General features: G+C 26.8%; 1 protein-coding gene across 2 annotated transcripts; it reads left to right on the forward strand.

Moving 5' to 3' along the window:
* Nucleotides 1–3,470: 3,470 nt before the first annotated feature.
* Nucleotides 3,471–30,623, forward strand: LOC148232143 (homeotic protein empty spiracles-like). 2 transcript variants are annotated; one of them, XM_088192020.1, is made up of 4 exons: nt 3,471–3,949; nt 16,839–16,913; nt 17,456–17,628; nt 30,225–30,623. In XM_088192020.1, the coding sequence occupies exons 1-4, from the start codon at nt 3,622–3,624 to the stop codon at nt 30,453–30,455; spliced, it is 807 nt and encodes a 268-aa protein (XP_088048146.1). In that variant the 5' UTR covers nt 3,471–3,621; the 3' UTR covers nt 30,456–30,623. The 2 variants fall into 2 exon arrangements, with proteins under 2 accessions (XP_088048146.1, XP_088048147.1); XM_088192021.1 differs by lacking the exon at nt 16,839–16,913 and having other exon boundaries at nt 3,484–3,949.
* Nucleotides 30,624–72,089: the final 41,466 nt, after the last annotated feature.

A 72,089-nucleotide genomic window follows, 5' to 3' on the forward strand; every position in this document is an offset into this window, starting at 1 on the left:
TTAACAATAATTTTAAAACTGTCGATGTAACGAAATGAAACCGGATGTATGGACATTAATTATGATGAATAGAAAGATTAGGAAATTTATAATCACAGAAGTAATCACATGACTTTATGGTTAATACAGATGAAATATGTGATTATTTGCAATATTGCTCTTATAGAAAGATGCACTTTAAAACTAAAACAGATGGTTATAACTCTTTCGTGAACAATTGCATCACAGATTTGAAAGTACTTTCATAAACGATAAAATGTACATCATGAAACCTCTTACAGATTGGATAAATACTGTATCGCAAGAATTTGCGAAACCTTATAGTAATATTAATTTTAATTAGACGAAGCTTTGGAGCCGTATTGTTAATAGTATCAGAGATTAGGTAATTTACTACGGTTTTAAATGACAAACATCAGATTACATCAGGATATATGTTTTAGATTAAGTCCTTTAATAAAATTTAATGTTATTATTATATTTTTAATTAAATGTTTTATATTTTGTTAAGATATTTAAATGTTTTTGAGTAAATAAGCGTAGAAAAAGTTATACAGTGAATTCCCGGGTGTTAATAATCTGGTTTGTGGTTTTGTGGATTATCCGTGCATAACCAAAGCTCAATATTCTTATTAAAATTGTCGAGATAAACGTACTAGATTTACACATTTTTTTCTCAAAACAATTGTGCTTTGAATATAGTTTTAAGAAAGCAAATGATTATTGTGGAAACAATTTAAAAATACAGATGCTTTTGGGAGTATCTTAAAAGTTATAGTTGGTGTGCTATGATGGCATTGTTAACTGATATTTTTATTATTTTAAATCAAGTATCAAAACAAATATCCAAGGAAAAAAGGAGATTGAAAATTACAGATTACATTTTGCAAAATCACATTTGCGTAAGCTCGGTTTTACAATATTTACCAAAATAACCTTATATTATATTTAAAAAAACTATTTTTATTAAAACCCTTTATAAATTGTTATTTTAACTATAGTTGTAACTTTATATTGTCATTGTATAATAAGCACTCAGTTTGATAATTACATATATTTTATTTATATGTAATCTATATTTTTTAATTAATTGTATGTTCATATATGTACTATTTATAAATTTTATATTGTTAGTTTCAATACATTATTTGTTTTGGTTACAGTATTTTTATTTTATAATCAGTATTTAGAACCACTGATTTTGCGCGAGAAGTTCCAGATATTTAGCTAAGTATATGTTAATAATGTATTATGTTACATTTTATTAAATCATTTTTTTATGTTTTTGTGATGTGTTTATAAAAATATTATTTCGTCATAAAAATAAGAAAAAAAATATCATGAGCATTTAATTAATTGTATTTTATTAACATACCACTGGTTAATTGTTTAGAATTTTAAAGTACTCATATCTATGTATTCTAAATTTTGTAAAGAACGATTATAAAAAATACTGCTTTAGTTTAAATTCTAGATTTGTAGCTCAATATATTTAAATTAGCATTTTTATAAAGTAGTTATTATAGCTAGTTATTATAGTTGATATATTTTTCACTGATTTTAGCTGTTTAATGTTAAGAAAAAAATTTCATTATTATGTATGTTTTAGAATATAAATTATTTATTGTATAAATTATGCAACATTAAATAAGGCTACTAGTTTTTTATGTGCTATATGATTATAAATATTTTATTATTTTATCTTAAAAAGAAGAAAAAAATACACCATGCGTCTTTAATAAATAATAATTTCATATTTATGTTAGACACAATACGTATTATTTTTTTACATTTATCAAATTATTATTTTTTAATAAGTGCTATATTTACGCAAATTTATACCTCCTATTTGTTTTATGTTCTTAGTGATTTTAGTTACCGCAATTTTTTTATTATAATATAAAGTGTTCCACGACTTTAAAAACGTTCAAAGTTGCTAATTGAGAAGATCTTGTAATTATTATACTTTTATTTTATATTTTTTATTATTACTTGTAAATTATGTATGTACATATGTATATAGAAACTGATTATAAACAAGTCACTTGTAAGTATATAATTTTAAAGAACATGTCTATGAATTCTTAATTTTGTAATGAACGTTTATAAAAATAAAAACTGCTTATGTTGCAGAAGTTCAAAACCATTTCCTATATTAATCTCAATTAGAATTTTTATTGATTAGTTGTAAGAGTGTTAGTTTTTACAAATATAATATACAAATTTTACATTAATGTATATAGTGCACTGATATTGCTTTTTTAATTTTGACTTTTCATTTTTTCATATGATTTAGTTTGTCGATTATATATTTATTATTTTTTTTGTTGTATTTTATAAATGTATATATTTTTTTATTTTATCTTAAAAAACAAAAACCACATCATGCACCTTAAATAAATACTTACGTCTTACATGCAATATCATTTTTTATTATTTAATACATATTTTTTAATTATTTTATCAAATGCTATGCTTTGGCATATTTATAATTAGTTTAATGATCATGTTTTTAGTAAAAATATAATATTTATGATTTTGTATATTTTCGAATTTATGTCTCATATTTAGTTATTAATATTACTTTCATAAAAAAATATTTTCAATTGCAAACTAAAAAAAATTTAAAAACCAGTAATTCGTATCCAAACGTTTATAAGAAAAATCTTCTTTAAAAGTTTGCGGTCTTTAGTTAAACATTTTTATAAAATTATTATTTTCATTACAGTTTTTATAAAATCAGTGTGTATTTTACACTGATTTTGACTTTTTAATTCTAAGCAGAATTGTTTTACAATGTCGATTATTTACTGTATAAATTATGTTAAATTGAAACATAAGTGTAGTAAAAAACAAAGAACACGGGTCCTTATTAAATAAGAATTATTTCACATATGCTTTTGCTTTTCAAGCTTTTTTTACTTTTCTCACTTACACATTGTAATCAAATATTTATATTGGTATTTCTCAGGAAGAGCAGTATAATAAAAAATCCTTTCTGTGGTTTTACTATTCTTGATATATATGGACAATTTTCCAAGATTTAGTAGGCAATATGGCAAACTCAACACTTTTAAGCAACTAATATTATGGTCCATTATCGTAAAACATGTATTTGTGAAGTTTACCCAAAATATTATTAATTAATACCTCTCTCCTTAAAAGTATTTAATTTACTTGCATTATTTTAAGCTTTCCGTGAACTTAATTTCGCACAAATTTTACAACAATACAATTCAATAAAATACACCAGCAGCGCATCTCTTCCATATACAAATCCGGGGGCGACGGCAATCGCTTTGACCCCCCCACCCCTTTCCCGTCGCGTCGCTTTTAACGCTCGGGGCGCGAGATATAGCCACGCCTCTAAGCCAATCGCACGCTGAAGTGTCGACGGGGCGGCCAATCAGCGCGCGGCTCTCCAACACCCCCGCCACCGCAAAGCGTCCGGCAGGCTGACGGCGCCGCCAGTAGGCCTCGGGCTCTCCGACGGGCGATGCGATCGCGCGCGTTCGTCCCGCGTTTATCCGACTTGCACGCTTGTGATACGCCGACGTTCAACAATCCCGGATCTTTCCATTGACTAAGATTCTGCTACACGGCGCGGCCTTCGGGCCGCCGATGACGATGATGCCGCTGGCCCCTACGCCCATCGTGGCCGCGCCGCCCAAGCCCAAGATCGGCTTCAGTATCGAGAGTATCGTGGGCGGAGGCGCCATAGGAGCCCCTCAAGGAGGCGACGAGTGCCGCAGGGTGCCCGTCCGGCCCAGCGCGGTGCCGGCCGGGTGCCTGGCTGAACCCAGACTCCTGGCTCAGCTCCAAGGAGCCGCCCTAGCGGCAGCCCTGGTGCACCGCCCTCTACCGCCAGCGCCCCCCAGAGACTCGTATCCCTTGTACCCGTGGCTGCTCAGCAGACACGGACGCATCTTTCCTCATCGGTTTCCAGGAGGTGAGTTTCCGACGGGCTATTATATTTTGAGTGAACCTAAAAAAGTGTGTGCCAATCCATGTCCAGCTCGGTTATAACCTCATATTGTGCTCATGCCCCTAAAATAGTGTGCCTAATTTATGTTTTCTAATGATATAGTATCAATTTAATTAATCACTGAACCCTTTCGTGTATGATCCCGTCTCTCTCCGCCACTATTTGACATGTTATTTCGAAATCAAGTAAGCTATTGCTAAAACCTTTTTTTTCATAAATTGCTTTCTCACTTACATCAGATATTTTTTTAATTTTATTTTTCGCGAAACCCAAAACTTTATTTCACGGAGCCCCAGGCTCCGTTACTAGCAAAAAATTAAAAAATGATATTTTACGTTTAAAAAATCGTTACATAATCAAAGTTGTGCCGCATATATATAAATAATATATTTTTGCTAAATGTTTCTTTGCCGCATATATTGAAAAAAAATATTTTTGATAAATGTATACGTATTTTTGATGCAATTACAGCTTCAATAAATATATATGCATTAATTACATCGAAAAACATAAAATATATAATATTTTTAATAATTTGTCAATATTTATCATTATGCATAAGATTATCTTAAATAAATTTGTATTTATTCATTACTTTATTATTCAACTAAAGAAAATAATGACATTTGACGTTTAGAATAAAAATGACGGCATATTCTTATTACCGCATATATTGAATTATTATTTTTTTGATGAAAACTTTTATATTTTCCTTAGAGTGTATAAAAACGGTTGAACAATAATATATAAAATCTATTAATTAAACTAAATGCCCATAAATCTTTTTATGTTTATATTTTTGTATTACTTGTTAATTAATTATCATTTAATGTTACCTTTCATTTAAACTAAAAACAGTTCTTGTGATTTGTATTTTTTTCTCGCATATACAATTGAAAATAAAATATTGACATTTGACGTTTAGAAAAGTAAATGGTGGAATATTATTATCCAAGTTCTAGGAACATTTGATAAATGTATACCTACATATATTTGATATAAATATTACTTCTATATTTTTTTTATATCAGTTTAATAGAAATTGTTGCGCAATAATGAGGTATATTAAATATAACATATGTTGCTAATTTTTAACTAATTATTATTTTATGTAAGCTTTTATTTTAATTACAAATAGTTGTTATGATTATCATATTACTCATTGCCCTCTTTGATAAAAAAGTTAAATAAGAAAATTGCATCTGACGTTTTATTTAATTAAAGAATAATATTATCTAGGAACATTCTTTAGATTAATATATTTTTTAAAAATGTGCACACATTTTATTATAAATATTATATGTACATATAGTATATATAATAATAAAATTATTAAAAAATGCATCGCAAAACACAATATTGAAATTTACGAAACAAATTTCAATTAATTGCCGTTTTATATCATTAAACGTGAGATTATTTGTTCCCTTTAATCTTAAATATCAATTGAATTTATTCATTGCTCTCCTTCATTATATAATTAATAATAAAATAATGACATTATACGTTTAGGAAAATATAAAAGCATATTCTTATCTAGCATCTAAGAACATGCATCATCGCATATATTGATATAAGAAAATGAAAAATATGTAGGTGTACATATATTTTTATATACATATTTATTCTCTTACATATGTATATAAATATGGTATATTAATACATACATAGTGACATAGAATTAAAAATAGCAAACAATATTAAAATGTATGTAAAATTATTAATTAATTGCTATTTTATGTCATTAAATGAGAGATTGTTTGCTTCATTTTGTCTTAAATAACATTAGACTTTTGAGATTTGTATTTGTTCATTGTTCTCTTTGATTATACAATTATAAGCAAATTACATTTGACGGTAAAATTGACTGCCTTCTCTTATCTAGGATCTAAGAACATTTTTACCGAATATAGTGATATAATAGACTAGCAAAATTACAACGTATTTATACTTTGTATACGAGGTGTTGGGATTTATAAAATCTTTGTAGGAGAAAATATTTAGTTATTTTATTTGTTTATTATTGCTAATAATATTATAAATATAATTAAATATTACGCTCAAAGCTCGACTGATTAATTATTTATTTTATGTTTAACAAATTTTCATTGTATGTTTATAATATAAATTACAATGCGACAAACGCATACATAACACCACAAAGGACACCACTAATCCCTTAAAAGCCATTAGCTTTTAAGCGATTTTGTGGTTTCCCACAAGTATTATCGTCTCGTGCCAGAAAACAATATACACGTCTTATCCGTAATTAAAGTAATTGAAAAGAAAATTATCGTTTTATTTAATGTGTATTGAGAAAGTGTGCGTCGCAAAAAAATACATAATGCTAATATAAACGACAGGTTAACCGTTACAGTGCCACAATCGCCCGTTACTACCGGTTTATGTATGATTTAACTGTGACATATTTGTTTAACAAATTAATTAAACGACTGTTTAATCAACGCTATCGAATTGAGATCGACGTGTCGAAATTTTAATTAAAATATAGTAAAAAAAAACATATTGATTTGACTCATTTGAATATCGATAAGGTGTACACATGTGTAATTGTGCGAACGCTTTTAATTAATTTAACAGGGGTTCGTAACATTTGTCCCGTATGTAAATTTGCGGTTAAGTTGATTGAAAAGCGATTGTTGCATGCTTGAAAAAATTAAGCCGAAGAGACGTAAATATGTAAGTGATAGTTTTATTCGGTAAAAAATCTTGAAGCTCATTATAATATTGGTATGGTAAAAAACTAGACAGTGACGTTTCGTCACAACATTACGTTACATTGTCCAGATCGCCTTGATTAGATAACGTCGATGTACAATCGGAAAAAAGGTTGACGATCCCGGCGTTTCTGTCAAAGCAGTACCATTTGTTTGTAATCAATATAATCATTAGACATCAGAAATGTGGTAGCAATATAATATGATTGGTTAAAGCAGTAAGATTTATTTTATATTAATAAAAAAAATGACACAAAATAAGCATACGTAATAAATTGTATGTAGGGATAATGTAATTAAAATAATACATTAAAGATAATTTAATTAAAATAGTACCAACACGATTGACCAGTGATATAAATCAGTGACTAATAATTGACTTAAATTTTACTAGATTTTCTTAAACAAATGCATGAATATCGTTATCAATAATTGAAATAAAAACGGACTAAATATTTGTAATTTTATTTTGATTTTCCAGCCTTGTGTCTCACTTCCTAACTAATAGTTGTTGATTGTGTTTACTTTGTTGTAATCACATTTTATATTTTATAAGTATTTATTTTACTGTTTTATTTAAATTTAAAATAATACATTTACTTAATTTATCTAAAATATACACTTATGTAGCAAAAATCATTTTTAAAAATTCTTTCTTGGTGCATATGTAATATATATATTTATTTGCTCAAAATTTCTAGAGTTCTATCCCAAACCCTAAAATATTATTTGTTTCGAATTTACATTGTGTAATTCATTGGTAATAATAACTAATGAATCACTTAGTCTAAATAAATATGTTAATTCACTTAGTCTAAATAAATATATATATATATATATATATATATATATATATATATATATATATAAAACAAGAGGTCTTAACAAGTGATATTATTTGTCGCCCTTTTGACAGTGAAATTCAATTTTAAAGTTGCGGTACCATTTACTGTTCTAACTCTAACGAATGTAATACTTATATACTGGTTGATTATTTTAGATTAAGTTTTCAACGACAATTTAGAGCAGTACATAATTTTACTAGCGCCACATATTGTAGCATATACAGCGTACTCTCAATGGTGATACGAATTTACTATTTTTATAGATAAAATATCATTGTATTGTTTTAAGCTAGAATTATTATTTTTCTAATCTTTATGCTGTAAGTCACAAGCTGAAACTTCAATTGCCTCTTACTCTAAAAAATCGTAAAAAATATATAATGATTATTTAAGTAATTATAATGACAGTAAATATATAGAACAAGTAAATAAATATATCTAAAATTTGATTATTTCGTTCTCTCGATATCGAAAAAAAATATTTATGCAAGATATATATTGTCGATTTAAGATAAATACGATCGACCAAGAAATGAGAAAGAGAAATGCTAATTTTTTTACATTTTTGGGCTGTATTAACTATATTATTGACATTGTTTCTACTGTCCTTTTTCGATAATTTTATGATAACCAACATATGATAATCATTTTTAACTGTTCTATAAATTAAATTATACTATTCAATTACAAGACAATATTAATATAAATAAAATATCGGGTAAAATCCAATTAATAACTCTCAGCTTTTTTAAATAAAAAATAATATTTAATAATTATTTTATATTAATACAATAAGAAATTTAAAACAAATATTTAAATGAAGTATAACAAATTACATATTATTGTTTAATATTATATATGTAATTATGTACATATTTAATACGAAAATTATTTGTAAAATAAAGATACAAATTCCAAAAAATATTTATAAAGTATTTTATCTTGAGATAGACTCTTAAAATCCATTATATTTATTTTTGCCACCCAGTGGATACAGAATTTACAAAAGCCTATTTTTGGTATATTATAACGTAAAACAGTTCTGAAAGTTCGTCATTTTCTTTATCTTGAACTTCTTCATGTTTTAAATTTTGCTAAAGTCGTCATATATCAAAATAAATTGGCAATCAATTTCAATGAATAAGGGATTGCCATATATATTTTAGAAACACTACAAACATCTGCTTTGACTAAAGTCTGAGAAAAATCGCTTCAATATTCTCAATCTTCGTATTCTTGCTTTCTAAATATCCCTTGTAAAATATTGTTCTAGAAGCTTTTCAATGCAAGTTAAAAGATTGAATTGAATTATGCTCAGAATCACTGACAAACGCAAACAATTCACCTTGATATTTAATTAGCTTCGTTCAAGGGGGTACGTTTACGTTGTCTAAGTCACGCCCATTTAATTGCCAAAAATTGAATGTAATCCGTAGTAACAATTAGCCAGCGCTAGAAAACAAAGCGTTTCGTTTACGATACTCCCGCGTAATTGGCCCGTTTTGTTGAACACGGTTTTTGATTATTTCACATACATAATATCATAATTGCTCAATCGCCTGATACATCAAAAATTTTCATACACACACATTCACCAAAAAATCCAGTTCTGTATTAACAAATCCGACGTTGCGTGCCGTGAGAAAGATTAGGCCCGGATAATTATATTATAATCGTTTCGTATGTTATTATGATCATTATCAAATTTTGACTGAGCACAGGTACCACCGAGTACGATTGTCATAACTCCTTTGGAACTGTGTGTAATGTAATAATAACAGGTGCCTCGTCTCACGACTATGCCAACTGTCACAACACGGTCAAGATTGTCATCTTGTGACACAAAGTGGAGTAAATGCGATTATTCATACGAGAGCTGCTTGTTTTAGATGCACTCTGATATTTTCCATAACTTATTTATATGTTCACAAAATTCTTAAAACGTCGGAATTAATATGCGACTAACGCGCGGGATGATTAGAATTAGTAATTATTATATTATTATAATTCGGATCGATCATTACAGAGGTAAACTTATATTTTCCTAATGTAATTAATGGATATTGTGATAAATAATGTATAGTTACATATATTAATTTTAAGCTATAAATATATTTTATAATTACAAAATAGATGCCACTGATTTATAGACTTTGATCACACTACTCATAGTTGTTGATTATGTTCACCTCGTTGTTAATATGCACCTAAATTTTTACTCATCTTGAAATATAATTAAAAAATATTCGATCATGATAATAAAAAAACATATTTTTTTAATTTAATGTTTCAGATATGTCTATAAAACTGTTTTATATTTTCATAATAACCCAATCTGTCATATTTTATACGCTGATATATTTCCCTATTATGACGTTAAAATTCCAATAAACGCCATTTTCTTAGAGAACACGTATCTGTCCAGCAACGTCGAGCTGCTACATCCCAGACATGTTTTCGATGTTAAATATGTTTGATGGGTATTTGATTGAAGCCGTTCTAGTTTGTTTTATGGCGACTCACGGAGCCAATTAGAGGAGCAGCCAGTGTTTTGTGTTGGTGTAATTATTTAGGAATTAGCTCCGAGGGAAACTCGCCGAGACTCACTGGAAACACTGCCCGTCCATATCGGTAGCTTATAGTTTACAAGAATAATATATTACCCAACATATTTTACATTTATATTACAATAAAAAAATCAGCTAGCTTTTTTCCGGAAGCACTCAAAAAGCAGACTCATAAAAAATAATTTATACGTAAAATATATGCATATTCATAAGGCATATTATATTGTAAAATTGAGTAGATGATTTAGTTGCTGCGTTTGAATTAATTGCTTTATAATTTTTAATTATATCTAATAGGGTTATTTATAATAAAATTTTGTTAAAAGTAGTTTTTATAAACATTAACTATGGCGTATCAAATAGCAAACATTATTATTTTGATGTTGTATATTTTATTTCTAAGGGTAAAATTATCAGTTTGTTATAGTATATATGGAAGAGTAATATATTGGGTAATCTCAAAATTAATGTCGTTTTTTTAATTTGAGTTTTAACAGTTAGTTGTACTATATCCATTATTACCTGGGAAAAGGTTATATTTTGAATCAATAAAATAAACATCTAATAAAGAGATTTTTCATGATAAATTGAAAATCCGACATTCATTTCGGGATTACCTAATATAAAAGATAAAGACTAACCTAAATAATGTTGATGATATATACTTGAAATTTATATTAAAATAAAAATGTTGCTGTTTCATTTATTTGTGTTTGGTTATGTTAAAAATAATTATAATATCCATATCTAAGTTATTATGTATATGAGTATGTGTATATATACCCGCTGAATCATTGTGTTCTTAAACCGACGCTCTAGCTCTAACATAATCAAAAGAGATCGCCAAAATCAGTGTTTATTTGATTTTTATAACTAGTAACTGAAAAACCTAGTTTTGAATCCCATTTGGTTTATAGCGGTTTTTTTTTTAATTTCTATCAATTTGGTAAATCTGAATTGGTGATTATTATTATACAAATATAATTTCTGAACGCATAGATTTATTTAGTAATGCGTAATAAATATAAATCAAGCTAGGTCTTGTATATTTACAGATTTTGATTTCAGTCTGCTGTCTTACTACTTACTTAGTAGTTGTTGATTTTTTTAACATCGTTGTATCGCATTGAGCTAGCGCTTTTTATGTTGCAACGAGATTTACAATAAACATTATATCTTTATCACTAGTTTAGATCAATTGTATTTTTTACTTTTACATACAATGCTAAAAGAATACTACGATAAAACATACAACCATTTTGTCTTTTTATATATAACATATTATACATGCATTATATACATATATTTACAAACATATTTTTGTTTTTTTATATATCGTATGTGTATATGTTTTATATATTTTTTTATTAACTGACAATGATTATATGACTATAAATTACTTAAATTAAACATTTTTGTAACTGTATTTTTGTAGAAATATTAATAACTTTAAAAAAAAATATTTGTAAAATTTTATAGGCAATGATTTTATTAAAATAAATATTTATATTATTCCTCTATATATTTTTGTTTTTAATATATTTGTATGTCCTCTAAACTACTCAAATGATAAATACACAGCTAATTTTCCCAAAAAGAAGTAAAAATTAGTTCTGAGGTCATGATATTGACTTCAATTTTATTTTTTTCATCAACCATACACGGCGCAAAAAAATCCTCGTGCTCCGGTGATGTGCACTTAGTGTACAAGCATGTAATTCAAAATTTCAATAACAGAAATATTATTACGAAATAATAAGTTAAATCTTTTTTTAACATAAGTTCTTAAAATAAGTAAATACACTGAATACAATTATTATGTATAAATGCGAAAATATTTAAAAGTTTAAATATGTATTCACAAAAATAATGTTGAAAAAGCAAATAAGTAAACTTTAATGTGAAGCAAATACACCGACTGACAACATAACTGCATTTAATACCCAATTTTGTTGACAATATATATTTTGATCAATTCATTTTAATTACTTAATTTAATATGTAAGTATAGTGTTTAAAAATGCACTTTATTCAACATATTTATATAGATATTCATGTGATAAATATACATGTATACTTGGTATACATCACAGTAAAGGAAAGACTAGATAAGAGATCGTCAATATTTGCCATTAAATTTATAACATCTGTAGTTATACATCGTTTATTATTATTTTTAAATGAACCGTTTATGTATGAGTCAAAGCAGATACAATGTAGCAAAAATTAGGGAAACTACAGTCATAGTAGAGTTAGGAAATTAATACGAACCGTTTTGTGTTTACGGTGCCATTTATCATGTCTGAGTAATTGCACAATTAACTAGCGATTACAAATAGGCCATGCTAACCGTTCGTAAATTACTGGATAAGATTGATAAGTCAGAAACGTACGCTAGATTAACTGATCGATTAAAACTAACGGTGATGTATGTATTATAAGCTTCTATTGAAATAGTTAATGTGTATCTGGATTAAATCTATATGAATATGCCTTAATATTATTTTAGAAAACTCTGCTGTAATGATTTTAAGCATATGCGTTTCCGTTAGATAATTATGTTAAAACATAATCGATCCGTAACCACTTTTGGTTTATGAAGGTTTATTACAAATTATGTATTTTAACGTTAAGAAATAATTTTAATTGATAGCTGATATTTTAAAGTAAAAAGCATCGAAAGTAAGCGATTATCTCCGCACCGATTTAACTTTTTCGCGATACACCCCTGGCGCATAAAAACGCGTATTAACATTATTTTTTATTATTTCTTTAACGTACGAAACGTCTCGCAAATTATAGCTTAAACATCTACATTACAAATATCGGTCGAAAAGTGGCAGGTGCAAAGGGGTTAAATCGCTCATTCCGACTAACGACTGCAAATTTTTATGTTGGCAAATTTATATAAAAATTCGCGACTTGCCTCCGCGTATTGTTAATCATGTCACTCACAAGAGTTTCTCAAGCTTTTTTCTTCGAAAAATATTTTTTATACATCGAAACACCCTAATTATGTGTGCACAATCGAGTTTTACGTACATGGAACGGATTAATATCAATAAGCCTGTGGCTATAATTATATATTTAAGTCGCACTGTAAACGCTCGCATTAATCCTTAGCTCTAAGACATAAAAAAACTGTACAATTTTTACTGTTTTTCCTATTATTAATGGCCTAATGACTGCCTTAAAGCAGATACTATAAATTAATATATAATTTTAATAGCAGACTTCCTTAAACTTTTCGATGTATTTTTTATGCACATATGTACATATTGCAGTAATAAAAACGAGTGCCAATTATGTGGTACCGTGGCTTATATGGCACCATAAAGCAAAACTCATTAATTCCAATTGAGTCATTCGTTGAATGTGCAGTCAATCGAATTATGTTTTAAATGCGGTTTTATTACGTATAATATTTTTTTTATTCTAAGCACAATATGAGTTTGTGTAATAATTATTTAAAAAAATATCAAAAGGTAAATTAAATTGCGAAACAATAGTTTATTTTAGACTATAAATCGTGTGAAATTGATATGGGCGTTGTGAGTTTCAATTTATGTAAGAATACTTGATAATAGAAATATTTTAATTACATTTTAGAATAGTTAATTATTGCGTTTTTGTGTAGCGTTTTACATATAGTTTAATAGATATTATGTATTTAACACTTTTAATAATTAATATGTTAATTGCTATAATCAGCAAAAATATTTTTGTAATCTAAGTCAGCAATACCTAATCTGTTTAATAACATATAATATGAGTATTCTTATCAAATGTTTACATTTACCTATAACCACATATGTATGTATTTCTATATTAAACAAATCAAATTAGAAAGTGTATATTAGGAATGAATACATAATATTTCTAAAGACTCAAATTCTTATACAATAAGAAACAAATAATATTTAGTGATTTCATGCTGATCTCTATTATTTTGATTATAAATTTATATTATTGCAGAACAATGCTTAAGCAATTGCAGATAAATATTATTTTTATAATGATTTCATTTTAATAATTTTATATATAATATATAATATAATCCAAGCTTTTATTAGCGTATTAATATAAGCAAAACTATATATATTTAACGCTTCGTTTATTTTATTATTTGCTTTCTCATAAAATACGTCATTAAAATATGAATAATAATTGTTTTATTCATCTTAACATAATGATTTAGCGCTCTATTTATTTTTATTTTTATTTATACAAAGGAACTGATTTTAATATATGTATATAAATAAATTTTAAAATCTTAAAAATGTTCTGAAGGATATCTGAGCTACGTAATGTACTACTTATTAATATTAGTCGGTGACTAATATCTGAAAGATTTGGGTTCGCACCCCCTTAAATTTCTCTTGTGTCTAAGAGATTGGAATTACTGATTGTAATATACTTATAATCCCGATTGATCATCACAGATTAGTTTTTCTAATTGTTAAATATATTTATAATAAATCGAGCTAAATAATGTATTGATTGTTAGCTGTAATATTGGTTTATAGTTGTTGATTGTGTGAAGACTTATAATATTGTCATATTCACCTTAATACGGTCCCAACAAATTAGTTTGCTTTTTCTTACAACTTAACTCATTCAATAAATTTTATTAGTAAAAACACAAACATATGTACTTAACAACGGTAAATTTAATTGATATACGAATACATAAGAACTGTGCTGTGAAAAGAAGTCTTTTTAAAGGTTATATAAATATTTTGTGTTGAAAATACTCTATGAACAAGTACATATTATTTGTTACCGTTCATTAAACAAGTAGCATATTTCAAGGAGTTCTGCATAAACAAAATTAATATACATATGTTATAAAAAAAAAAAATTGTCCAAGGAGATTTTACGCGTCGGGTAACTATTAAAAAAATACTAAAAAGTCCCATTAACCATCGGTCAGAGATCGGTAAATATTTTTCCTGCAGGCTAAGCCTCGAGGATCACGTGTAACAATTCCGATGCGGTATCTCGATCATTTCGCGGCTTTTATGTACACATTAAGAGCATTAAGTTAATTCCAGCTCGTTTAGTTCTCCCTTGCACCGGTTTGGTCTGTCTGTGGTCCAAGCTAATAGTCAAATCGCATGAGCGAGCTCCCGGGGCATTAATTCCATTAAAATCATCATTCCACATAGAATTGGGTAATTTGCAAAATTATCTTTAAATCACTCTATTACACCGGGGGAGAGAAAATGTTCATTAGTGCACTGGTTGGAATGCACAAAAAATGGACTTTCTTATATGCTATTTATGTCGTGTGCGTGTCTTAATACATACTGAAATTTGACGTTTAGCGCTTTATATAGATATTGTGGTTTGATTATATTCACAATTATAATACTCTATTAACACTGTAAAACAATTATAATATTTATTTTGCAAATAAAGATAGTAATCTATTTTTTTAGATAATCTTGGACTTTTACTTTGACAAAATAATAAAAATATATGTTTTATTACATTTAAATCGATTATTATGAAGTTCTAGTTTGTATTAAATTTATTTAAAGCTAAGGTTTAGGCTTTATAATTTAATTAAAAAAATTGTAAAGTAAGAAAAGTAAAATTTTCTGTAAAATGTATTCTGGGATTTTTTAAACAAATTGTTCCGTAAAGTATTTTATATATTAAAGTTGATTGTATCATAAAATAATATTTTAGTTATTTAAATGATATTCTCTATTTATACAATTAGAGATTGTCTCTAAATATTAAATAATAATATTCTGCAGATGCATAAAAATATTTTTTTTACAAATTTACTTTCGGCATGCATTGGATTATATGTTTTGAAAAGAACATATTTTTTTGAAAGATTTTTTTTAACTGAGAATAGATCCTATAAAATATCCTTAACTCCATTTAACAGTAAACAAATATTAAATTCATTTATATAGTACCCAAGTTTTGGTCTCTAGAATTTAGACTCTTGTACAACATAACTAAATTATATTGTTTAAATGATATTTTTTTACTAAATTTTAAAATAACAATTTTTAGTTATATTATAATATAATTTTGACACATTTATTTCTCTCATGCCCAATGCATGCAATAAATAAATTTATGAAAATTATAATAAATTGATTACTTTTTTTTTAAATATAAAAGATTTCATTGAAACATTGTTATAACTTAGAACTAAAAAGCATTTTACATAGATCCTATAAAATATTCTAAATCATTTTTAACTTAGCATTTACATCACAAATCATAATTAATGACATAAATTCTGAAATCAAAATTAATCTACTAGATAAAAAAACGTTTTAAAAATTCCATTGAGTTTGTTAAACCATACTTTTTATCAAACTAAGTTTATTGTTAATTATAAAAAACAACTTAATATAGAGAAGAAGCCAATTGATTAATCATTAACATGAATTTTTAATTTAAAATGTTTATTATAACGAACTTATTACAAATTTAAAGAAAGTTTTATTTATGCAGCTAATTTATATAATTATCGTATTTTATAGTTATTCAATCATAATTAATTTTAGCATATTTTACAGTAGGGTAACAACACATAAATATACAATAATTTTAGTTTATTAAAATAAAATTTAACCCTAATTTCATTACGTTCATGACAAAACATTAATTAATAATAACTTATTATCCAATTTCATTATATATTTTTGTATCTTTTTCCTCAAATTGTCCCCAGGAAACTCAGTCTCTGCACTAATTCATTCCTGGATTTCTAACAACAATTATGTAGATATGATTCGGCAAAATTCAGGTGAAATAATATATTTTAAACCATTTATTATGTTACCTTTACTATATAATAGTAAAATTTAAAATTCAAATCTGAGATTGAGATACGAAACATAAGTATTCATTGATCTTTACGTTATATTACATCCATCAGAAAATTTATACGCATGACTACTTTAATGATGAAAAACTAGAAAATCTACAACAAATTCCAATAAATAACACTTTATCTACAATGTAGATCTTCCGATAATGGTATTGCAAAGATCATTAGCACGACACAGAATCACATTCCATGTCGTTGTTATTTTTTTTCAACACGAAGAAAATCACATAATAAATAGATAAATTTTAGATAGAACAGCATTGATCTTTGCTCATATATTTCTACTATATTCGCCATTATGAACAGTTTGTTGAGGGGAGAGCTGGGGTTATTGTACCCTTGAAACTTTGAACCGTTTTTATATACCAAATGTAATTTATCGAGCTTTTACGATTTTTAAAAACATTATTGCTTTGAAAGTAATACACTTATTTATTTATTTTTTGTGTCTCTTTCAGGTCCCGATATACCAGGTTTCCTGCTGCAGCCATTCAGAAAACCGAAAAGAATTAGGACTGCATTTTCACCTTCGCAACTATTAAAATTAGAACACGCCTTTGAAAAAAATCACTACGTAGTAGGCGCAGAAAGAAAACAATTAGCACAATCGCTTAGTTTAACGGAAACACAGGTATGTCATTTTTTTTATTTATAGACCGCCAAGTTTATATTTTATAAAAAAAATCTTAAAATAAAAGCATACAATGCTAATTTTTTTATTAAACAGAGCGATGAAGGGTTAAATACATATATTGTTAGCTGGTAAATTTAGCCATTATTTTTTAAATAACCTTCTCACGAATGTGTAAGAATTTCTCAAATTTTAGATTTAAAATCAGCTGGGAATTCTATTATACGTTACATTAACATTCCTCAAATTAAGGAAACAATTAACCGTTATTTTTTATTTTGTATTTTATTCATTATAAGATCTTTTTTGCAAAAAAAATATTTTTATAAATATTATGATTTTATAATAAAGTCAAATAATTTAATAACTTATTTATAATAACATTTACTTTAAAATAATACTATAATAAAAACAATAATTATGTGTAGATGAAATAATAATAAAAAAATGTCAGGTAAAAGTTATTTTTTTTATCGTGATGGTCAGGAGCAAAGTAATTTTCTTTATGAATGTTATGATAGCCAGAAGCTAAACAACATAAATACTATAACATAGGACACTTATGCACCGTATCAAATTATCAATGCCTTTCCGTATCCAAACTAAATTAATTAATTAAAATAAATACAGATAATACTAAATTATGTAGTTATGTATTTATTGAGCGTTTAATTGTAATATAAGCGCCATGAAGTTAATGATTTTTATTTATGCGGTGTTGTCGTAAAATTAATAAATACGATATTAATGTAGCTCGTATACAAAGATACTAATTAACTCGTAAGCAGATATCGCGATGGTGTGTAATGAGAGGTTAATAATTGTGTAAAAATGCTAAAACGAGTTTTGCCAAGTACTAATAATTACTTGCTTGTGTATCCGGCATGCAATTGTGCACAGTCGCACAAATACAACGAACCGTAGCTAAATATAATTATGTGAAAGTGCAACTACAATGGTGTTAGTTTAGTTTAATTAATAAAAATAATATTTAATATTTTTAGAGCTTAAAAACACAACCAATTTTCATAGGACAGTTGAAAAACATAATGGTCCTGCATTACTATTTATTCAAATACGTGCATATTCTAAAAAAAATTAAAGACTTCAGTATTATTGCCCTTGTTACTCTTTTTTCTTATTCTTAAATTATTGTTAAGCATACAATAGCATAGTTTACTGCTTTTGCTACTTTCAAAGAGCAGAGGGATCAGATTGGACCACTGAAGAACCCCCGAAGGATTTTTTTTATTTTATTATTTTTATTTATTTTATTTCTTTTACATGCTGACAATGGAGAGTTCATAAAAACTTAAAATGCTGTACATGAAGCGATTTATAAATTGTGAGTGGTCAGTTTAGTCATGCGCCATACGAAATAAGCTCTTTACAAACTAAACTTTTTTTGTATAACCTGAGTATAGATATATGATCATTAAACACGTTGATATACCACTTACACAATTTATATATAATATGCCAATACGATTTATTTCTTGATTCTTATAAAAGGTTACCATATTAAACCATAAATATATAGTCGTAGTATATTTGTATTTTTATAATAAGTATATAATATTCACAGTATTGATATTTTATTTTTAAATACAATTTAGTTTGACAGTTATATAATATATACGCGCTCATAATCTTGAGTTATCACTCATATTGATGCAAGTATAACAAACATTTTTAATTTAATGATACTTTTTCTTTCCACGCGTTACCAAATTTGTGTCAAACGGAGAAATATTTTATTAATATGTTAGCTATACTTTTTTGGATAATGAAGCAATCTTGCTAATAATTAAATAATTTAGTATATGATTCACTGAAAAAATCTGAGTGAAAATTGTTTATATAAAAAATAGTATTTTTGATTAATATTTACATAAACTAAAATATTATTTAAATATTTTTATAATAAGATCATTTAAGCACTTCGTGTACATTTATTTTGTACGTTATGTAAATTACTTATTGTAAATTTTTATGAGACATCCTGTATCCATATAATTGATAGTCAGACACGAGTAGTGCCAGTCGTCATTTATTAACCGTGTTTGCTCACCCGAACACCAGACGATACATCATTCCGCATCGGTGACAAGGTTTAATTTTCGGGGTGTAAACTCCGACTGGGGTTGTTAACACCCCATTGCTTGTAAAACCCGCCCCGAGAATTAAACAAACCACTCGGAGGGGAGACCGGATCGAATTAATCAACCCGTTGGGGTCGCAACGCTTGCGAATCGATATGAATAATTTATTATATTAATGACGGTTTGAGGAGCGCTGGGCGCGCAGATAGAGATCAAATTGGTTCGATTACCAACAGGGGTGAGTTTTGCTGTGTGTAATAACGCAATAATGTGATATAGATAGAATAAGTCGTGCGAAATATTTAATTTTAACGTTTAGATTATTGTCAGGTTCAAATTGGCGGTTACGTTATTAACTGCCGCCCAGTTTAATTGGGTGTTTAAGTGAGGATGGTTATCTTCTGAAGAAGTCACGGTACTCGCTGTAATTTTCTCGAGTAGTATATTATAGTGCGAGAGAGATTTTTAATTGTAAAGGGTTGCATATATTTGCCAAACATGAATTTATTCATACCTGATATTTTTAAATATTATATTAACAAAAAATCAATACATGAGTTGAGCTCTTCTGCTCTAAAAACTTCTAGTGTAAAAGATATGTGGTAACTCTAAGTCATTTTACCAAAAAAAAACTTCAATAATCTTAATGTAATTTAAATTATTTTTTTGTCATTTTAATAATAAATATCGAGACGAAATTCGCTGAAAAATATAATATATTGATGTTTTAAATTTATTAAATTACAAAGACTAGATCTTCGTGGAACTATTTTTTCTGTAGTATAATTTTGGTACATATGTATTCATGAGACACACTTTATATTACGAACTAAGTATGTACCAGCATATTTTAAATTATACGCACATAGTTATGGATATATCTCCGTTTAACGATCTCGATAATTTCATGGCTAATGCGTCATTGGAATATGGCGAGACGGGCGTGAAGATATGCGCATAAAAAATTAGCGTAAATCATCATCGCCTTTATTATAAACGGATTAGAGCGTTTACGGACGATTAATAGGCGTTAATCGTTTTATTAGCGTTTGAGTGTCTGTTTTCGTAATTAGCCTATCACTGCTTCTCAAACGTAATTATTACATCAATAAATGTACGTCGCTGTGATAATAATATTTTTAAGTGATTAAATAGACTTATTCATATACAAATCATATACTGAAAGTTTGGACTTTAATTTAATACGCTAGTTAAGAGATTTTTTTGGTATAGGTGTAAATCGCTCTTGAGACATTTATACAATAAAACTTGAAATATTACTAAATATATTTTAACCCGGATTAAAATTTCACGCGTCATCATATAAATAAATAAAAATAATCTTATAACGCCACGATTGTCATTATTTAAATTCATTCAACAATAGACATTATTTTTGTTGTTAACGGGCAGAATAAAATATTTTATACATGCAATTTTTTTAGACAATTTTTATGGCGACAGGTAGCAATAGAATAATGCATACAATAAGTTTTTTATAAACTAAAAAAAAACCAAACACATTAACGTTCACGTCTTCACTGTTAACGTCGAAAAAATCGCCAATAGATTTCACACCTTATTGTTGGTTAAATATAGAAATTGGTAAACGTGTCAAATCGCATCTGCCATTGAAATAACTTCGATTTGAGATAAGATCGCAGATCTTAGATTCAATCTTATATGAATCTAACTTTAATATATTATTAGAGATATTTTATATGCGCTTCAATTATTTCTAGCCCTTAGTTCCGCCACTAAGATTATTTAGCATTGTGTATGATTCTATAAGAACACTATAATGATCTTATTATTATACCCTTTAGTTAAATGTGCTTTACACTTCATTTTATGTTAAGCACAATCATTGTCAAATAACGCCCAATCATAATAATATCCATTAAAATAACTTCGACCCATTGTTACCGACCGATAAAATCGAACGTCTGCAAATAAGGTCCGAAAATTGGCGGTGTCCGTTTACTGAGAAAATTCGCGCGGTCGTTATACACCTTGTTGAAGTTTGCGTTTTAAATGCAATTTTTTAAACGCAAAAAACAAACAACTGGGTTAAGCAACGAAAATTACCATATGCGGCGCGTATTACGAGCAATTTATATGTGAAGTCAATTTCGCTACACGAAACGGCGCCATACTTCATCGTATACTCATTACAGCGCACTTAAGAACTGGTGTAGACATGCGCGAATTTACTAAAATAAACATTTTAAAATTTTTTAAAGAGGTGTAAAATATTAATAGTTTATAATTAGCAACAAATATTAAAGCACTATTTTCTGTAGAACGTTTAATAAATTGCTTCCTAATATTTCATCCACTTTTTGATGGTTTTGGTCTTATCAGATATAATAATCAACGTACGAAAAATATCTCTTTAGACCCGATGTAACGATACAAACTGTTGCAATTAAAAACACAGATATGCATATGTATATGTTTATACAGAAAACTCTTAAATAACAGATCTAAATGCCAGATATTCGAGTCAATATACTGACTTTCAGAGTTATATTTTTTTTAAATATAAATAAATAAAAATATTATATATTGGAATAAATCATTGGGACACGATGAAGCTCACTGATGTCACTAATTTTACACGTCATTAAAGAATCATATTGTTGTAAAGGTTCCGAGGAAGCTTGGCGACTATCTTCAGCTTTCAGGTTCATAATTTATTGCGGAAGGTTTCGATGAGGGTTTGAGTTTCAATTATTTGTAGACATGATACTAATTTGTAATCTCTATGAAGTAACTGCGACTAGGGTGAAGATCGATATTATCAGTAGTCTGACTGACCGTTAGGAACGATTATAAATATTCTCCTAATTATAACGCTATGCTAGATATAATAATTATAATGTATTAAATCAAGAAAATGTTAAATTATTTTAAAACAAACATAGAGGTGTCTCAAAAAGCGGACCATGCCTTTGGGAAAACAATGATTCCGGTCCTCATGAGCAAAAAAAACTTTTTTATATTTTTCGACCATCGTTTTATAATTTCTTGAATAAATAATAATAGCTACAAGTTAACCCTTTCTATGCTACAAATAAATATAAAAATTAGCCACCGATGCGACACATATTCTGAAATCATATTTTATGCAAAATATTTATATTAGGCATTAAAAAGTATTAAAAATATCTACTCATAATATTTACCTGAAAATTAGTCGTGTTATGATTTTTTCCATATTTGGGCCAAAAACATTTTTCTGTCAAAGTTTTTAAAATATAATTTATCTTACAAGTTTTATATTTAGACAAGAATAGTACATATAAAAGTTTTAAAAAAATACAATGCGCACCATACAAATAATAAAAAACCAAAAACAATTTGTACATCGATCGTTTTTAACCAGTTATGTGCCAAAGTACCTTGGCGTAGTATACGACCGTAATGCCAGCCACTGTTAATAAAAATTACAAAGGCACAAGTTGCGTGTGACATTGAAAAGTTAACATTTAATTTTCATAATTTTATGAATGTTTTAAAGTGGTAATATTTTAAACGTTTTTTCATAGATGACTCTATATACCTTAAGTCTTGTAATATCAATGCAAATATAAATGCGAATTTTTGCGAGAGCTTTGTAAGAAGCTCGCGATTCGATATAGCTTCGTACGGCGCACGTGGCATACAAACGGTTAACCAGACAGTGGACATGCTTTTTAACATAGGTAACTCATAAGTAAACAATATTTTAAAAATTGTTGCTGTATTTGATGCACTTGAATCACTTTTATAAAAAAATATTTTAGGGATTTAGAATATTTTAAAATTATTATTTGCGATAAACGCCGTAGTTTATGTTAAATTTCCATAAAACTTTATTAAAGTTTTTAAGATCAGGCTATCCACTACCTCGTTTAAAAATGAAAACCATTAAAAAACATTACGTCATTAAAAAAATCCCACAGAAATAAATATAGAGGGCCAAATTATTTTATAACATATTTATTAGATTAAATAAATTATATATCTGATTATTACTGTAAATAATTTATACTAAGAATTTAAATAATCGCAATAAAGCTTTGAAAAATTAATTTTAAATATTTTTGATACGTAAATATGTTTTAAAAATAATTTTATTTATATTTTTTTGGAACTTATATAGTTTAAATCCAAACGGCTTTTTTCAGCTAATTTTCAATGACAATATATCTTTACATATAATGAAAAATCAGCACAAGTGTTGATAACTTAATGTGCTGATTAAATTTATATTTATAAACATCTATACCTAATATATTTTTTATCATAGACAGTAAATATATTTTAAATTCTTAAAATGTAACTTTAAAAGTAAATAAAATAAACTTAAGCACAAATACATATAAAAGGCTTACACTATTTAAATGCTTATCTCACGAACTATTGATGTAATTGAAATAACCTTTCTATTATTAAACATAACAAGCTTAAATTTATTTTTGAAAAAGCGGTAATCATAATCTCATGAATCATATGCATTTAAATTTAATTAAGGAATTTTTAACTCTTTTTAATATTTTTTAAAAAAGGTTTAAATAAATTAAATAAATGAATACAACAAAAATTTAGTATTCCTTCTACAGCATCAAAAGATTTTACTCATTATTTAATTAACCTTGCATTGACTTTTTAAATGTTTATTGTCTTTACATAGAATTATAGGTTCATGTTCTTAATGTAAATAGATTTAAAAATCAGTTTGGAATTTTATCATCATCCTGTAAGTTTCAATTCAAAAAATATTTTATTAAAACTTCACATCCTTAGATATTGTTTAAGCTATGCAGAATAATTAAATGGTATTAATTTCATTTATAATTATTATAACATCATATCCTTTGAAAAATCAATGAAAGCAATTAATAATATGTGTAAAAATAAAATAACCTAATAGCTTATCTACCGTTGTAACGTAATATGTTGATAATACATATTACATGAATATATCAGTCAGATACAAATATTATTTTAAGAAATATCATGTATTATACGCTTCAAACTTAATTTGGACTGATTACACCTAAAATATAAATACTTTTAATTGAGTTGATATTATAAATTCATTAAATAATAAGTGTTATCAAATGATTTACTTGAATTTAAACATTATAAAAGATAATAATTTGCGCAATTTATAACATAACATCCTTATAAAAAAAAAAAATTATTTAAATTTAAGCAACTGTATTCTTCTAGAATGTTAGACATAACGATAGAATATATAAACACAGTAACAAGCAAGGGTTAAAACGTTTAACAAAAAAAAAAATAACACGAACATGTTACGATCGGACCAAATCGACTATAACGATCGCCGCTTATTAGACCATATTAAAAGTAATTACCTATAAATGATTATAAATTATGGAGCGTTTATCGCATATGGTCATCATAACCGTTTACCATGATAATAACGTAATAACAATGTATTTTTTACCAACTAATGACTGTACATTTGTCAATGAGTTAAAATTCTAATGATTTTTACAGTATTATAATAGATTGAATACCGCAGATTGAGGAACACTGAATTAAAAATTTCTGCTAGACGACAGATGTCCCAGTTATAATAAAATAACAATGTATTTATAATATGGGATGTTTATAAAAAGTGTACCCCAATCATCATAATGTGTATTATTAAAGTGATGTGACGCATTGCATTAAGAGGGGTTAAAATTATGATATCGATACGTTTTATATTCATTTTATTAGCATGGATGACAAAATGGTTATTCGAATGAATATGTGAGAGTGAGAAGAAATGTGAAAGGCCTACTAGTTAAAAATATCATTTATTTAAATGTTCTTTAATAATATTATATAAACTTAGCACAATAGTACGCCAAAGTCACGACGCATGCTTTTGGTCTATGTTTTTCTTTGTTATACCCCCATGGAAATTTTCAACCCCCTATGTTTGATGAGCGTCATTGTAAAAGGTTTGCACCCTGATCGGTGCCTTGGGATTGGTCCATTTCCACACCACCCAGCCACCCTTCTTCAGAAATTGCCACCCAATCCCACCCCATCTAGGGGCGTCCTCTTTAAAACATATCGCTTTTGTCACTCTCCCTTCTTGTGTATGCGCCACCCTTACGGCAGTTTGGGGCATCAGTTAAAGCAACAAATAATAAATTGCTACAATAAACTACAGGGATGTTCTAAATTGTCGTTATTATGTCCTTGCGTTTCTCGTTCGCCCTAAATGACCCTTGAATTTTAGACGTCCTTTATTTAAATATGAATTGCGAATATATATACTAATAATTAAGGAACATTTACTATATTTTTTTCGAGCAAAATCGTTGAGTAATAATTTATTAGAAATGTTATACATAACAAGATATAAAAACCCAGAAAAAGAACACATATAATAATTTCTATGTTAGTTTTCGATTAAACTCCTAATATATATTGTATTAAAAATTGCTATGATCAATATTATATGACATATGATTCAATCAATATTTTATAAATTGTAATTTACTATACTTATAGACGATTATTAATTCATATATTTTAGATCATTCTCTTTAATTTTTTAGAGTTATATTGTAGCTATGTTACAATACATCAATAACCAATAAGTCAATAAGGCAAAAATTAAATTATGAAATGAATAATATGTCACATAAAAATGCATAATTCGGGTCTTTATGTCAATTTTTTTATCTATCACATCAATAATGTAAATTAATACATAATTTTTTCATGTAACTATGAATATATTTAACAATTTTTCGATTCGACAGGAAATTGAAAAAAATAATAAATGCCAATACCCAATAATATTAAATATAATCATTACTAAAAAATCTCATCTTATTTACATAATACTTCACAATAATTAAATATTTTTTATAATCACCCTGTGGCAAATTAAAGCTGGTATCATTATTCTTTTCTCTGTGAATAAACTATCGTGACAAATAATAGCCGGTATTGGCTATATGGGGGCTGAGATACACGAGTGCTGGGATTTAACCCCATGATGCTGTGAGTTAACCCTCTCAGGACACGCTTGTCGATTTAATTCCCAATAGGGGGAAATAAGAGGGATGCTGGACGATGATGATCTCATAATCGGATGAAGTGTTTTATTGCGCATATCATAGATCGAAAACGATTTATAATCTATATTGCTTGTCTGTAATTTATCATATTGATGTTATAATATTTATATGCAAATTTTAATCGTCGTTTTTCTAATTGCAAATAATATTGTTAAATATGATTTGCGTATAAAATTTGAATGCGATGTTTCAATGTCACAATATCTGTCTGCTTTTTATGGGAAAAAAGTTTTAAAAAATCCATTAATGTTAATGCTCACATTATAAATTCATAGTAGTGTGACTCAAACCAATCGTGATTTTTTATTAATTATTTAACGTATAAAACGAATGGATTTTCTCTGTCGTGTATTCATTTTTGTAGCACTGAATTAATAATTAAAATGACATTGTCTAACAAGATATACATAATAATTGAATCAATATTTTAAAATGACATTACATAAGTTATGTGATTAATTGAACATTCGTGAAGAATAGATACTTTATTTAAATATATTCACAGTAGAGTAGCTCAATCGAACCGTGAAATTTTTATTCATACACCAAACACACGACAATCAATTTCATGGCGTTTCATGGTCGTTTATTAATTTTTAATAACACACCCAGAGTCTATAGCTTCATAACTTGCGCATAATGAAATGCTCAATTATTTTTAACCCTCCGTTATGCATTATTTTTGAAATGTGTATCGTATTAAGCTCGCACACATTGATAATGCATATATTTACATACATGCGAACACAATACACGCTTATTTGGTATAATGTGACCAATTGTGCATGAACGCGCTCGTCATATGTAACTTTATAAGCAGTTAACGTCTGAATAGGTATTTTGCAATACAATAAAAATGTTAGCAGCAAACATTTTCCATGCCATTAAACCGATGACAAATGTTTGTTGGCAAACGGGCGACTCTTTCGGCGGCCATTTTGAATAAAAAGACGCGACGTTTTGATTTCCTCCCGTTCCACATATGCTTCGGCCAAAACACATACTTTTACCCCCGTGGAGATCAGTGGATGGAATAATATTAACGTTTTATATACAGTTTTTGTGTGATATATAACTATATCATGACTTCAAATAAACAACAATAAACTTACTTGACGCAATATTATCAACCCTTTTTTATTTAATATATTTTTTATTTACCAAACAATTATATTTATAGCAAATAATAATTTTACTTGCTTAATTATTTGTTCAATTGCTTACAATTTAATTTTGTAATAATATTCGTGTTTTTACAATTTTAAATCATTAATATTTTTACATGTACACTGCGTCTACACCACCGGAGTGCGTTGATTTGGTTGAATTATTATAGGAAGGTATTTTATTGTGGTAATTCGTTAAAATATTATATCACAAATATTTTTTTAATATATTTTAATAACCAAAATACTGTTATTAGTTAAATGACGTTTATTATTAAATTATTTCTAATAAAGCGTCCGATTTTTTAGTAAAATATAAAACGCTATATTTTTTTACTATAATTTAATTAATCAGAATATGCTTTATATACAGAAATCTTTTGCCGATGATTTAACAATCAAAGAATTCTTTGTCTATAAAAATCGTAATTTTTAGAGGTTTTAAAGTTGTCAATTTTTTATAATAAAACTCTGATTATTAAGTTTTGTATTTCGAAGAAATAAGTGTAAATATCCGGAAATGATAATTTTTTAATCCTTATGATTTCTGATAGGGGTACGCTCGAATAACTTTATGAATTATTTTTAATTTTATTAAAAGGTCCCCAAAAATTAAATTTAAAATTAAATATAGGTTTTTCCTTAATATGTTTTAAGTCAATCCGAAAATAAAGATTGTATATTTAATATTCGTTGCATAATAATACCATGTCAGACTAATTAATACCTTAAGAAAGAGCTATATTTAAATCCCATAGGAACGCAATGTTTTTTCAATTTCTAACATGTCTGTGAGATAGAAATTAGTAGTTATTATATAAATATAAATCACGAGTTTTTCTATATTTTCCTAATCTTACCAATAAAAATTGTTCTGAATAATGAAAATAAAATCAATCTATGGTGTAATATCTGTAATAATATTTAGTTATTTTATATGAAGTTGCCGAATTTTAAAGTGAGATGAAAAACGCAATATTTTTTTAATTATAATTTTAGTAATCAAAATATGCTCCATTTATAAAAATTGTAATTTTCCAACAACTTGACATTTCTATTTTTCATTATAAGATGTTGTGAAGTCGTCAAAGGCTATAATATCACTCATTGTATTTTGAAGAAATACGTCTAAATGTAATAATCTGTAGTGTAAGGTAAGGGAGAGGAAAATTCGGAGGTTGAGGAAAAATTTTCCATTCCTAATTCGTTTTAATCAAAGTATGAGGTCTCACAATATCATAAAGAAAGTCTGTTTACCAATAACTGATATTTTATTGTTGATTATCTTTGCATGGTTTCAATTCCCTTACAATAATAATTTTCTGTAATAGTCTCACCTAGTTTAAGAAACTTTTAATGAAAAATTCTTCTAGAATACCACCATAATTTCTTATGGCTACAAATTTAACTTCGTAGCATGCCCCAAAACATGTATTGGGGCTTTTTTTGCTGCCTAACCATTGTCCTGATCTTTTCTAGTTATCGCAGAGAATTTACTTATCATCGCAGATATTGATTCTCTTCAAGAATAATTCCCCGTTATTTTTGAGAACTAACGAAGAACATGTTTGGAAACGCTGCTGTTTTTGATTTTTTTATTATTTATCTTTTATATGGCATTCAGATGTTGTGAAACGGTTGCCTTTATAAGTCTACTGTGAATATGCCATATTTTTATCATAAATTAGTAATCATTTTATATATAGAGCAAATCTAGATCTTCTACGTAGACTAGTAACATACTTTTCTATCCATCGTCTTACAATTCTCTGACTAACAGTACCCTCGCCAAATCCCAAATTTCAGTTTAAACTCTTAAAAAATAGGACAATCTTCTGTCGACACTTTAATACATAGGTGCAAAAAAATAAAGAAAAAAAATGCAAATAAATAAAAATGAACGATGTGAAATAAGTATTAATATGTAAATATATGTTATTTACACTTATATGATTTTTTGCAACTGTGAAAATGTAATAAGTAGTAATGATATATATTTACTAAATTATAGTTTTTAATTGTGTTTTTTACTATGGAAATGATAATTTTTAAATTAACATAAAACTACTTAGTGGTATTAAATTACGTTTGTTAATTAATAATCTTTGCTGGTCAAATTAGAATTAAAAGTGTTATAATAAATAAAATATGTATTTTTTTAATTGCTGTAATTTTTATTGTTTTGTAATGAAAATCCTATATTAATTATTTTTTTCTTTCTTCCTCAGGTCAAAGTTTGGTTTCAAAACCGACGGACAAAGCACAAAAGGATGCAACAAGAAGAAGAAGCCAAATCTTCTCAGTCAGGCCAATCCAACAAAGGCGGCTCAAGTGGGAAGACTTCCAACGAAGAAGACCAATCCCAAAGATACGGTCAAGGGTATGAAGAGGAAGAAGAAGAGCTCATAGACATGGAAATGGATGACGAGTGCTTATCGGATAGTGAAAACGACAATTAAAACATTGAAATAGTAAGCAACAATGATAGTGATAATATATACAGTCATGTGTGTTTACGATGGATAAATAATTAAAAAACGAATTATATTATTTATTTATAAATATGAATAAATAAATAAAATTATTAAACATTAATTTCATGGTAACTCGCCGTCGATCATATGTAAAAAAAATCATTATGAAGAAAAAAAATCATATCAATTATAATTAATAAATAAATATTCACTTATTATTTTATATAATAAAAAAAAAACAATCTCATTGTATAATATATTCCTATGTGACGAAACGGGTTAGAGATTTTTTCCTATTTTCATAATGAAGCCCACACACGTTCATCGTCGCGCGACTGCTGTGAAATTCAATTTTAATAATTTTCGACTATTAGCTCTGTAAGTCCGTGCCAAATAATATTAAGATTGTAAATATTTATTAACGAATAAGACTTTGTATAAAATATTATTAAATTAACGAATGAATGTCAGCACTGTATATGTAAATTATTATACAAAAAACGCATATGAATTTATTGATAAAAACGGCGTTTATTTCTTATTTGTGGACAAAATCGCGAAAAGAGCTGTGTATATATTATATTATATATAATAAAATATATGTGTATATTAAAAATAATGTATATTGTTATTTATATGTCAGTGTATATAAAAATTGGGTCGAACATTTTTTTTTAATAATTGTCTAAAAAATAATATCCTACACTGTTTGCATTTCATTAAATTATTTATTTAGTCGATTAGTTAAATCATCAATTTTATATTAAATATATTTTTCTTATATCTGTGATAATTTTCTCCTGTATGCGTATTTACGTTTTTGTTGAATATTTTGAAATATATGATCGCTTAATAACTGCAATATATCATAATATTATATTTATATTGAAAGTTTTCGGTCCAAAACAGATCCAAAATAAGTGTACTATTACCATGTATACATTTATATTAATAGTAAATTTGTCAATAATAATTATAATATGAATGTTACGTCAATTTCGTTTGTGTAATTATCATGCAAATTTGTATTGTGAAATGAAACGTATATAAAAAATATATAAGCGAACATAATTTTCCGCATTGTGAAACGGATGTTGCAGCAATTGAGAACCTATGAAAAAAACAATTATAAAATAAAAATGTTTCTTGTCAATTCTTCGGCATTTTTATTTACTTCTTAAACACCCGTTAGTTTGTAAGCTCCTGTGTGTTTGTTAGACGTAAATGTAAATTGAGCGTATGGATGTGTTTGAATGAAATTTGATTTACAACAATTCACGCTCTTGACAAGCTCGTTTGTATAAATATACACCTTTAAAAAAATGGTTCATTATAACCGGTTTAGTTTAACAACGAAAATATTGTAGAGGTAGAGCGTATGTGTGAACGACAACTAAAGCTCAATAGGCAGCTATTACATAAATAAATTAAAAACTATAATAAATTAGTGAAACTATTGAAACTATAAAATATTTATATAATAGAAATACAAGAGTATTAAAACACACAAAAATAACTATTATAAATGCATCTTAAAATCAGATATATTAAATCTTTTAATCAAAAATTAATTGGACTTCTTTAAATATTCCAAACTACTTAGCACTATTTTAAGAATTAACAGCAGGCTATTATTAATTACAGAATTCATTATTTGTAGCCATAGATATAATAAATCATGGCAAGTCTATATTTTACGTAATTTGTGTTGTAGTAAATTATATGGTGAATGCATTGTAATGCAGTACAAGCATATATTGTTATACTATCCTTGTCAACTAATAAATATAAAATAATATTTAAGATTTTATTTTCGATAGTGTACCTCTGATTCTCAGATATTATATTGTAGAAAAAATATCACGAAAAATATTATTAAAATGGTTTACTATTAGAAATACGCAAATGAGAAATACCCATGTATTTTTTTGAGATATTAAGAATACTAGGAAATTACAAATAAAAACATCAGTCTTTTATATTACTTAAAAAATAATTTCAAAATAAAGTTTCTTCAAGTACTTGCTACAATTGCAGTGTATATATTGTTCTAAATACATTGTATTTATTCACAACACACATTGTTCTAACTTATTTTATAAAATTAAAAATTCCTAATTGTTTTTTTCTTTTAACGAATTAAATATGTATATAATAATAAATATTTTTGACCACCCAACATATGATATTTATTTTCTTTGTATATTTTTTAATATTAAAAAAGTACACTTACCTTATATTATATATAATAATGAAAAATGTGTATAATAATATATAATTCAGCGATACAGTACTTATGCATGTGAGTTTATTTTGATTTAATTAAAATCTCCACACATTTCTTTAATTAGACAGATTTTTTTCTCTCTCAAACATCAGTTTATAAATCGTTAACATCGAGATTGTTTGTAGGCATGTGTCTAATAATTGCGGGTACCGTATGTACCGGTACAACGAGTGCATGATGTATTGCTTAATAACTAGTTTTGTACGAGATCGGATTATTTTTAATGCGGCAATTATTGGGATTTTTACAGCCCACGTCAAACAAAATTTTAATTAGGCATGAAAAAAATCTATCAACGCCTATTTCGACATAATTTATAACGCTCATAAATGCGGATTAACTCTTAACCGGCGCAGTTAAGTTTAAATCCAACGAGTGGATTCGGAATAAATTATTAAGTCATATTTGATCTTAATGGTAATGAAATATTATTACTTTTCTATTAAAATTGAGTTAATATAATCAGTTTTTAATATATCTGTTATCGTACATTACAAATGAAAACAAAATACTTGATTTAAAAATCAAACGCGCAATAGTGACAGAAACAATAAATAAATTTGTTACTTTAACCTTTAACAAATCACCCATCACTAAATACAAAATAAAAATACTCTTGCGATAAACTGTAATTAGTTTGCTAAGCAAACTTTGTACCTAATACTAACAAAACATTCATAATTCAATCATACTACGAATTGCGTAATATCTTTATTGAATAATTACTTCTATCTATTAATATGTGGTATGTGTCGTTAGACATCAAACTTGTTCAAACTGTTTATAATTTCACTAAAATATACAAATATGACATAAAATATATTTCATATTTAATCATATTTAGTTTTTAGTAAAAAATAATAAAATTACTTTCAGATTAAATTAAATAATGATAAAAAAGGCATGCATTTATAATTAAATACATTTTCATGCATAGTATCATTTGGTAAAAAATAAATAAATATTGATCTTATGACTGTGTGCGATACTAATGCATGATATTTACGTGTATTAAAGTTCAAATAGTCATTATGTTATTAAAATTGTCATTCTGGCTACGAATGAGTCATTCGTCGTATTAAAGAGATAATTAGAGACTCAAAGAATGAGAGGCAGAGCTCGACCAAATAATGACGATTGAAGTGGAAAGGTCAGATGGCTTAAGCTCATTAAGTTGTGAACATAGTAGGGGTTTAAGTTTTTGTTTTATATATTTTTTTAATTTTTCTTACTTTTTAGATTAAAAATTATTTACTTAAAAAAACAGCAAATTTTTTTTTTTTTTTTTTTTATTTTTTCGATTAAATTAAGACCATCGTGGCCTAACAGGTTACCCCAATGCGCCACGATTGTCGAAAGCAATAATTGATAAATAATAATAATGAATAATCATTGATTATATTTATTAAAACATAATTGTGTCAAGTGTCCCCTTTCTAATTATTCATTTTATAATATTTTTCATATAAGTCGCCTAGTTTTTAAAATAAATACGTATATTATGAAAAATCAGTATCCATAAATTTATTATGGTCGTAAAAATTGCATTAAAACATATAGAAATATGCAAACATCGAGGACTGTTTATTTATAAAAACAGAAAAGGCGTTCTAGTAAAACATCAGACTAACATTAATTTTTTTTTGTAAATTAATATTGGTTAGCTACTGTTTGATTATTGTATTGTGAGGGGTTACAACCACCTTCACAATTTGATATAATTTAAAGATCGCTCTTTTGACCAATTGAACAAACTAAAAGAGAAATCAACCTGTCTCGAAAGTCAGCATACAAGTATATCACAGAACTCTGAAAGAGAGATCTCGTGACCAAATAATTTCGTTAATAATTGAAAATATTACGCAGACGTTTATAATTTTTATTTGGAAAAAATGCGCGCTTGACAATACATCTTATTCTGCGCACTACTATTAATTACAGCTTCTATGGTTACCGATCACCTGTGTGGCCATCTGGACACTTTATATTTATTTAAGCAAAAACATATTTTGTAGGAATTTACAAGAATGCAACTGGGTCGCAAACCAGCGCTATAAATACGTAACACTTGATCACAGGGGAAGAGATCATCACGACAGATCCCAGCTGCTTCACAAAATCACAGCCGACAATAATACAACTCGACACACCAGCGAAGACTCTCAGACTTTCACGACCTACTATTTCAAATCTATCACCTGATAGCGGTTATAACATTTCTCCATATATATGTTGATATTTATAAATTTAAATGTTATTTTTTTTGATATTTATTTGGTTGCAAAGTCATATCCTTTTAACCATAAAAAAAACAAATTACAACTAATGTGTGACTGTCAACAACCAGTTAGATGCTATGATAAAATAAATAAAATGTGATAATAATTTAAGCAACCCATTCAAGACGTTTGCAATGTGTTCAATTTTCATTTATAAAATCATTACCTAGTCAATTAAACATTAAAATTGTATTTAAATAAAATATATATTTATAAATAAAATATATGTATTTTTGCGTTATGTAGATAATAACACTTTAGCTCTTTAGAAAGAAATAAAATTAAAAATATTTTCAGCTAAATAAGACATATTCTAAAAATTTCTCTAATTTCTCAAGGCTAATTAAGCATTAGAATTTTATTTATAAGAACATAATTTTCAGTAACAACTTAAATATGTTATGCTGTTTGCCAAAATTAACTATGATATATTATCACCGTAAGTAGAGACGTATTTTAGCAAATTCCGATGGATACCTAATTTAAGCTAATATTTTTAAATTAATAAATGCTAAACTGTTAAATTTTAGTGAGATTTTATCTCAAAAATTTGTTAGAAACTACTATTTTTTATTTTTAGCTCATTTAGTGATTTTGTCTTGACTATTTTTAGTGAAAATTACTTTAGAATAGAAATTTTTCTTTCAAAAATTTAGAAGAAATAACGTTTTTATTTTTAACTTTTTTATCTTTCTTAAGATATTTTCCCAATCTAACTTCGATTTTGTACGCAGAAAATTTACAAATATGTTTATTTTTTCAAAATACTGAAATGTGGACTAGATGCAAAAAATGTAATTCGAAATGCTTAAAGAACGTATTTCAATCCTCAGAAGTTATTTATTTTTTGTGTATATGTGTAATACAAATTACATTTAAATACCTATTTGACATTTTCTTAAGCTTTCATGTAAATGTTCTTTAGTTGTATGTATTATTTAAATTAGTTTTTAATGCTAAGTAGCTGATATTTTATTGTGGCGGATCCCTAAAACTTAATTTTGCCAAACATATTCTTGAACTAGTTTGATATGTAACGACACATATAACAACAAAACGACACAAGGCTAACCAGAGATTTATCTAAGCTGTAATTATATCCTTTTTGTGAAATGCATACATCTGTTGTATTATGATATCTGTTCAAATAATACATAATTTATTACATTTGGAAATCAAAATATGACTCAACAGTGTCATGCATATTTATTAATTATCTAATATTACATTATAAACACAACAATAAATCTAAATAATCGTCAATAATTACACGTCCAGCGAAAAGTGGCAATAAATTATTCCTTTATTGGCTTAAAACATTTTTAGCAACAAAGGAGTTTACCAAAAAATATCTAAACGTATATATTATGAAAAGATTTTTTTTAATTCGTGATAATCACGTATTAATCATATAGTATAAATACGGTAATATATCAAATAGAAAACACACACGATAATATTGTTGTGTATAATATTAAAATGAGTATATTTATACCGAAGAAGTGAAACTTGTACAGGTATATTATATCTGGCTAATAAAACAGACAAATGACTTTTTATGCTCCCATATACAACTGTGACACCTAGCCATTAAGGCAACTTAGTATCTATTTTCGACTACTCACCTTTGAAATACGCCCGTAGACCAATAATAAATATAATAAGCGTTTTGTATACATCATGCGAGAGAATGTTTATTATAAATTGTATACGTATGTAATAAAAAGCTATAATTAATTATTTAAATATTGTAAAGAGAGATTCTAAGAAGTGATCTTTGTTCTTTGGCTTTGATTGCAATTGAAATACCAAGAATTAATAATGTTTAATTTTTTATTCGTTGCCCAATTATGCATATTTAGTATTTAAATAATATAAAAAAATACAAAATATGTATAATGGACATTAAGAAAATTTTTATAAGAGAAAAATTGATTTAATGTATAGAAAAATGTAATATAATATGAATATGTATAATAGTAGATTAATACTTTATATTGTACATATTTGAGAATATAATTTTTAATTTCATAATTAAACAAGCATTTAATATATTTATATTGAGTTAATTGATTGTAATATATAAATTTAAAAACTAAATTCAAGACTTAAAAAGTATTAGGTATAATATATCGTACTTTGCACTTTTAACACAAATAATAAAATTCAATTCAAATGCAAATTTAACCACTCATTTTAAATTTAATATTATTTTTAATAATAAGTTTTCAGTTTTATAAGTTAAAGTTATGCCCTTGATTATTATTATGTTTTTTTGTATGAAAATCGCAAGATATTTTCTACTAAATCAGTCTGTGTAAATTTGATTTTCAATAATAAATATTTGGACTACTACTGTTCGATTCATTGACTTGAATACAGAATTTACATTTGAAATCGATTCTATATTTATTTAATATAAAAAAACATATTTATTTATTTTTAATAGCACTCATGAACTACGCATTAATTAAATAAAAATATATTATTTATAACGTTTTAACGTTCGATCAGATATTTAATAAAATACATTAAAAATAATATAAAAACCTGTATTATTAGACGATACATTCATCATAAATAAATGAGTGATTAGACTATATTTTTAGTGAATCAACCTTAATAAATCACCTTTTTAGTGAATCTGATTTTTAGTCTATAAGGCAAGATTCCAATTATTAGATATAATAAACTATTTGAATATCGAATACCAAAACTATATAAAATATTATAGTATACAAAATTCATTAAAAAATTTTAAAAAAAAAGTACTTTAAAATATCTATGGAAACGAACTAATTAATCGAAAATTGCACTTATTAAAAAAACTTATTTTAAAAATAACAATGCTTAGAAAGTTTTGTATTTAAAATTGCTTCTACTCTAGTGGCGTATCTTATTTGATTGTTTGAAACAGAATGTCCAGCGTTAATAGAAATTTTTTTTTAATTATCCAATAAAATAATTTATATATTATTTCAGACTATACAAGTCATGCTTCGAAATACGGAAGCTAATTAGTAAATCTTTTGTTTTAAGCTGGTGTAAGCCCAATGCATTACAACGGGGTAAATCTGTACTAGCAGTGTAAGTTAATCAGACATAATGAATACCTACAAGTAAGTATTAAATTACCAGACTGAATTTCTGTGAATCGGTGACATTTATTCATAAATAATTATGAGCATTATAATTTATAAGCAATATATTTCAGTATGCATCTGGGCCCGGGTTTAATTAATAGCGAATTTTTATAAATAAAAATTCGAGTCTGCTATCGTGGTTCGAACCCGCAACTTTCGGGCTACCAAACAAAGCCGTACGGACTACGCTATTCCAACTTTTAATATTCATTAAGGCAAGAGTTGTTTTATAAGTATTTTGAATTTCACCTTTATAAAATGAATTATAATGTTTTTTTTTATTTTTCTGACTAGTTTAACGTTTTTATTTAGAATCTATACAGAAATCATTGAAAAGTTTAAAAAGATTTCACCCACAAATTTTTTTAGCTTCACAAAATTGACCAAAAAAATACTACGAATAATGTTCGAATAGCTGCCAAAATATTCGAGTATCAAATATTCAGATTCAGATCCGAATTCACATATTTCAAAAATATATTAAATTTAATTAGCAGTTTTATGAATATAATTAAAATATCAGCCATGAATTTTTTTATTAATTTAACTTAAATCTGCATAAATGTAATTGAGGTATTCGGAAAAATACAATATTTATAACGTGTTCTTTATAATATATAACCTTAAAATTATTATGAATGCCAGTACCTCTTTATTAGACCATTCATTTAATATATAAATCGATAATCAGCGTGAAGATCGAATAATACGAGTCAATACGTAGAACCGGTATCCCGCATACCACCAACGCGTATACCAACAAAATTTTGGTACTCTCCCATAAATTACGAAACAAAAGGTACAACAAAACGACGTAAAAAAAGAGTCGAAAGGAGAAGTTTGCTTAACCTTAGATTAGAGGGAACTGATAATTACATATAATAACTACGCGCGAGAGTCGCGCGAGACCAAAACGTCGGCCGGTTCGTTTCGTTTCTTACCACTTAAGTCTTTTTGCATGCGAGCGAGACTAGGCAGGTCTTAGCTCAAACCTGTCTGAAAATGTAATTAATAACGCCGAGTAATGGTTTGGCATAAATGGACACCGTACAGTAAACCCATTTTATACAAATGGTAAACAATAAAATATAATGTAGTATATAATGGAAATCATAAGTAAATTATTTGAATATAATATTTTTTTTACCATATTGATACTGAATTTTTAATTGATTTAACTACTGGTGTCAGTAGAGTAATCTTATATAATATAATATCAATGCCTAAACTATCATTTGGAAATATAAAAATATTACTCTCTATAACAAAATATGTTAATTTCACATAAACGTTTAACCTATAGTATTCTACAATCGGTTAATAAACATAAATTATTCCTTTCAAAGATGTTAACCAATTGTAATAATCAGCTAGCTCTGCGGGAGACTCATGTTTATCCTAAAATTGTATAATTTGAAAGCCAATCCAATATGATTGAGTTGTTCAAAATAAGTTATTTATTAAAACGCGTTTTTATTTACATAACCATAAAAAAATCAACGCAATGCTTAACACCAATAACCTTTTTAAGTACATTTGTAATATGAATAGTAATTATATAGTACATATATTATATATCAGCATAATCCCAATCCTAACTATTTGTCTAATATGGTAAGTAAAATTTCCAATAAAGTTTAATTATGTTTCACCTTAGTGGTGAAAATTTCCTTAAAGGTTTTTAAGTGTTCCTTAACACAATTTAATTGCACCTTTTATTACTGTTTATTATAACTATAAATTACTGACGTGAAGGGTGAAGTTAATAACTAGAATAGGTCACCTGAATCTTGCACATTTTAATTTCTTTGTTGTTACAAGTACATATTTGAATACCTTAATTTTATATAATAAATTTAATTAATCTTAAAGTGCTAAAAATATTTTTTTTAATACAGAAAATAGCGATTTTATATACTGTATCAAATTACCATTTAACATGTCTACAATAAATAGCAGCACGATAGACTAATACCGCAAAAGGTTCAAATCCATGGACGTCATTTCTGCTTTGGCCATTCAGTGGCCGTTTTTTTAATACAATATTTCCATTTCATTGTGATTCATAGTATTTTATTAAATGCCATGCATTTTTCTGGATCAAATCAAGGAGGCGTCCCTGCTTAAAATCAAAAGCAATAAAAATGTTTTGCTTCTTCACATTTAAATTTACTAATGACAGTTTTTCCAACTAAGCATAAACCAATAACTTATCGATCTTGACTTTTCTGATATCAACTGTATTTGTATGTGATTATTTATTATATAATTTCTAGCTAAGAACCAATTATCGTCTTAAGATGTAGCATTGTTGTACATTTTTTTTATTTATTATCATACCCAAGTGTCTAATATACCGAAATTTCCACAGCATCTTGGCCGTTTAACCCATCGCTTATTTTTTACGTTTTTCTCCGCCACGTTCCCATCTGATTGGTTGTTGAGTTTAAAAGAGGCTCGCAACACGCCCCCAGGCGGTCGGTTAGTTAAATATTACCTTTAACAAGTCTCGAACCGCGTGTTGCCGTGCTTTCGTTTATTGCCTGTGCAAAGAAGGACCTAGCCATCTTATCTTCTGACAATAAATACTTCAACCCAACGAAAGATTTTATTTATTTAATTTACCAAACGATCAATGGGAAGGCGTCGAGTTTTTGAGCCTGTTTAACCCTTTGTAACATTGTTACCATAAGATAGTTATTATATAAAAAAATATCTGCAAATTAAATAAATATGTACACATAATGTGTTATTAAAAATAGTATATTCAGTATAAAAATGCGATTTGTCGCAAATTAGCAATGATAAAAAAACTAATTTTACAAAAAAAAAATTATTTTAATAATATTATTTAAAAGGAATTGAAGTTTTCCTAGATTTACCTAATCTCACACATGAATATTGTAATGAATAATTAAAATAAAATCGAGATATTAATATATATTTGTTGTAAGCAAAAATAAAAATAGTAATTCTGGTATAGTGATGCTTTTTAATTATGTTTATGTGTTTTGTTATGACTATTATTTTCTACTATTTTTATATAAAAACATTTTTTTATTGCATACATATTGATATGTATAGAATTGTATACACATTGCAAAAAATAAGTACAACATAGTATTAAATATGCACATAATAATAATACAATCAATTAACACATTCGACAATAATTAACAAGCGATTTGGTAGTTTTGATTAATAGCCACGAGCCGTTCTTGAGCTCACCTTTCTCCCAATTAACAACTTACTAACAAAACGTCGTTGAAAGGCGACCGAGTAATTCTTTGACAACCGAATCGGTATTTTGACCGATCTCGGTCGATTAGCTCGGTCTTGTACCGGTATAATATTAATATATAATATAATATACCTTTTTTATACACGCATAGAATAGCTCCGAATCAAAACCCACCTATATATTATGATAATTTCATTACCTGCTCCGAGATACTAACACCTGTCAATTATTATTAACTCTGTCAGTTATTTTGAAGAGTTAGTTTATCGGCTAGATCGCTGGGTGCTGAAGAATGTTGTTGTAGCTGTTTGTACTTGTTATAACGCCTCGGATTGCCTACTCGATGGTTTAATGGGTTAAAATTATAACACGCTCGGTTTAGAATTGCTTTTTTTTTAATTGAATTATTTTCAAACGTCTAATTTGTAGGAAAATAATTATATTGGACGATGTAATCATATTTTATATGTATTTTTAATAGTTTGGATGATTATATTTTTAATTTAATTTAATATTTATTCGTTTGTAAATAGATTTTGATTTACAAATACACCGATACATACTAATACATTTATTGTTTTACATAAAAAAATCTAATTTTTATCTACAACTAGAAATGTTTACACTTACACATATTTTACGTTTTCTTTTACTGAAAAGCAAATCATTAAAAAAAATATTTATAAAAACCAAATTGGAAAAAATAAAACACTGTCTTACAGTAAAAATCAAATTGACAAAAATGAAATACTATCGTGAAGTAATTTTTATTTCATGCTTTATATCATTACTTGCTTACTATTAAGGAAATAGCATTTTTTATTTAATTAGAATTAATATTTTATTGATTTTTATATTGTGTAAGCAATATAAATTAACTTATATAAATAAAATGCTCAATTAATATCTCTGACACATCAGATTAACTGATATAAATTAACACAAAATAATGACAACAAAATGGATGATGATAGTTTGTTTTTCAAGTCAAACACTCACTCGTCGTTTTATTGTTATTTTTTTATATAAAGAAATACTAAAACGTAACCGAAGATCAATACGTCGATAGCGTTCTAGCGATTTGTTAACTTTTTATACATAGACATTTCATACTGACTAGTATAGATCGATTTAACGGCAAGTTATCTGTGTACCTCTAGCTTTATTAAGCCATCGCTTATAAATTAATAGATTCATAAGTTCATTTTGTGTGAATTTGAACGTAAGATTTTTCTTCATTGCCCTTTTAGATTGATTTTGATTAGCAATAGCGAAACTATATATTAACTTTCTAAATGCCAAATTTTTAAATACATTTTTGGAATTTTTTGCCAAAGTTTGTATTGTTTTTACTACTATTATTAATACAAAATATGTTTTTATGTTAATATAGTTACGTCACTCACAAAGCAATTTATAAAAATACCATTTCATAAAAAAGAAAATATCCAAATCATTCCAATTAAATATCGATGTTTTCTAAAATCAACTCATACAATAATAAAGCGCTTTACATCGAGCATTGCATTGCAAATCAGAGATTATTATGTTGATTCTGCACATCAACTTTTATTATTTTTTCTATTCGAAAAATCCATACAAATCATATTGAAAACCAAATAGGATGTATTAAGCATTTTTTTGTATTTTGCATAAGATATTATAACAAAACAAAGGATTGATTCCAGTTCAGAATTGCTGTCAAATAAATTAATTGCGTACCTGTCTGCCGTGCGTGTGGGATAATCCGCATTTCTCAGTACTGTCGTGCAAATTTTCGGTCTTTCGCAACCAGATTAAAAGGAGGTTTCAAGTGTGGGCCACTTCTAACGGGTGGCCGTTTCTTCATTTTTTCTAGCTTTTTGAAAAATAATCGCCGATTGTTACAGCGACAATGTACTTGTAAAGGATTCGCATTTAAGCGTTCGCTAAACGCCCTTTAGTCTGAGACAAAGTGGGATAAGTGAGGATTACTTGTTAGGCGATATGGGAAAATTCTCGAGTCGAAAAGAGCTCGTGAATAATGGGATTAGAAGCTAAAATATATTTTTTGTGTTAGAATACAAGATTATATATTATAAACTTATTCCATATGTTATGGGAACGTTTTATTTTAACATATAATAATATGCCAGCACGATAGACGATCGGTCTCTGACTATTGTCTGAAAGTTGAGTCTCTGATTATTGACCTGAAAGACCTGGATTCGGATCTTATTGTTTTTATATTTCTATCGTTTCTGTGAAGTCGAAATTAGCGATAATTTTTAATGAGATACACTTGACACAAACTATTTAAAAAAAAACAAATTGTTATTACAAGAAAATTCATTTAAAAATTATTTTTTAAACACTGTTTATAGTGTTATTAAAATATTCTAACAATAATTTGTGAATAACACACCATTGTTCGTAAACATGTATGTAATGTATAAATACAAAAAAAAAGTTTTAAAATGTCAAGGTATTATAGGTATAGCATAAATGATAATGTATATAATTTGCAAAGTTTTTTTATATTTGAGTTCAACGACGCGTGCGTCTCTGACTTCCAATACAATTAACAATAAACATCTGTATGCAAATTGAATGACGTTTAATACCTATTTTACAAGAATTTAACACTTTGCGCAGTTAACGTCAGCGTCATTTATAAATTATATGTATTGTTGATTAGGTATTGTTAAAATTTTGTATTTATAAAAACTATATTTATGGTCAAAATTTTAAATTATCAATTACAACATCAAATAAATAAAGCTTAGATAATAAATGATATGATTTTCTTAATTATGTTTCAAGAAATAAATTGATACAGGGTGTTTTTAAAACTTTAAGAAATATCAGTAAATTATTCGAGCATTCTCAAAAGCAAGTTTAACTAATACGTTAGTATACTTTATAGAAAAGTAGGAATAAAAAATAGAAATTAAATAATCAAAATTATTAAAGCTATATATACATCTAATTGAAGAATATTTTTCTATAATGAAAATGTATTGTCTTTATTTATTTTTTACTTACATATATACTTTGTTATTTTCTATTAACATGTAACTATAATTTTACGTCTACTTATAACGCGTAGTCATATTTAAAATATTTAAGTAAATATATTTTTAAAAATACTACAGTAGAAGCATATAGTGAAGGCTAAAGCTGAAAATCAAGTGTAATAAATACTAAATCAGTTAAAAACTAATAAGAACTTAAGGCATTTATCCCTATTTTAAATTAACTTTAAAATGTTTTATTTGATTATAAATTTAATGACAAACATATGTGATATTAAATTATTACAATAAACTTCTATTTGACCTGTTATATTATCGTACAAATAAATGTCAGTAACCAATTACATAAATATCAGTTATAAACAAATGTTATTTTAATTTCTCAAACGTACAAATTGAGCATATTAATATATACCTACATACATATATAATCCGTAGGAGACATTTCAGATCCTAAATTAAGTTTAAAAACGAAAATTTTGTGCTAATTTAAAATCAAGCAAACCTAAGTATATGTTAAAATAATATAAAACATCTTTGATATGTATCTTACTACTGTAACTATTATGACTTTCACAAAATATCAAGTTAACTAATACACAGCCATCTAACCATATGCCATTATAACATAAACACAACAGATTACCGTGGCCGATAGTCGCAAAAAACAAACATCGGCATATAGTAGCCTTCGCGGTTAACAATGGTCGTTTTTAACATTTCGGCACCTTTTGCATCCCAATAATCGTTCGTTTTAATCTTAAAACCAATTACGGAGCCGTCACTGCGCTTGACAGCCAACAGGTACAAACGATGAAGATACGTCGCCACACACTTTAAGCACTTAATAACTTTAGACGCTTACAGGCCAAAAACTAATATTTACCAAACCAAAGTCGACCCGTTGTCAGAAGAGTAAAGCTCTTTTGATTATTTTTCAGCTCACAAATCTCATTAAAGCGCGATCATGCGGACAATTATAATGTGAGCTTTTGAGGCACTGGGAGCTTTCGAAGTAAGGTTGAGTTTAAACAAACGGCATAAAATAATATTCCATGTATGAATTTGTATCGACATGCTTATTAGACCCTCTTGCAGAAACGCTAAAAATCATATACATATCTTTAGATATACAAAAGAGTAACTTAACTTCCGTTTATTTATTTATTATATATGTGTATATATAATGTTGCCGTACGTTAACGTTTTACATATTATATGATATGTAGTTTGTGGTTTTAAAGGCGCTTAATTTTTACGAACAAGAAGCGAATGTAAGGGTAGACAATTATTAAATAAAAAGCTAAGTATTTCCACAAAATGTAGACAAACTCTGCTACCAATCAGTACCGTAAAATATAAAACAAGCGTTAAATACCTGGACTTACACCTGCGCTCCAAGCTTAAATTTAATAAACATATTTTGGAACTTCGCTCTAAAGGACTTGCCAATATTGCGGCTCTTGAACCGATATTTATCAGAAAAAATAAAATGTTAATCTATAAAAAATAATTAGACCAATTTTAACATATATCTGTTAATACTATTTTAAATTACAAATCGTTCAAAATAAATATATAAAAATAATTTACATTAAACATTTTTATACTAATCTTAAAAAAATGCATAATAACCTTAAAATTGCAACAATTAAAGAGCACTGTCATTTTCATAACATAAAATATTATAAAAATATCTCGCAAAACCACACTATAATAAAAATTTAAATACAAGCACATATTGCTATTGAGAGACTTTTATGCAACAAGTGATAAAATAAATAAGGAAAGGTGTGATTGAATAAGTGATTTACTAAGAAGTTAAATAAATCAACAGTGGTCTTATTAATTTGTTTTTTACATCTCTATGCATCTAGGACCACCATTAATAAATAATAATTCATCCATATTAAATATTCAATGCCTATATATTTTAAATATGTATATACCAATTTCAATTAATAATTGCAAAAATACAACAAAAAAAAACTAAGCACAATACTAACCATAATTGTATATCGGTGAGCAATCTTGACAATTCTAATGGCACACCGTGTCCCACATTCAATTATAGCAAACGCGACAAATGAGCACTTACGAAAACGAGATTTATCTGACACGCTGGTCGCAAATGAAACCGACGAGCTTTGTCTCGAACAATAATTAATTGATTGATCGATTTTAATTAGTACCTGTTCTCGACGAACGAATAAATTTCAACGCCCTAATACGCGTGTCAACGCCGATTTAACAAACCTGAACAACATATGGCCGTTGAGGGTGTATGTATATAATATATATTATATATATATATATATATATATATATAAAAAAAAAAAATACGGGTCTAAAAATACATATGGATACAGTGCGCAAGAATATTATTATATTTAATAATAATGGAGGTAAAAATTTCTTCGGTAGAATTATTTCAATGTTTGCGTGTGTATGTGTATATTTTTTTTGTTCACCTGGGTTGAAAACGTTATATTGTTGAAATGCTCGAACTGGTCATCATCACCACAAAAACGGCAAAGGTATATAATTTTCGTCCTGTCAGGACGTGAACCCTCGGTCTTTACGAACGTTTAGGCTCCAAATGATGTGGCGCTTAAACTCCTCCTAAGCTATAATACATTCAAACAAGGCAATTTAGGTGACCATCGCTTAGTAATGTGTTAAAATAAAAAATATTATAATATATGTATCATTAAAATTGATTTATATAAAGATTGCTATTTTAAACAATAAGAAAATACGTTTGATATTTAGTATGTTTCATTTTAAATATATACAAGTCTTCTTTGCGTACATAATATAATAAATGTTTGTTATTAATATATGTAGTAATTAAGTTTTTAATTTAATGAAAAATAATATTTTACTTACTAATTACATGAATTTTTTAGTGTAATTAGATATTAATGAGTGTTTGAATTATTTTTTGCAACATAAATGTGATTAATTAAATCTAGAATTTAATTTAATTGCTAATTGTTGTGTAAATTATTTAGTCATAATTAAATCAGTAAAAATGTTTATAAATTTAAGCTTAATCGCATATTAAATCTATGTACTAAACTTAAAAATATATGTATATATTATTATATATAGCTTAAGATTTATTACTATTTTAATCAAAATTACTTCATGAATACAATAAGTAGTGTACTTAAAAATGTTATTTTTTATGAATATAAATAGCATAATATTATTAAAATGAATCTTCAAATGTCAATATATTATATATCTAACTATTTTTATAATTAATAATTGATACTAATATCAATCTTTTAATAATAAATGCAGCGAATATATTGCGTCAAAACAGATAATAGTCTAACAATTTATTGGAATTAATTAAATTTCACAAAACATTCACATTAAAGCAATACAAAAAAAATGTGTTATTGTTTTATATATAAAACAATTAAATATTCAGTATGCACGTCAAATAATCATGAGTTAGTAGAAAAGAGCGAGTCTTTTCTTTGGATTGCCTTACACCAATGGCGTAAAACTTCATATTGATACTCCTAATTGTCTGTAAGATCTAGTGGTAAAAATTTGTAGTAAAAATAACTGTTATATTGGAAGTAAATAATAAAGAGAACCTTGTAATATGATTAAACTTGTCGTGCTTTTTTTGTTTTAGCTCTCTAAGGCATTTGTAACGATTGAATTTTTCAATCGTTACAAATGCCTTTGTTTATATATACATATATAAACAAAGAAAATAAAAATCAGATGTACCTATTGTTAAAGATTAGACTCAAATATAAATTTATTATATAGTACCAATAAAGCTAATATATCTCATAAAATATAATATAAGGTAATATTTTACGCCCTAATTAATATAACTTCGGCGTATCGAGTATATTGCTTGACAATCACTATAGGCGCCACTGCGCATGCGTAATACATTTATTCATCCCGTAAAAAATCACTTTATACATAATTCAGTGCGAATTGCGGCGCTTACGTCGAATTTAAATATGCAAAAAATATATACCCACATATTATAATTATATCACATTAAAAATAATTTCATCTGCGTCACATAGCCTTCATAAAACATTATATTATATTATTATGCATGGTCGCCCCTTATTGGGTTTACGTTTACGTACAATACACACAAGCCCACAAATGCGCACATGTGTCTGTGTAATTTACATTCTTACCTTTTAAAGTGGGCCCATTTAATTTTCGGTTTTCACATTAATGACTTATAAATGGTTTTAATATTTGGTAACGCCCATACTGACCCGGCTAGATCGTCCGCTTAATTGGCTATTCAACGAGAACAAGTGGAAAAACATATCGATGTATAATATATGTATATATAATATACTACTTTATGACGCGACCCATACACGCTTACGTATTTATTATATAATATTTAAATAATATTCTTATATATGAACATTTTTTAATCTAGACGCAAAGCTAACCAGTCTATCATTAGGCCAGTATAGGTGAAATGTGTAATTTAAAACAGTTTATTCAAAGTGTCCCATTACAATTTAGAGACACATAATTTATAGTGTAATATAATAAATGTATAAAACCAGAATTCGTATAGAATGATAGCAGAGATTTATAAAATAGGGACGGAACAATTTTGATTAGGAACACAATTTTTTTTAATTTAATGAAACTAAAATATAGTAATATAGAATTAATAATAAAGTAATATACTAATTTATTGATACCACATATTTCATTATATAGACAATTCTAAGAATATTTTTAAATAATGTATTATAATTTTCATATAGATATTTATATAATATTTGTTTACAACCTTTTATTCCTACTTATTTAAAATAATAAAACTACAGGTTTTAATTTATCGCAGTAAATCTGTCATCATTTATTTTAATTAGCAAGAATTTTAGAATCAGATAGTTCAATGTTAACCTAATTACTAATCATGAAACATTTATTTATTTAGCTTAATAGCTAACTTTTACATTAAAACTAACGCTTTGACAAGCAGAAAGTAAACGAGTATGTATGCCTTTAATTAAGCCTTTAAAAGAATAAGAAAATAGGTTTTTGCATAATTTATTGAATAGACTAAAAATCAAATTCTGTCTGTATGTCTAAGAAAAATTATGACGCATTTAAAATACTCCTTTATTTATTTAAAAAAAACTTGATCAATAAACATAATCTGTACTTTACATAAATTATATAAAGAACGATAAAACTATTTTAAAATATAATATTTTAATATAAAAAAATCTCTAATATTTATTGAAAAAAATTAAAAATGACTGTCAATCAGATAATTCTCTTTATTATCTTTTAATTTATTCATTTATCGTTACAACATGACATGTTTAATCCCAACATGTTACAATAGAGTAACCACATTCAAAAACTACTACAATATATAGGTAATGAGTGAATACCAGATAGAAATATGTCTTTGAATAAGTATATTTTTATTATAAACTATTATTACAGCTTACAATTAATAAATGTTACTAATTATACATTACAATTTTCATCCATGAGATTATGAAAATCTAGGAAAACCTAGAATGATCGATGTAAATAATAATTATATAATATTAAAAAATTCTAATCACGTGAGAATTGCAACGATTAAAAAAACACATGATTCATATGGGATTCGAATTAGTCGCCAGCTTTTACCAATGGACTACTTTGCTGATTTTATTAATATTCTTTAACTTTTCTAGCTGCAAATATGCGATGATTTAATCTTGCTTTATTAAAAAATGGATTAAAATTGATCGTTCTAAAATATTATATAAAACTGTTTTCATAAATAAATTTTATATTTTATTAATTATTAAGATTTTTATAACATAATAAATAATAGATTTGTTTGATGTAAAAAAAATTTAAAACATCGTATAGTCATATGAATATAAAACAATATTATCTAATGGTTTTAACGCTATTTATTCAAAGCAGCTACCTGATAACACCTTGCAGAAAAATCTTAATAAACCATATTCTTCTTAAAAATACTACCGTTTCTTTAAACTTTTTTGCAAAAATAATTATGAAGTTAATATTTTAGCTCTTTATTTAAGGTATTTTATAAACATAATATGATTAAGTTTTATGAGACGCTAAGGCAGTTGCGTGACCGATTATTACACATTTATGTACTATCAATACAAACGACGTCAAAGCAAAGAGTATTATATTATATATCATATAATAAGTCTTCATGCATATATTTATATAATTAATGTAAAATGGGTTCGATTAATGCACTTAAAATAATAAGGGATGTTGAAAATTGTTTTATACGGTCAATTTGCTTTTAAATTTATTCCGATAAATTTAATTCGACTATAACCAATAACATAATAATGATTTTAAGATATGCTTACATTATTCAATAGGTATGTAAAATAGCAGCTTGTTAGCGTATTGTGTTGATTGTCGTTATATAAAATAGTAAAAAATACATTTAATGCAATTCTCGTTTACCTGGGTGATATCAATCGAATCATATTGCGGGTAAATTATAAATTAAAACGTTTATAATTAAATATAGTATAATATTTTAAGGCTTTTAGGAACATCATTCGATTGATTACCGCTTTTTATAATATTTTATTATATCATCAGAACCGTGTCTTAATATTTTAATATTTTTAATGAATAGTTATATAATATTTACTACGCTTTCATTATATACACAAAAATTAATCACCATCTCATCGCATTAATTTATTAGAGCAAAAAATATACACAAACACTCAATGAACTCGTTCTGTCCAAGTGGAAAAACTTTTATTTCGTCCAATAAAAGATGTGTCTGCTATATGTTTTTTTTTCTACCTTAACAACCTCTACGGACGTCGTTTTTTTGTTCATCTCGTATTTTTTGTATACAGCTATATGTCCAGACGGCTATTATTAAATTTCCTAAACGGGTATCGTTAATTAACATTCTGTATACATCTGTTTACTAATTGCTGGCAGCTCTCCTTATACAAAGGGTGATTTATTTTACGGTCATAAGTTGTGTGAAACGTTCGAGAATTTTCAATTATAATATAATATGAAATGGGCATATATTCATGAATAATATTATTATATTAAATGAATTATCACTATGTTCTCTCCATTTAAAAAAAAATGTGATTTAAAAATATATTAACTCATTATTGTGGAGTGTGGTTAGGCTTCCGAATTTAATTTATTATTATCTTTTTATAATTATATTTAATAATATATAACTTTAACTTATACTATTTTTATTATTTAAAATTATATTAATGTTTTACAGTAAATTAGTAAATTAAAATTAAAATTAAATTATACATAAATTAAAAAATCTATGAACCAACAAATTTTGTTTAGAATTTCTGCTCTCAGATTTTTACTATAATGTTAATATTTTAAAATAATTAGACAATTAAATAACATACTTTTTTTATTACAAAATTCCATAAGGAAATACAAAAAAATTAAATATTTAGTAACATAGGTTTACGTTATATATGAATATAAAAAATATTTTTATACTCATAACTTTCATAACTAATTGATTTTTAAATTTACATTATAGTCATATTGTACTTTAATGCATTTATTGAGCTAAGAAACGAGATTCTTGACTTCAACATCATTTCAACATGTTCACTCTTTTTCGGCACCCAATGCGCGCATCGTGTAGTAACCGTGTATAAAAAAACAATTCTGAATACTTCCTTACTTTGTTGAGAAATTCATCCGTAACAACAATTTGTGCAATTATTTTGTGCCTTTCTCGTACTACGCTAAGAACAATAACAAAAGTTTATAAATTTATTTTTCAGTATTAGCGCAACAAATTTGTATACATTTATAAATACAGCTTTGGTATTTGAAGTCTTTCAATATAACTGCTTGACTAAATTAGATCGGACGATCGAAGTGAAAGTGTTGCTTGTGCCAATTAGACGTAAGCTCAAATGGATGCAAGTTCCAGCTGAATACTCGATACAAGTCAAAAGCAAGTAAGGTCGGAGTAGCGCAATTCGTAACGTCTCAGATTAGTAACCCTTAGGTATTAGGTTGGATATATTATCCAGAATGAAAAATATGTATTTTTTATATGTAATTACAATGTTACTTAATTTTTTTATCTGCATAAAAACTATTTCTGTAAAAGAGTTTATGTCCGACTGTTGTGTATCCGTTTAAATCTAAGCCGTTGTAGATTTGATAACCTTGCACTTGTCGTTTCGCATTCAACTTGTAAATGTAATACATATTTTTTGCATGTTTACAGGCACGGAATGGTCGTTGGAGCGATTCTTTTAGTTAACCCTATATTGTATCGTACGGTATAACAAAGGCTTACCAACCTGCCAGCGTGTAGTAAACACTAATAACGTTTGTTTTATGGCGCTTTTAACGCGTAAGTTGCAAGATAATTTTAATAACAGCTTGTGGTTGCCACTTTTTAACCACCTGGGTGATTTGGAACAGAACTAGAAACTCAATTTATCTGATGATATTATACCTTCTAGGACTTAAAGGGTATATTATTTGAGTCTATGTATTTAGCAAACGCAACTGTCATAAATGTGCATGATATAAGCACAAATAATGAAACAAAGTTTCATTAAAACAAAATCATGTTTTAGAGTTAATTGCTTTCATCAAAGAAATAGTACATCGCTGGTGTTTCATTATCCTTTAGGTAGGCCGCTAATAAGAATTAAAAAATCTTTTAACAGATAACGTAAAAGTTAACTACAACGTCACGATTATGTTTGTTAGTTATTATTTAATTTTTAAATACAGTGGATTAGACTGCCATTGTAGTATACTTTTGAATTAACGGCTATTATAAATACACATTACAAGCATAATTATGCTGATTAGTATACTCAGCAGCATATTAATCGAGTAAAAATCACTTAAATTTTTAATACTACTGTATTTCGAATATTAATATTTAGTTTACCTTATATTTTTACTAGAATACATTTAGATTTAAATTTTATACTAAACAAAAGGGGATTGTCTCATATAACAATATACAATAATTTACTGTTTATTATGCTCGGTGTGTTTCACATTAATTTACACGACGTAAGGTGCATACATAAAACTAGCATAAATCAATTTAACGAATTTCGTATTAAAATGTGTCTTACACTTTCGGTATTACCGAAATACCTGTATATACCACGGTATTGATATAATACGTCCAGGGCTTAAACGATGCGCTAAATGGGTACTTGGGCGTGAGGCGTTGCCAGACATTTCTCTAAACAACCTGGTTGATGGGGCACCGGCTATTAATGAGGTTCGGAATGAGGGTTTTCAGATTAAACGTTACAAAAAATGGATATAAAAAAATAACCACGAAGATAAATTACTGTAGAGCAACGAGGAAACCTTCCAAACACACACGCCTAACCCTAATGACTAATTTCGAATCTCACGGTGTTGATTGTGTGTGTGTGTTGGTAGAAGATTCACAAATTAAGATTCAATATCACGATCATCCACGATTCTTACCTGGCCAAACTAAATATTTGTGATAATAACGCACCTCAAGGCAGGGGCATTCGTGAGGTGTTCGTGATGTAGCCTACCTTTTTTATATATTTTTTTTGATAGAAACTTTCAAGTTTAAGCTTGGTTGTGTTGTGTTACGGAAGCGATCGATTTTCTATCATTAACACGTTTTATATTATAACAAATTGAGTGGTGTTAGAATATATAAGATCGTTAAAAAAGTACATTGTATGTAGAACGAGCAGCTGTATTTTATTAATGGAAAAGCGTGATGTAGATTAAAAATAATAATTATGGATGTGATTAAATATTAATGTGTAAAATTATGATAAATTTAATTCGTAATATGTACAGTGGAATAAGATTAAATAAAAAACATTCAAAGTATTGCTTATTTTTGTTTAAATTGTAAACAATAAAAATTTTTTTTACTCATATTTACTTTATTGAATGATATAAAACTAGCTTTCTTATCTGGTTTTACGTGCATTTTTAACACTTGAGTAGAACATAATATTTTATGATTAATTATTTTCATTTACCATCACACTTCGTTCATTACAATGGGACATAAAATAGACCAGCAGAGAAGCGTTTATAGTTAATTCCAATTTCTGAAGACAAACGTAACGCTTTAAGCGAAAAGTCGTAAATTAAAAATCACTATAAATCAATAGCATAAAAACCAAAATTAAGTGGAAATATTGAAGATTCACTAGGTGTAAACTACTAAATACATCAAATTTTAAGAAACTGCCTCTAGAAAATTCTACTGTAACTAAAAGCAAAATAATGTCTTTATTACTTCGTATTTTTTTCCAAAAAGAAAGTGTACATAAGTTAACCAATTGCATGTATACTTTTGTAAGGGACTGAAAGTTAAATTTTAAATGTAAAGGTAAATAAATATAATTATAGCTTAATACATCGGCAGAAGTCTACTATAAACATTTTAGTATTCTACCATCTATTCACGAGTCCACTTTTTCTAATTTGGCTGAAATTCTTTCATTTTTCTCTAATTAAAAATGTCAAGAAGCTGGAGAATGGGATTTATACATGCAAATAACAAATTATTGCTGGAAATTAATAATATATATTAGATAAATAGACAAGTATTATTTTTATTTTAAATGAGATGCAATCTGCCTATTTAGACAATAATAATTGGTAAAGGAAAAAAACAGTAAAAGAATAAAAAAACATGTAGGAAGTCTACCACTTGAGGCTTCCTTTAAATAATTAACATAATATTATAGTGTGTTTAATTAAGTTATATTATAGTCTTATCTCCATCTTATAATATTATCTTAATATATATGTTAGTTGGTAGTAATTTTTATGGGGGTCATAATATTTCTAATGTTATTTAAATATATTTGCTATTTTTATTTGCTTATTTAAGTATATTGTGTGGAAGCAGTCTCTTAATTTTGTAGAGTAGTCCAGGGTGCCACACTTCAAAAAGATGGGTTATATCTAATAATACTGATGAGCAGTATTTATAAATTTCAAAGCCTTCGTTGATATAACTTGCCAACCTATTGACTATTGTAGAATGGTTTTGATTGATTGATTTAGTAAGAAATTAAGATCCTTTATTACAATATATTTTTTAATGCTTAGGCCATAAAATATACTTATTGGTTTGTAGGAGGCAATATCATCAGGTTCTTTTGCTGGTTTCAGTAAAATTACAATTTTAAGCAACCTTTTATTGAGCTGGAAAGTAGTTTAAATAGGGTTTTAGGCTATTATTTTATCACTTTTCCGCTTATTAGGTCATATTCCAGTGTCTTCTTGGCATAAATATATTTTATTTTTAAATTAAAATATGTTTTAATATTTTTTTTTCTAAGCAATGGATTAAAAATTTAAAACAATAGGTTAAAAGTCTTCACGCGTGCACCACTTCGAGTTTCAAAACAATATGAAATATTTATAAAAAAATATAAAAAAACATAAGGCACATACATATATTTTACGATAAACAATAAATTGTTTGTTTCATGCGAAATCATTATTTAACAAATACTTTGAAATTATTACACTTAAACAAAAATGGATTTTTAACGTTTATAATATTTTATATTGCTTATTCAAAATATAAAACGTTTCCATTTACTTTTATCTATGTATAATAAATAAAATAATTCTTATTGCATAAAAGCAAAATTTCCTAATAATAAAATAAATTTAAGTATGTCATATTTTAATACCTCTTTTATGATACTTACAAAACTAATAAAGTTGCAATCATGTACCACTTTTCTTCGAATTTCCTACAACTATAACTCTTTGTGCTAATTCACATAAAGTAAACTCAAATAAATATCAACACGCCGTTATACCTACCGTATTATATCAATCAATTTTTTTTTTATTCTTGAAAATAATTTTAAATATATTGAATCTAATAAAAATTCATAGCCAACATACCCTATATAAAATATATAAAGCTTTCCTCATTCATTGAATGCTTTCTTTTTTTTGTGTTTGCAAAAACCAACACGATTCTCACACAATCCGTGCAGGATATGTAAGTAAAAGATGCAGGGGCATCACACAGTCCGGCGTCCGATCCGGCACCTCCTCATTGTGTCGAAACGTGACTCGGTTAAGTGGAATATAGATGGCGCCAATCGGTTCATAAATAAATAATGACGCTTCGGTCACGTACCGACAATACTAAATTTACCGATTGTACCGCGGACCATACCTCCCAAATAGAATGTATCATTGTCAACGTGTACGCGAAAACAAAAATATTCATAGGTAAATATGACAATTTGATTTTTCAGGAAGTTGGTATTCAAACTGGTAGTCCTGGCAAAATAATAATAATAAATAGCTTAAATACAATATATACATCAACTGAGAGTAATTAGTTCAGAGCACATCATTACTATTCGGGAGCTTGTTAAAAAGTTTGACAGCTGCGCTTCACATAGAAATCAAATATCTTCTAGTATTGTATAAAAATACCGACCTAACTTAGCATATTAGAAATATCATGATTTATATTTTTTTATGGGAAGTCATATGAGAAATCTTCTTTGTCCCTTAGTTTATTATAAACTAGTTCATTTATATTAAAAAAATATTTTTTTAATGGGAACATTGGTATTTTAATGTCGTTTTTTATATTTATTTTCAAAATTAAAATAATGTATGAAATCCAAACGAGAACCATAATTATACCTACTGTTAATTTATTACTTCTAATCTATTGGATATGATAGAGCTTTTATATAGTATCTTAGTATATAAGTTTCTGATTTTTTGATTGTGTTAAAATGTTTTACAATAAAAATACTAGCACAAAATGTCACATTGAATTATGAACTCAGTCAAACGAAAAAAAGTACGTGTAATGTTTATTGAAATCCTTACTCACGTCTAGAAAGTTAAACTTCAAGGGTTTCCACTGAAAATGGGTCATAAATATGTAAAAGGAAATCATCACATTGAGAACTTCTGCCAGATTGCACTCGTAATCATAAAAGTTCTGCTATATAATTTCATTCATAAGCTTTCGTATCCGTGATTCTATTCAAAGTTCAAAGAGCAACTTTCTTTTTTTAATGTGTGAAGAATATATTTTATGAAATTTTGTTTCTATCTTACTTACATACTTTAGTTATAAAACGCTTGGCTATACTTTAAATTATATACAACAATAGTTTTGCTATAAATATAAGATCATATGTAAAATTATACACTGATTCTCAACATGTCATTGAAAGACTTTTTTGGATATAAATTTTTTTTTGCTTAAACTGTGTATTGAATTTTTTTTGTATATTTAACGTTTGATTACAATTGGCTATAATATTTAATGCACATCAAATTTGTACATAGCTAAGAATTCCGCTCCTAAGTTTTCTTAGTATGTATAGTTATAGGCTATAGTTGAAGGCAATGAAAAAATATCATATATGTTAGTAAATGTTTTTTTTAAGTCAAGTTATATTCTCACTATAATAAAAATAATTTCTTTGTCAATCTCCCAGACAAGATAGATTAAGTTGCATATGGAATTCGAACCTTTGTCTTTCGGGTATTATCCACTGACTCTACCACTGGTTTATTGTGCTTGCTATGTTATATTGATCATGAACTACTAACAAAGAAGATCATTTCGAGATTTCAAACTTATATTTATAATTTTACAATTTATAGTCATCTACTTCTTAATTTAATCGTTTATATTCATCGTGTTTTGAAAATAACTTCACTATGCACCAACATTTAATTTATTTGACATATTTCTTAGTATTATAAATCAGTGCTTGCAAATTCGGCGCCCCCCAAAAATTTGCGCCCAGCGCACGCGCCCTGTAATTCCTCGCCGTTTGTATTGACACGTGAACAGAGTTAATGCTGGCGAATTTTTGGCTCGTGTGCATTCAATTACAACACTTTTTTCTCTCTCACTAATGTAGAATGATCAGTAAACCAAAAGACGACAAGAATCTTTTCGTTTCAAACAGGGGCCATTGTTTAACGACACTCTCTCGGATAAAATTTACATACAATACGGCAAATTACTGATGAATAATGTTCAGCTTCCAAGTTGACAATGAAGCGCATAAAACGTTTATAAAAATGCTTAACCACCTTTAAAAGTATTATTTTGCAAATTTTATGCGGGTCGAGAGTTGTATCGATTACACATGGTTATAAAAACTTTTTTATCTGTGGGTAATATGATAATAAAAAAATCTGTTGAAGCAAATAATACTTTCCGTCGGGTATTAATAGTATCGATACCGTCAATCGTATAGAATTAACGTAATTCCAATTTATCACAAATAAAAAATAATATACCCATTACACTAAATACAAAAAATAACTTAATCTATAGTTTAAATAGCACACTGATCTTGGCATTAAATATCATAAAAATAATAGAACAAGAAAAACAACAATTTTTTTAAGCTATTTTTATACAAACAATCACTTTTCTGTTTAAGAAAATCTTAAAATTTATTTCAAAAAAAAATTTTAAATTAAAATTAATATTTACAACAAAATTATATTCTACGATAATCGAACATGAAATTACAATTAGGAATATTTTTTATTTTGTTGTTAATAAATATACTAAACTTCCAAGTCCTAGTAATAATTTTCATAAGCTTAAACATGTACTATTTTTTATACATGTAAAAGTTTATTATACGTTAAGATTAAGATTAAAAATACTTTAAAATATGGTACAAGTTGCTTTTTAAAACCATTTTCAAGTTCATAAAGAAAATTTAAAAACAAGTTAATATAAATTAAAGCAAAAACAAAAAATCTTCTAAATATTTTAAATTTTAAATACACAATTTAAATATCTTAAATTATATTAATACTATGTATTTAATTAGGGACTGATAATTAAACATATACTTATAAAGTAAGATGTGTTTTTAGGAATTTTATGTTCATTCTTAAATTAACCGTTTCTGGATATCAGTCGGTTAATATTAGTGTTTTTAAAACCGAGAATTCTCAATTCTCAAGAAATTACATAATGCTTGTTTTTTTATTTTTAATAATATTCCACAACGCTGATTTTTTTATACCGCCTCATAAGATAGGGTGAGTCCGTGTCAGATGTTTAAAAATATGCATGCCATCTTTGAAGCTTTTAATAAAGTTAGATAAATTTTGAATGGCAAAAATTATATACGTTTTTCATAACTACTGTAATAGGGTTAATTTTGACCTTACGGACTCACCCTATCTTAATTATGACTCTTACTTTGACATCTAAGACATTAATAATCAGATTAGAAGAAACTGTTTAGCGTAAAAATCGACAGACTGCAAAAATGTATGGGGGCTATCCACAAAATAATGAATACCATAAATCTCATTTATTAAATAATCAAAAGATTATCTTCATCGCGCACAAAATATGAAAAATGTAAAGTTGCAGGAACAATTATTAACAATTTTCTCTACGAACGTCCAAAATTCCATCCTAACTTGACGCTCTGTAGTCAATCAAAGTGGATCTGTTCTGATCTTTCGATGATTCGCGTCAGTATTCTATTAAAGTTTGTTCTCATATACTTTTTATAAATAAATAAATAAAAACCCAACTGAATAATAGAAAAAAAAATTACATAATTTAATATGTATTGTTAAAAAACATAATTCTAATGCCCCTATTTTATTTATGTTTAATAAAATTTGAGCTTTATTGTTATTTTTTATTATTTCCATAGAAAATTTATATGAGATATAAATTTTAATGCCTAAAAAATATTATTTATTTTTAACCATTGATTAAAATGAAACAACCGTGAAATCGCAAATCAATTTATTTCTCTCAAAGCAAATCACCAATAATCAACGTCCAATTGTAACTATAATGATATAGTAACGCTGCATACGATATCGTACACTATTTGCATTCTTGATGATAGTATACCGATATTTTTTCAAGCGTAAAATATTTTACCGTATTTATAATAACAAACAACCCAAAAATAATTACTATATAATTCCACGTCAAAAAAAATCACACATAATAGCCGGAAAGTCGATTTCTACTGTGATTATGAATAAAAATTTACGAGTCTAGTAGCCCGTAGTCAATATTCATTATGGCTGTACACAATGCGGGCATTTAATAAACGCATTTATCAATATTTTATTTTTTTAAGAAAATTTATAAAAAAATATTTAATTTATGTATAAACATACATTTTTAGTCTACGTGTAATTGCATACATCATAGGTGTCTGTTTGCCCATGTAAATTGATTGCAAGTTAACAAGCTGCTTCGAAATTACCATAAACGTGAGCGAGATAGAGATATTCAATTGCTATATTGTTATGGTGGCGTAGAAGCGAGAAAGAACATACTAAAATAAAGCATGTCAGAAGTGATAATATAATGTACTGAAAAAGAGCTTTAACGATCTCCTCGGGTACAGTCAGTCGATTAGTATGCGAAACGGTTAATGTTATAATATTTGTTTTGTCGGAAAGTGCGTTTATTTTATCAGTGTTAATCACCCGTTGGCTGTGTATCTAAATTAGTATAAATATTAATCATGTTGTATTATTTATTGTATCTGTTTCATTTTCAATACAATAAAATCATATTACAAAATGAATATTTAATTAAAATAAAAATGAAACATCCCTTTTAAAACTGCTTAAATATATAATTTTTTAGTTTATTACTATTACAATTAACTAATGATTTTTTTTGCAAGATTATAACATTGCAAAAAATCTAGTATATTATTTTCTTAAGAGAAAATTTATATGTTTGAAATTAACTATATATTGGAACTGCTTAACTATAAGAAAGAAAAGACATTGTTGAATCAAACAAAGCTAGCTGGATATGATAATTTAGTACTGACTCAAGTGTTCTATATTAATAACTCAAATACCAATCCAATGAAGATAATTTATTTTTTGTTCAACAGCGTAAAGATTATATTTTTAGACACTAAGTTATATTATATCCATAATTTATTGTGAGAAATGATTCATAGAATATTTCGCAAGTGAAAGTATTTATAGTATCTGTCATCTGTCAGGAGATTTGCGATATTATTATCGTAATGTCTAATCAGTGATGTTTTGAAAGAATGTCGTTTAATATTTCACAGCAGTGTTACAATTATGTCCTTTACTCTATCATCAGCAATGTCAGCACACAAAAAAATACTATTTCATTAGGGCCAGAATATTCTTATTTTCAATAAAAAAATATGAATTATACCCCTTGGTTGTTTTGCAAAATAGAAACTATTTCATGTCATTACTAATCATTTACCTTTTTGAGCTTTATAACATCAACATTTGTTAGCATTTATTTGATATTATATCAAACAACGATATATCGTTGTTTAGCAGCCAAAAGGTTTAGTGATAGCTATGAGGAGTTCATAAAATATTATAATATTGCAAAAATATATAAATATATTAAAAGTATTCATTGCCATTGTGCAGATCAAATGAGTCATATTTGACGTTAATTACTATGTAATATTCATTATTATAATCAAAGGATTACGAAATTATAGAATTTTTTTTTTAATACAATATTATATAACATAAAAGATAGATTTTTACAAGGCGGTATCTCGCAACTAACTTTAAAATATTACAATCGTGTAGTTCACGAGATAACCTATATTTTTACGACTAATAAATTCACATTCTTATCAATTAAATATTAATCTTAACGTATACAAAGTAATTATAATTAAATTTTATTATTCAACAATATGATCAATAAAATATACAAAATGCTTCTCAGAAAAATATGAGTAATTTTTGTCTTCAAGAATAAGAAAAAAATAACTACAAATGTTTTCATAGTATAAAAATTAAAAAATACATTTAAAAGTAAACATGCATACATAAAATTATAATCTAAATTATCCGCTTAAATATTTTAACGTGTGAAAAATATTCAATACGTCCCGACGTGAACATAAAATATTTATTTTGTGCGTCATTAGTATAATTTCTTTATTTATTTCAACGAACATCCGAAACGATGAGACATAATCGATTAAATTGTAAATTATTCAATAGAATCGTGTTAAATAACAACGCAAGATAAACATTAAACATTTACATACATATTTATACGAAAGAATCAAACGTCCGTGCGATGTTTAACTGTGAAATGTTTATAGCCACAATATCGTTAAACGAAATAAATAATATTGCAATATTAAAGTTGTTCACTCTTGTGCGCGTTGAATATACATAATATTTTAATACGAACAGTTAAAAACTCATTTTGAATAATTTTCATCGGTGAGTATATTTCCTCATTTGTGTGCTAATAACAAATATATTATATCTTAATCACGATCCTGTCTAGGTGAATAGAAAAATTAATTATATATGCGAGAATCGTTCCTAATAAGAGAGCTCGCTCACATTCGAATGGCCCAAGGGGAACGGTTCTATTGTATATTATTATTAGAAAACTTACTTGGTTCACATTAATGAATATACTATGTTATACATTATGCTTTTAACACGTTTGAATAACTTACAAATTGTTTGTGTCGAGTACATTGTTGATTATTTTAACGCTCAAAGTTATTTATAACCATTTTAGTAATCACAAAAAAAATGATAAATGTGATCTATCATGTCTATTGAAATATTTAAACCCCTTTTACAAGATAAAATATTTTTTTATTTAAATAAATAAAAATATATATAAAATATTATATATTATTATTGAAAATAATTTTTCAGTTATATAATAAAATTAAATTTTTTTTTTAATAATTTTAAATTCATAATCTGTAATTTAAATAATACAAAAAAATATTTTGAAAAAACCATATCTCTTGGTTCATAAATACCGGCTTTATTTTTCTAATAGATCTCTTATTCCAAGCTATTTAAAGACACTTTTAAAATCATGCTAATCTTAATCATAAATATTAAGGTTAAGTACAAAATGAATAATTTTTGTTGATTAAAGAAAAGTATATATTGATGTTTTTATGGTCCACACGTGACACAGCAACAAAAAATTAAACATTATAGAAACATTTATTTTCCAAGCTAATTATCAACAATCTATTGAATGTTATAGAGAAGATCACCAAATTAAATAATTGTAGCCACTTAAAGCCTTAATTTACCAATGTCTAGAAATAAATATTTTAAGTAATTTTCGATAAATGTCAAATATGTGCTATAAAAATATAATTGTAAAATATGCAAATAAATGGGAAATTTTAGAGAAAATTGCGAGCATGATTTTGTCTCAAAATTTTTGGAAGGCAAGATTATTTTTAGCTCATTTAAATTTTGCAAGTACAGAGTGTGTTTACTTTTCTGTTCTTAATTTGGAAGTGTCTATCTTTCAGATAGAATTGGATAATTTATAAGATGTTATGTGAAAGCAGTCTCATCATTTTTTAGAGTAGTTTAGGATGCCACGCTTTGTCTAAATTTTTATGTTATATCTAAGAATACGGCTGAACTGAATTTTTTTATTTTCAATGTCTGCATTGATATATTCTGGCAATCTATGATCTTGATTATTACAATAGTAAAGTGCTTATTTATAAATTCAAATTATTAATTTGATAAGAGATTAAATTTCTCTCCTACCGATTTCATTATTTTTATTAGTAATTTTCATAAAAAAATTTGACACAGTAAATAAATTAAAATATAAAAAAATATTAATCATATGCTAATAACAGAACTATTTTTCTAAGCAATGTAAGAAATATATTTAAAAGATCTACTTTTAATATGCAAATATTTAGAATCAGTACAAATAATTTTCCCAGATTTAATCGTTAAACAATCTATGTACATTGCCAGTTTATACAAACTACATTTATAGCATTTCAACTTTAAGTATACAGTAATAAAAAAATCGTGACGATGATTGAATGAATTAATCAATCAAAAAATCGGTTTTCTCGAGTATACACCTTATTTAAAAATTAGTAGAACAAATTATGAAATCGCTAAAAAGCATATGAAAGGATTATATAGCGAAAATAAACCAATGTAGCTTAGCTAATTTAAAAATCGCTACCATATTTTTGTTCATGTCCTATTTTTATTTATTAATTTATTTTATTATTATGCAGTAACATGACGTAAAACCTCTTGTATAAACAAAATCATTAAAAACACATACTACATAATGCAATATTACATAAAACACATATAACATTTCAGAATATAATATATTTTATTACTTTTTTTGACACATTTGTAGTTTAAGTTTTGTGATTAATTAAATATATTATCGATAACAATAAGCTCCTTCAAAAGATTGTTAAAACATATTTTTACTGTTTTTGATATTAAATGCTTAAATAGTTTTGTGTTTCACTATAGTTCAAGATATTTAAGGTATTTTTCTCTTGACCTAAAATCTTGATTGTAAAATTCTATATATAAATAACGTCAAAATCTGATACACACCGTATCAAAAATATCCCAGACAATCGTTCAAACTATTATACGTGACATTTTACATTAAAGCATTTAAGTTAATACAAATGTTTACGATCGGGCATAATAAAAATATATCGTTTTCTACTGTAAGCTCGTTACTCAGCCGTCATCTCTTAATGGTTTCCGTCGCACGCGTTTTGTCTCTTTGAACATTTCAATACAGCCTTTATAGTCGTTATAACCGAGCATGGCGCGTAAACATCGCGAATCCTACGCAACTGCATACACCACACCACAAGAACACCATCGAAGTACAAATGGTAAATCGTCTATGTATTCCAAAGACGTAAGAATAGTGTAAACGCTTCGTACACAATACAATATCTCACTTTACCTGATATTGAAAATGAAGGCAAATCATAAAAGTCTTTATTTAATATGTGTATAAAGATCAAATTCGATTAAATTTGCCGTTGGCTTTTCCTTGAAATACGATCGTTTTGATCGCTGATAAATTGGATTGAATCTTTCTTTTATATTAGCACTTGAGAATAATTTATTTGAAATGAAGGAATAGGTATGGCTTTATTAGCGGGCACGTATCGTATTACAGCTATGTGTATGTATGTAATTTTAACGAAAATTTATAAGCTTTTAAACGTTTAATTAAATTCAAACTGAAAAGTGGAAGTGGAAGTATTAAATTGAATAGTCTGATAGGTGCAATCTTAATTTTAAAGAAAATTATATATTTATACTTTATTACTAATGAATCGGTACTGACTTAAAATCTGTAATATATTATCAAGGTGTTTTTTAAGAAAATAAATGTTTCATCGAATTATTTGAGAACATTCGATGACATTAATTTATGAAGGAATACTCCATCACGTATGATATTGGTAAATCCATACTTTATAAAAGCGGAATTATATCTTAAAATTAATAAAAAAAAATCTAGCTAATAAGAATAAAATAATTATAATTACATAATGTCAAATAAACCTCCTTTGGGCAATTTTCTTTGGTTTCGTTCCAACAAAACTATCACTTTCTAATGATGTACATAGAAGAAGACTGGTAGTTCATTTTCAATTTTTAAAATGTCACTATAAAAAATTGTTTAAAGTAACGAATCCAAAGACAGTTTGCTGTTAACTATACTAAAATGCATTGTTCACTTGTTCTTGTTTAAGCGGCAATGCTCATTTTAAGGTTCTTAATCTGTGTCACATCCGGCTATAAAAATAAATATTTCGGTCGATTATAAATTTTTTTAAAAAAGAATATATATATATGTAATATGACAGTAACTGGTAGTCAACTTCTACGGTATGATTGTGTTAGTTCAGTGTCCGTGTTTTTTGGATAAAAAGTGGAAGCTGTGACGTTCACTGCTTTAGCCCGTAGGCTTCATAAGATTCTCATGTCGTCTGGACGAAGTACCGTTACAAGAAAAAACATGCTTTATCTCTTTCTTCGTTGCGTGCGACACCCCTCCTACTTTTATTTCTAGGGGATAGACGTCAGTTCTGGATTGTTAAATGAATAAATTTGATTAGCCTACAATACCACTAACTTCATTCTATAATTTTGCTACTTATGTATCTGATTTTTTTAATTTTGCACAGAATTTCAAAGTTTTTTTAAATAAATTAAATTATTATAGTCATTATTAAATGTCTTCCTACTATTGTTGTTTCCAAAAGCAATAAAATATTTGTATTTAATATAAGAAAAGAGCATTATTATATAATAAAAATAAAATGGTGAATATTTCTTTAGAAGCGCAGGGTAACACCCCCTCGGTGTATGGCTGAGAGGCAAATAATAGTGGATTCTAATTAGAATGTAACGGTAAACCGTCGAGTTCGATAGGGAATCTTATGATGCAGCCCGTAGCATATTAGTGCTGTCTCAACTACATGAATTTCAGGTGTAATGAGTCAATGCGATGAATTGCGGCTCAAAAAATGTTCAGCGTAAATTCTTTTGTATTTATACTTTAAGAAATACAGGCTATATCTATTATTGTTTCCCAGTGATTTTATTTTAGGAGCGCTAGGATACTTCATTGGCAACTCCCAAAAATTTATCAATGGCATGATTGACAACATACAGAATTAAGGATAGTTCGTACTTATATTATAGAATCTAATATTTAAGTTAAGTAAAAAAAAAGGCAAACAATAATTAATTTTAAAAAGAATATGTTTCACTGATACAGTTGCAATTTGATTGATATAATACAATGTAAAAACCTTTAGTTGCAATTGAAAGGTAGATAACCTTTATTTATATTTTATTTTAATATATTTATAAAAATCTCTATAATGCCACCTTATTTTTAATAAATTTACATAACATTTAAATTTTAATATTATGATTTTCACTAATTAATTAAATACTGTAATCGTATTTCAACGCAACATAAATTTATCCTAATGATGTGCAATCAATTAGCAATGTTTTACTATCATGAATTATAAATTAAAATTAGTCTTATGCAAATAACGAGTCTTGTAAGATTTTTTATCTACACAGGAAAATTTACATAATTTCTTATCTCAGTCGATAAAATCGATATGCAATACATCAAAATTATTTGTAAAGTTCACGTCTAAGTTCACGTTAGTATTTTTATGAGATTGGCATAAATCTCACAGATTCGATTGATATGAGTTTGACAATATAGACCAATATATTTATGTATATATATTTATTATAGATAAAAATTAATATATTTAACCTATTGATTCGATGATAAAATTTTATTATTCACTCGGATAAACATACATTTACCACTCGCGAACGTGTTCGATGAATTTCTAGTCAGATTGTGCAGATTTATTGCATCCACGGGCTGTGAATCGAATGGAATTAATTTCTTACAATATGAATAGAGCTTATTAATCAGATACGAGCCGTGAGCAAACACATTTTGGCCCTAATGATTATTAGGTTTCGATGGGCCAGGTACGGTTTATCTGACACCGTGGGCCTTACATAAGTTGCAGCGTAATCATGGGCAACATTATCACTCGGTGTGTGTCTATCACAATAATCTGAGAGTTTATACAGCGTTCAAAAGTCGTGCCCCCATCTGTTAGCCTGACATCTTCATAATTCGTTTGGAGGCGGATGGACACTAGTAATACTGTTATAGCTTTATATATGTACGTGTTTTTTGTATCACTCCATTGCCTATTAAATTGATAGTTCTACGTGTAAATTGAAAGCGAGATATGTTACAAATGCAAATTTTACTGGTGAGCTAAAAATATTTTATTTCGCCACATACTAGAATAAATATGAGCTATAAAACGTACGATTAAAAAATAAAAACCAACTGAGATCATCGTTTATACATAAATATTAATATAACAAAGCATTAATTACTACAAAGATAACTGAAAAATAAATATTAAAAATGCATTGATTTACTTACTTCTACGTTGTCCTTATTTCGGGATATTTTGACAAGATATATATTATAACATATTACAAAAAATGATTATAATAACAGTTTTTACGAATGGTTTATATATTGAAAAGCTTGTAAATCTACGCAAATATATGAATATTTTTTAATATAAGTGTAATAAATATCTGACTTAACCAGTTTCCCTGCTTGATATTTATAGAAACATTAAAATTAAACTAACGATTTCTGTATACTTTATGCAATTAATGGCAGATTTATATCCTGTTTTTATTGCCCATTTGATTGTCCAATCTGTGTTTCTATATATTTTCAAAAGAACACTCACAATAAATATATTATAATAGTTAAAAAATGAAATATTGTACATAAAAACTATTTGTTATAATAAAATATTATTAATCAGGTTGTAAAAAATATAGTTGATTTATCAATGCGTGTACAATTAATTATGTAGTATTTAGTATTAAAAGATTTACTACTAAATTACTTGTTACGACTAAGTAAATGTTAAGGCCAAGAGATGAGATTAACGGTCAACCAAGGAACGTGAAATCTTTTCTCATCCCCAATAAATGATTAAATGACGTTCTTTACTTTTTGCTACGTATTGCTATTTTACTTTCAGCATTCTGATACTTATGATTTGATATTATACCAATCTTTCATCAATGAACCCAAACTTTAAGCACGACGGCTGAACATTTTGAGTTAAATCTAGAGTTAAAAGTTTGCTCATATAAGTTATGAAAAATAGTAGCAGAATTACGATAACCTTATCAGAAATTCGAGAGTATGTTTTCCTAACGGTAGTCTGAAAAATAGCAATAGGAATAAAGTTAATTAAAACTACAAAATTGAACTAAAGAACACCTAAGTTCTTAACTGTTTACTATAGCTTCTAGCTAATCAAAGCTCTGGTATAGAAGTGTGTCATATTTAGAACGTATGATAATGTAATTATTTTCTACATATTATTATGACCTATGCAATTACAAGTCAATGATTATGAATAGTTTATTTTATTAACACGTCTTATTTAATTAGCTGAGTTCGTTTTGTAAAACTTCAAATACCCGTTATTGTGTTTTGGTAAAGCGACATACTTAATAAATCTCTGACAATGATGAATTAGCACATCTCTAAGCTTTCATTATCACATATTCACGTGAAACTTGTGCTAGAATACCTTTTTCGTACTGTTGATTGAATTAATATGTTTTCAATATATTATAATATTAGATTAGAAAAATATATGTCTATAAAATTTCTTCTTATTAGGAAAAGATAGTAATTGCTATACATAATTTATTTTTATTAGATAATTGCTATAATAAAATTAATTAACCATATACTTTGTCACAGATTTCACGACACAATAGATCTGATGTACAACAGTGTTACTATCGCACACCGAACCCACCTAGATGGATCGAGATAGTACGGCCTGGCTGGGTAGAGCAATTTAAAAACAAATAAAGGTGTCAGTTCAGCATCACAATACAGCCCGCGGGGGGCTGAGACATGAGAGTTATCTTATCACATAAACATAACTATGAAAGACTCTTTTTTTTATATTGTAGTTAGTTAAGTTAATCATTGCGATACGCCAACCGTTCGCTGTTGGGGAAATACGGTCAACGGTATCGATTGACATGTCAAACCATGTAATTATCGACACGCGAGTGCCATTGTTCAATTTTAAATTAGATACAATTATACAAAAGTAAACACTATATGTGTCAATAAATCTTAAACATGAACAAGTCGAAATAAATCATTTGTAATGTAGAGAAAGTTTTGCACATCTAAGCTTACATATAAAATTTAATTTATTATCAATTTAATTCTAAAGCTTTTTTGTTTAATTTTAAAAGGCAGCTACATCCACTTTATAATATATACATATTTACACAGCTATATTATGTATATAGCTTATCAATTATATATGTGTAATAGTTTTGTTGGAAAAATATGTGTAAAGATTTATTGTTTATGTGTTTTTATTATATTTATGTATGTATGTATGTACTGTAATTAAAATTACTTTAGAAATATTACTTTTAAATCAATAATTTATTAAGTTGTATATTGTAGTATTTTTTAGGAACGGATGTAAAAATATGGTCTCAAGATTAATTATTCTAATGTCTTAATTTTTTAACTGAAATTTGATACGTTATCGGAGTGTCGGAATGAAGATATCGTTACGCTTTTTAGAAGTAAATAAATAATGTAGCTTTTATATAAAATGAAATGTGAAAGTGTATTACATATTAATCTGATTGTGGGATAGTATATGGTATTTTTAATGTAGTAAATCTTACATATCTAAATTTTGATGTAAAAAAATGATTAAATAAATAAAAAATATATATAAATTGAAATGAAAGAATTATACTAAACGTTTATTAACTGCAGTTTAAATATATACAATTAAAAGATTAAAAAATAATATGTTAATAATTATTTAAATAAAATGTACTTATAAACTTTTTATTGACGAATAATATGCAAATCAATCATAGAAACAAAAAATACTGTCAGAACAGAAATTTGTAGATAATAGATCTAACATTACTTTTAAATTTTTGATAAAATATTATATGTGAATAAAATAAATAATTTAAAACATAGATAATATTTAAAATGTAAGGGTTAAAAAAACGATTCTACTCCGATCATTCTGTTGACATTGACATTTCAGCTACAGAAGAGTTTACCAGGTGTCAGCCGCAACAAAGTATGCCTGAAGTCTATAATTGGTTGTGGCAAATCATGGCCCAGCTAAGTGCAATGTTCCATTTATAATGTGCCAAAATTATAACTGCCGCTAAAGTTGTGGGGATTATTCTTTAAACTTGCGCACTAAAGCATCGTAAACACTGTCATTATAAGGATGAACGTGACAAAATACTGTAACTGAATGGACCACCACAATAACCCTCGTTATGTCCAGAGAGAAAAAAGGGAACAACAACAGTCGTAATTACCCTCAGATGCAGAGAAAATAAAATTATTTGTTGCGTAGCAGTTGCGGAAACAATATACCATCGGACAACAAAAAAGGCACCATTAAAATTAGCCCGTTGCACAATTTGACCTTTAAATATGTCCATCAACCAAATTTCACTCTCTAGAGGCATGGTTTCGTTGGTCAAATAAACAAGTGCAACAATTGGTTGAATGTTATGATTCTATGGTATTCAAGAAACGAATAGCCAGAAAGGAATAGACATCGAGGAGCACCGTCAGCAGGGCCGCCGATAGCAAACTCGGGTCTTGGGAACAATAATGATTCCGGATCTCATGCCATAAATAGCATTTTAAATATTTTTTATCATCGTAATACAATTTCTTGAATAAATAGTTAACCCTTTCTATGCTAAAAATAAATATAAAAATTATCCACTGTTGCGACATATTTTCTGAAATCATATTTTATGCGAAATATTTTAATTAGGCATTAAAAGTTATTAAAAATAAATACTCATAATCTTTGCTGCTCAGTGTTGCTATAAAATGAATTTTTAGTCAAGGTCAAAAGCAATAAAACGCGTTGAAATTTATCAAGCGTTTATATTAGGACAATAACAATATTATGAGTGTGAATCAAATAAAGCACATCTTAACCGAATTTAGAACATAAAATATCATTTTCATAGACATTTATCAATCAATTAACTTTACTTACAATGTGTGCAGAGAATTTCATATATACAATTTTTAATACTAGATTCGTATTATAACATCGGAAACTCAACGTCCGTTGTTTGC

Source organism: Plectrocnemia conspersa, unplaced genomic scaffold (genome assembly GCF_051122295.1).
Source record: "Plectrocnemia conspersa isolate PC_06_02 unplaced genomic scaffold, ASM5112229v1 ptg000009l, whole genome shotgun sequence".
In the NCBI taxonomy this organism is placed as follows: domain Eukaryota; kingdom Metazoa; phylum Arthropoda; class Insecta; order Trichoptera; family Polycentropodidae; genus Plectrocnemia; species Plectrocnemia conspersa.

What these genes read in the sequence shown, in the direction of transcription:
- LOC148232143 (XM_088192020.1), top strand. Translation starts at nt 3,622, where the DNA reads ATGACGATGATGCCGCTGGCCCCTACGCCCATCGTGGCCGCGCCGCCC. An exon ending in TCCTCATCGGTTTCCAGGAG is followed by an intron (nt 3,950 to 16,838) that starts GTGAGTTTCCGA and finishes AATTGTCCCCAG; the next exon opens with GAAACTCAGTCTCTGCACTA. An exon ending in TTAGTTTAACGGAAACACAG is followed by an intron (nt 17,629 to 30,224) that starts GTATGTCATTTT and finishes TTTCTTCCTCAG; the next exon opens with GTCAAAGTTTGGTTTCAAAA.